Source organism: Pan troglodytes, chromosome 3 (assembly GCF_028858775.2).
Source record: "Pan troglodytes isolate AG18354 chromosome 3, NHGRI_mPanTro3-v2.0_pri, whole genome shotgun sequence".
Taxonomy (NCBI): domain Eukaryota; kingdom Metazoa; phylum Chordata; class Mammalia; order Primates; family Hominidae; genus Pan; species Pan troglodytes.
Window position 1 is genome coordinate 40,649,197 of NC_072401.2, and position 71,910 is coordinate 40,721,106.

A 71,910-nucleotide genomic window follows, 5' to 3' on the forward strand; every position below is an offset into this window, starting at 1 on the left:
TGGCATCATGGAACCCACTATTACTCTCTCTTTTCTTATAGTTTGAGGTTTCGTTATAACTGCTAAGATTTTCTTCTACCTTGACCAAGAGAAGAAGGCTTGGGACTGAATCCTGAGAAATCCAACATTGAGGGAAGAAGCAGATGAGGAGGAACTGCGTAGGAAGTTAAGAGAAAAGCTGGAGTTTTCCTGCCGTGGAAACCCAGAGAAATGACTGTACTAAAATAAGTAGTGAGCACCTCACTGTGAACATTAGCCATGTTCCTATTGGGATTGTTATGAGTAGCAATTTTAAAATGAAGAACAAATGCTATCTTAGACGAGCTAGAGAAGCTCATGGAGTCTCATCACAGAGGTCTCTCCCAAGAGTCATTTTCCCGGACCTTTGGAAGAAGGATCGATGGTCCCCCATGGTGTTGAACGAAGTGCTTATTTGCAGAATTAACTCACAAAAATGTTAAATTCAGAAGAAATGGTCTGTTCACTGAAGTGTTACATTTTCTTCTGAGGGGTGAGGTGAGGATGTGAAGGGAAAGGATGACAACAAGCCGAGGTAAACTTACTTTGAAAGAATAGTACAACCTTCCCACTACTTTGTTTTCTGGGCCTCCCATAGCACTTCATGCACTGATTTTTTTAAAACATAAACAAAAGGTTTAAATATTGTTTTCAAAATTCCCTACCCAGGGCTGGGCACGGTGGCTCACACCTGTAATCCCAGCACTTTCGGAGGCCAAGGCGGACGGATCACTTGAGGTCAGGAGTTCAAAACCAGCCTGGCCAACATGGTAAAACCTTGTCTCTACTAAAAATACAAAAAATAAAAAAAATTAGCCTGGCGTGGTGGTGCGCGCCTGCAGTCCCAGCTACTCGGGAGGCTGAAGCAGGAGAATCGCTTGAACCCGGGAGGTGGAGGTTGCAGTGAGCCGAGATCGCGCCACTGCACTCCAGCCTGAGCGACAGAGTGAGACTCTGCCTCAACAAAAACAAAAACAACAAAAAATTCTCTACCCTAAAGAATTGGGTAAAATCCAGTCCTCCAAACCAGGGGAAGAGTTAGTTCCTGGAATACTCTATTTTGATCTTGCAGAATTATACTCCCTTAGAAATTAATCCAGATAAGATACGAGAAAACAATAAAGCAGGAACATTCTAGAAAGTGTATTGATTAGGACAACTTGACTCTAATAATCTATTTCTTAGCTTAAATCTGTTAATAGATTTTATTATCATAAGCACTTGGCTATTAGCCAGAAATCCTGGATAAATGGACGGATCACTGTAAATTTGGTATTTGAAGCTGTTATATTTCAAACTGTTTTTTTTTCTTTGTATGTGCTGTCTCTTTAGAGCTGGTTAAAAACAGCAGATTTCACATATGACGTTATCTGCAGTGCCCTGTGCAGAGGCCTGCAGGGAGTTTACAGAGACACCTGGTGGCTGAGAAGGTGAAGTACCTTGGCTTTGTCAGAAGATAAAGGATTCGAATTGTGTCTAAATTTGGTTTCTTTTTGTGGCTGAGAATTTCACTCCTTTCTTAATTATTTTAGTAGAAATGCACATTTAAAAAAATAGACTTTGATTTTTAAAGATTATTTTTAGAGCTTTCACTCTTTCTTTCTGAAAAAAATCAACCAGGTGAATTGACCAGTTCCATCAGCTGGGCTGAATCTCATCAGGGCCAGGACCAGAGTGAGGCAGGAGAGGCACTTGCTTCCAGTGCACATTTAAGGGGGAGCCAAAAATATTAGTAATGAATATAGATAACTTTTTTTGAGACAGGATCTCTATCTGTCACCCAGACCAGAGTGCAGTGGTGTGATCATAGCTTACTACAGCTTTAAACTCCTGGGCTCAAGTGATCCTCCCGCCTCAGCCTCCCCCACGTAGGAGGGACTGCAGGTACGCATCACCATGCCCGGCTAATTTAAAAGAACTTTTTTTTTTTTTTTTTTTTTGGTAGAGATGGGGGTCTCATTTTGTTGCCCAGGCTGGTCTTGAAGTCCTGTTCTCAAGTGATCCTCCCACCTCGACCTCTCAAAGTGTTGGGATTACAAGCATAAGCCACCATACTTGGCCTTAATACAATATTTCTAAACATCAAAATTAATGAAAATATTTCATTATAAATAAAAATACCAAAGTTTAAAAACAGGATTAGTGGCTGGGCATGGTGGCTCATGCCTGTAATCCCAGCACTTTGGGAGGCTGAGGCAGGTGGATCGCCTGGGGTCAGGAGTTAGAGACCCGCCTGGCCAACATGGTGAAACCCCATCTCTACTAAAAATATAAAAATTAGCTGGGTGTGGTGATGCATGCTTGTTGTCCCAGCTACTTGGGAGGCTAAGGGAGGAGAATTTCTTGAACCCGGGAGGTGGAGGTTGCAGTGAGCTGAGATCATGCCATTGCACTCCAGCCTGGGCAACAGAGAGAAATTCTGTCAAAACAAATAAACAAACAAACAAAAAACCAATAACAACAACAACAACAAAAAACAGGATTAGTATTGCCAATATTCTCTCTCTCTCTCTTTTTTTTTTTTTCAGGCTCCAATACGGCTCGGAAAGGCACTGAGAAAACCTAGCCTTAGCTAGGCTAAGAGCCTAGCTTCTGGCCTGGCTTTTACATGGTCAGCGGATGTGAGTCCATCCCCCCTGCACTGGTTCCCCTTGTCCTTTCTGTGGCTCTCCTGGATTCCTCTCATTCAGCTCCTTGGCGTACAGAGCCTATGTCAATGGCAATGGTGAGGTGAGAAGAAGAAACGGAGAAAGTTAAAAAGTGTCTTCGAGGAAATCACTTGGGAATAAAATCTTCCAGTTCTCCTGCTTTACCTTTCAGTACCCTCCCTGCTTCCTTCCAAACATGCTTCCAGAAGCAGGCGCCTAGGCCATTCATACCCACGGGGCTGCTCTCGGCTAAGTAGGCCTAGCCGAAGAGACGCTGAGGGCAGGTGGGCAGGTGGGGTGGGAGATGGAGCAGCGCGTTGCTGCCTGGGAGAAAGCACCTCCTTGCCTCTTTTCAGTTTTAACATGTCCCTTTAGTGCCCACTTTCCAGGACAGGGCAGAGGATGCAGGAGCGGGAGATGAGTGAGGTCTTGGGGCCATGGGGCCATGCTGCTTCTAAGGGGGCAGAAGCTGTGGGAGAGGTTGGGGGCTGGTAGCTCTCAGAATAGCCTGGGAAGGGTATCAGCTGGGTTTGCACAGTGTTGTCTCCGAATCTCCCAGCTCCCCTTCTCTATGATTAGCATCCTTGAAGTAGCGTGCTACTGTTAACAGAAGAGCAGAGCATGCCCCTTCTGCTTTTTCCCATGCTTGTCATTTGCCTAACTCTTACAGTGTTAGCAGAGAGACAGTGTTTGCAACGAGCAGGGAAATATTGCACAATTGTGACTGCAGGGTCTGCTATGAGAAGAGGAAGCAGAGCCAGTGGGGTGAGAACCTCCTGGGATGAGAAGGGGTCGGAAACTCAAGAACAAAGGAAAATGTCTGAGAAGTCCCAAGGAGCAAGTGGGCTACCGTTGAGGACAGAAATTTCCCATGGATGAGGTCTCCTCTGCGCAGCAAAGAAAGACCCCAGAAACAGGAGGAAGCCAGGAGATACTCACCCTATACCACACTGTACGGTTTTATAGCTTTCAAATATATTCCCTCAGGGGATTTCAGGGAGAATAGTATGCACCCTCTGACAAAGCACAGACATCAGAGCCCGCTACAGTCCCCAGATCGCTCACTTGGACATACCGGATACCCTGGATCATATATCAGCTGCTCTCCTGACCCAGAAAACTGCATGTCTCTTATCACCCATTCATGTCTCTTCATGAACTTGGCTCTTCTGTTGGCAACTTTATGAGTTTCTTTTTACCAGTGGGTGCTTTCTGACTACCGTAGCCTGTGTGGTTTGGCAAGGGGAATCATAGTGGCATTCACTGAGAGTCTTGCTTTGTGCCAGGTGTGTGCTTGGTACTTTATCTGCTTTCTCTTGAATCCTCACAATAACCCTTTTGGGTAAAATATTATAATCTTCCTTTATACAAATGAGAAAATGAGACTCTGAGAAATAATTACTACTCACATGACTAGTAAGTGGTGGTCCTAGGACTTGAACAGGGGCCATAGGACTCCTCCTGTGTCCTTAGGTCCTTTCTGTTGCATTAGGTCAGCAGAGACATGGGGAGATGCCTCCACACCCTCCCCCTGCAACCGTGGCAGATGCTGCTAACTGGACTTGGTGGTTGTTTCCCTTGAGCTAGGACTATGTATAAGGGAAAAATTATGGTCCATGTTCTCAAGGAATTTTGCTTTGACATAGGTTAAAATATAACACAGCAGTAGACTGACAATGTAAGGCTGTAAATAACACCCTGGCCATGAGTGCTAAAAAAATCAGGTAAGCTTATGAATCATAGGAAATATACCCACCATTCTTTGTCTGAAAGCTGGCCTTTCCCTTACTTCTTAATTCCTTAGATTTCTCATTCTAGATATTACTCATTTATGCATCAACAAATATCCTCTAATATCCTCTCTGTATCTGGGAGAACAGCACAGAACATGACAAAGCCCCCACTTTTGTGGAACTTAATTTTAGTAGGGAGACAGACGATAACTACCAAGTGCAATGCATACATGCAGGTCAGCTGGTCCTAAGTGCGAGGAAGGGTGGATCCCAGAGATGGAGAGAGGGCTGGGATGTTACTCTATGTAGCATCATCAGGGAAGGGCTTCTGATAAGGAGGCACTGGGCAGAACCCAGGAAGAAGAAGGGGAGTCAGGAGGATATGCTAATGGTGCTCCAGGCAGAGGGAACAGAAGGAGGGGCGCAGTGTACGTGTGGAATGCAAGGAGGCCAGCACGGCTGGAGCTACATGAGCGAGGGGGAGAGTGTTGGAGAAGGAAAGTCGGGGGAGACATCACGTACGGCGTTGTAGTTGCCAGTAAGGATTTTGGCTTTTATTCCAAATAAGGTGAGAATCCACTGGAGAGAATCCACTGGGCAGAGGGTTGACATAATCAGATTTGTGTTTTAAGATGACCACCTGGCTGGGCTTGGTGGCATGTACTTGTAGTCCCAGCTATCTGGGAGGCTGAGATGGGAGGATCTCTTGAGCCCAGGAATTGGAGGCCACAGTGCACAATGATAATGAGGGAGTGCAGTGAATAGCTGCTGCACCCCAACCTGGGCAACACAGTGAGACCCCCATCTTATAAATTATTTAAAAATAGGCTGGTCATGGTGGCTCATGCCTGTAATCCCAGCACTTTGGGACTCTGAGGCAGGTGGATCGCCTGAGGTCAGGAGTTTGTGACCAGCTTGGCCAACATGGTGAAACCCTGTCTCTACTAAAAATACAAAAATTAGCCAGGCATGGTGGCAGGCACCTGTAATCCCAGCTACTTGGGAGGCTGAGGCAGGAGAATTGCTTGAACCTGGGAGGCAGTAAGCTGAGATTGTGCCACTGCACTCCAGCCTGGGTGACAGAGTGAGACTCCGTCTCAAAAAAAAAAAAAATTAAATTAAAAAAATTAAAATAGAAATAAAAAATAGATGAAATGAAATAAAATGACCGTCTGGCTCTTACCTGGAGAAGGGAATTCAGGGGCACCGTTGGCTGCTAGGAGGCAAGTGTGGTTGGTGCAGATGGCAGTCAGCAATGGCTTAGACCAGGAAGACAGTAGGGAAGGTGGGGAGAGGCGGCTGGGTTCCTGATATGTTGTGAAGGTGGAACTGCTGGGATTCATTCACAGATTGGATGTGGGGTGTTCCAGGTTGAATTGCATCCTACAGAATTCACACACTGAAGTCCTAACCCCCAGTACTGAAGAATGTGACCATATTTGGAGATATGGTCTTTAAAGAGGTAATTAAGGTTAAGTGAGGTCACTGGGGCGGGACTAATTTCATCTGAGGAGACAACGGGTTTGGGTACAATCGGGGAATAGGGTCACAACCTAGAAACCAAACAGAACTCTGGGACTCTGTATCTCTTAGGGAAGTTGCCAGAGCCCTGCCCTCCAGGCCTGTCCTTATTCATGGGGATCTGAGAAGAAGAGATTAGGACCCAGACATGCACAGAGGAGACCCTGTAAGGACACAAGGAGAAGACAGCCATCTGCAAGCCAAGAAGAAAGGCCTTGGGGGAAACCAGCCCTGCCCACACCTTGGTCTGGACTTCCAGCTGATTCTTGGATGAGCTGGTCCTTAGGCACGGAGGCAGGACTGTGAGAAAATAAATTTCTGTTTTTAATTCACCTGGTCTATGGTATTTTGTTGTGGGAGTCCAAGTAGACTAATACATGGCGTTTGAGAGAGAAGAAGCGAGGATGACGCGCAGGAGTTGGATCTGTTTGAAGTTAGGTTAGGAAAGTTCATTTCCTTCTCGATGCCCAGAAGCACCAAGAGAGATTGTCCTGCTGGGTTTCACTCAGAAGAGTTTTCCAGTCCACTACACACCACTGACAGAGCCAGAGCACAGTGGGACAAGAGTGAGACACAGGCATGTGCAGTCACAAAAGGAGAATCGGCTCCACGCCCAGTGTGATCACCTTCTGGTGCCCACACCATAATGAGCTCCGGGCCGACGTTCCTGTTGGCCCAGAGGTCCTCCTTCCTCCCCTTCCTGAATCGCTTTTGTTCTGATCTAACCTGCACTCCCCCAGGCCAATGGATTTGAGTACAGCTGGGGAAGGGAGTTGCTAAGATTTCTAGCAATCTAGAAACAAACTGTGTTCTGGGACTCTATACTTCTCAGTGAAACTGCCAGAGTTCTGCCCTCCAGGCCTGTCCTTATTCATGGGGACCCCAGAGAGACTCACTTGAACTTCTGACCCATTCCCCTGCTGCTCACTCTGCCAGCCCCTGGCCTGGCTGTAGCTACAGTTCCCACCATTACCTATATCTGGAAACTCTAATTCCTCATCCACGACACTATCACGGTCACCCTGTGGAAGTGAGGAGGCTTACCCAGCCTCCAGACATCCAACAGGGTTGCTTCCTACTCTTTCCAGTTCTCTTACATTTCTGACTCCTTATTAGAAAGGGTTCTTCCATGCCCAGAGCCTCCGCTGGGAGGCAGTTTGAGTCTCACTGGCTGAGCTGCAGTAGGAGTCAGCCCTGGCCCTGCCATGCATCTGCGCACGTCAAGCTCTTTTCCCTGCAGGCTTTGCCCCTTCTTCATCTGGAACACTGTTTCCTATTGCAATTTTCATGAGCAAAGTGGATTTATGGATCTGTTTATCTATGTCAGGGGTCAACAAACTATGCCCTGCCACCTATTTTCATAAATAAAGTTTTATTGGAACACAGCCACACATTCATTTTGCTATAGGCTGCTTTCATAGTACAATGGCAGAGAAGAGTAGTTGGTACAGAGACCATATGGCCTGCCAAGATGAAAATATTTACTATCTAGCTCTTTGCAGAGAGTTTGCCAATCTCTGTGACGGAGTTAGATTGTGTAACTCTCACAAAATGGATAAGAGGATTAAAAAGACTACTGCAGAAATAAGTAAGTAAATAAATAAATCCACGGTGGACTGACAATAATATTAACATCACAATAAAAAAGGACAACAAGAAAATTGTAGGACTCATATTCTTCCACCCACAGTACAAATTGCTTGTCACAAAAAACAATTATCCTCTAACCAGGTCTGTCAAGAAGTTGGGAGAGAGATTGGGTGAGTGAGAGAGATGGAAGGGGGAGAGGAAGAGGGGAGGAAAAATAAATAAATTAAATAAATATATATATAAATAAACAAATAGTGACATTGAGCTACAAATGACATGCTTAGCATGTCATTTTCCCCTTTAATGATCATTTATCCAGCAATTTTATGGTCAAGCACTATTTTTAGGGTTCCACATGCATTAACTGATTCAGTCCTCAAAACAACCCCAAGAGGTAGGCACTATTTATAATTGTCCCCATTTTGTAGATGAAGAAACTGAGGTCGAATAATCTGGCTGAGCTTACACCGCTAGTAAGTGGTGGGGTTGGACTTGAATCCAAGCAGTTCAACTCCAGGGTCTGTGCTCTTAAACTCTACATTATACTGCTTTTGATCAAGAATACAAAGTGGCTGGGCATGGTGACTCACCTGTAATCCCAGCACTTTGGGAGGCTGAGGCAGGTGAATCACGAGGTCAGGAGTTCAAGACCAGCCTGGCCAAGATGGTGAAACCCCATCTCTACTAAAAATACAAAAAAAAAAAAAAAAAAAAAAAGCCAGGCGTGATGGCAGGTGCCTGTAATCCCAGCTACTTGGGAGGCTGAGGCACAGAATTGCTTGAACCCAGGACGTGGAGGTTGCAGTGAGCTGAGATCGCGCCACTGCACTCCAGCCCGGGCAACAGAGCAAGACTCAATCTCAAAAAAAAAAAAAAAAAAAAAAGAGGAAGAAGAAGAACAAAACAAAGACAGAAGTAAACCCTAAAATGTTTGGAGAGTGGTGGCATGGGCAGCCCTTTTGGCATGACTTTGCGTCCTAACTACCAACCTTATCCTAAACTCTGGTGCGAGGTGAAGGAATTCATGTAGCTGTCTTTTAAAGGAGCTTTGAGGGGTTTTTTTTGTTTGTTTTTCAAGACACATATCTAGGATAAATCCAGCAAACTTAGAAAGTAGTAGTGAAATAGGTCCTTGGGGATGGCATCCCACTGAGGTATCTCCTGCCATTTCAGTGAGTTTTGAAGCATTGGTTAGCAAGCGTCATGGCTCTGAGTACCTAGGACAGCACTCCTCTGTGAAGAGCCCAGCCTCCTGGAGAGGTTGAGGGTCTCTGGCATGGTTCTCGGTGGAGAGTCAGCATCCTTTACCCACCCTCCTGTGGGGCAGATCGAGGTCCCACCTGCCCTTGGCTGAAAGGAAGTGCATTCCCAAGCCTCCTAAAGGCCTGGATCCTGTCTCTGGCCGATCACTGCTGGAGGGAAGCCACTCTGCATCCCTGGGCCTCAGTTTCCTCATATAGAAGTGAGGCATTAAACTCAATTTCAAAAGTACCTTCTGCCTCTGAGATTCTGGAGTGGATGGTTTGCTGAAGGAGGACTGAGCGTGGGCACCCGGAATTGTGTCATTTGATGAATGAGTCAGACTAGGGGCGTCAGAAAAATAATGTCTTCACAATCAACACAATGGGATAGGCAATTAAGAAACACTTTGCCGATGGCTTGAGTGTCTGTTCCACTCAGAGGATACATTCCCGAAGAGGGATGGGGTGACTCATCAGGCGGCTGTAACCTGATGAAACAGAGCTATCCAATTTCCTCGCTCCAATTCCAGGCAACCAAATTATCTTAATATGGTTTTCCAAAGCAGTTTCCCCAGGCAAGAGGAGAGACAGACATGAGTTTCCAGACTAAGCAGCAATTGAAAATTGACATTTTTTTATAGGAGTAAAATTATATCACATACAAGAAATGACTGAAACTTTATATGAAGTAGCATTCAAAAGCAAAGGGTGTCATCATTAGCAATATCACCATTGGTTATTATTCTCATGCTGATTTGGTCAGCCTTTGAACCAGTTTTTCTTTTTTTTTTTTCGAGCTGGTAAATCCTGGGTGACTTGGTGAGTATAGAAATTCTGGGTATGCAAAGCTGATCAAAGATGAAAATTACTGATATTTAGAAAGTGCTTTCACATACAGTTATCTCAGTAGCTCTAGAGAGAGAAAACATTATTTTCCCCAGTCTGTAGTTCTGGAAGGCTCAGAGAGGTTAGGTGACTTATACAGAATAATAGAGCTCGTCAGGGTTTGGCTGGCAGTCAAACCCAGGTGGTCAAGTCCAAATCCAACTCACAGTGTTGCTGCTTCTTAAGCGAGTGATTATCCGCCCATCCAGCACACCCCCTCACATATATACTCACAAACATTTACTATGCAAGATCCATGCCCAGTGGGACAGCTGCAGGAGGGATCAGAAGCTGAGGCAGAGAAAAAACCAAAATGCCAATATATTCTGGAGATCATAGAACCGTGTCTCTTTCCCTCTTCAAATGCTGCTAAAAGCACGTAGAGTCTTTCTGGACAGCCGTCCCATGGCTCAGTCTTTAGGCTTCCCTTAGTCCCTGGATTCAGGCTGACTCTGCTCATGGTGGGTGTAGAAATCTCCCATTCTGCTTAGATGGAGTCTCTGGTGTGTCAGGCATACCCCTGCTGCCTGCATCTACCTCCTTTTCTGTCTGGTTGTTTCTGCTGAGGGTGGCTAGGGACACTCAACTGAGATGGCCCCCCACAACAGCACTGTTGGACCTAACACACCCTGGGTTCCCGGCTTCTCAGCCACTGGAGCTGCCAGTCTCAAATTACCGGAGGGGAGGGAGGGCAGGCCTGGATCTCAGGATCTCGGTCCTGCATGCAATGCAAGCCTGAGCTCTCCCACCATAAGGCTGCAGCGGAGTGGGCTCCTTGTGCCCAGATCCTTTGTATTCATAGGGGGAAGTGGAAGACCACACTGCCTGACTGAGACTTTATTATAGAGGCTCAGGAAAAAGATGAACTGGTCCCATTCCTGCATCTCCTTTTGCTGGATTTACTTTGCTGCTTCCAGACTGAGAGGTGAGAGGCTGGTGACATGTAACCTATCTTGTCTCATCTGGGGCTATTGCTTTGGTGGGAGGTGGGGCAGGACAGGGAAGACAAAACAGATGATTCAACCGCATGGAAGTATTCTGTGCTTCCTACTGACTCTGATCTTGGAAGGGCATGCCAGAAAAACAACTCATCCACCCACCCAAAGCTTGTCCCTCGCCAGTGTTGGGCCATCCCCCATTTTAGACCTCAGTCTTGTGTTGTTTGTCTTGAAATACACACAACACTCTGAACGTTAATCCAGATCCCTCTTGTTGAGTAGCTGCAGAGACGGCAGATGGAAAATATGCTCAGAAGTTGTTTAATGACCTTTTTGAAGATTATTCCAATGCTCTTCGTCCAGTGGAAGATACAGATAAAGTCCTGAATGTGACCCTGCAGATTACGCTCTCTCAGATTAAGGATATGGTGAGTAACACATGGTGCTGACTCTGTGGAATGATTCTTAGAGGATAAACAACCATGCTTTCTGAAGAGAATGTCTTAACTGGGAATTTGAGAGGGAATGATAGCTCCTTAAGCAAGCTGGTGGGAGAAGAGAATGTCGGGAAAAGGAAGCTTTCTACAAAACTAATTAATTTCAAGAAACGTTACCTAATCCTGGTCATTAACTGTAACAGTCTTAGATAATCTAAAGAAAGATGGGGTTACATACTGTATGCAGCCATTTATATAAAATGTCCAAAAGAGGTAAATCCGTAGAGACAGAAAACGGCATAGAGGTTGCCAGGGTCTGTGGGGAGGAAGGGGGAAATGGCCAGTGAGTTCTTAATGATTACGGCGTTTCTTTGCGGGGGGAAGAAATGATCTTGAATTAGGCAGTGGTGATGGTTGCACAACGTTGTGAATATATTGGAAGCCAGTGCATTGTTCCCTTCGAAAATGATTAAAATGGTGAGTTTTAATGTGAATTTGATCTTAATTTTTTTTTTGAGATGGAGTCTTGCTGTCACCCAGGCTGGAGTGCAGTGGCATGATCTCCGCTCACTGTAAGCTCTGCCTCCTGGGTTCACACCATTCTCCTGCCTCAGCCTCCTGAGTAGCTGAGACTACAGGCACCTGCCACCACACCCGGCTAATTTTTTTTTGTATTTTTAGTAGAGACAGGGTTTTACCGTGTTAGTCATGATGGTCTCAATCTCCTGACCTCATGATTCGCCTGCCTCGGCCTCCCAAAGTGCTGGGATTACAGGCATGAGCCACCGCGCCCGGCCAATCTCAATTTTTTAAAAAAGGTAGTGTTTTAAGATGGCATAGCTTATTAGTGCTTATCTATGTTTAATTACACAATGTTATGAAACTTGAAAGATTTTCCTTCTGCACATTGTTATTTCCTGACTTTTGCTTTCAAGTACATCATTCATTGATCAATTTTCAGGAAATATAGGCAGTTGATCTATGCAAAGATATCAATACTAAAATATTTGTCCACTTTACATTCTGAACACTAAATCTAGGAGGAAAAAAAAATATGATCTTGGCAGTCAATCAAGGGGATAGAATAAATAAAGAATAAAGCTCTCACTTTACTTATTGAAAATTGATGAGTGTTTGTGAAATTCCTATTGTGAAGAACAAGTGTCCTATCAGTGGAAAACATTTCAAGTGTCTGCTAGGTAAAGCGACATCTGGATTCATTGTGTAGGATGAAAGAAACCAAATTCTGACTGCTTATTTGTGGATCCGCCAAATCTGGCACGATGCCTATCTCACGTGGGACCGAGATCAGTACGATGGCCTAGACTCCATCAGGATCCCCAGTGACCTCGTGTGGAGGCCAGACATCGTCTTATATAACAAGTAAGTGCAGCTCAGAACTGAGGCTTTTCAGGCATGAACGTGTTGATTTCATAGAATTTAAACATAATGAAAAAGGAATGTTTAAAACATGCATGAAATTAAATATTAATCCATGTTCCTAGGACTTACTGAAATAAGAGACATAGAATCTTAGATCAGGAGATAATATGTCATAAAAGCTTAGAACTGGAAGGAAACCATCCATCTACATGCCCCTTTTTCGGGTGGGAAAGTGGAGGCTGCATTAGTTTGCTAGGGCTAACTTTGCCATAACAGAGTAGCACAGGTTAGATGACTTAACAAAAATGTGTTATCTCACAGTTCTGGAGTTGAGACGCCTGAGATGAAGGGGTTGACAGCGTGGTTTCCTCTGAGGGCTGTGAGGGAGGATCTGTACCAGGCCTCTCTTCTAGCTAATGGTGGTTTGCTGGCAGTCTTTGGTGTTCCTGGCATTATAGAAGCGTCACTCTGAGCTCTGCCTTCATCTTCACATGGCATTCTCCTGTGTGTTCCCTGTGTCCAAATTTCTCCTTTCTATAAGGACACCAGCCATATTGGATTAGATGTCCACCCTACTCCAGCGTGACTTCATCTTAACCTAACTAATTACATCTTCATGATACTATTCTCAAATCAAGTCACATTCTGAGTGTTGGGGGCTAAGACTTCAATATGTGAATTTTTCAGGGACACAATTCTACTCTTAACAGTGACACTCACCATCCAAGATCATGTATCAATAATTAATTAAACTGGAATGGGCCATCTAGAAACTGACCTGTGGATTTGGGGCTTTGTGTGGAGTGGAGGATGAACCAGTTTACGGGATACAAAGTGACCTTTTCCCGGTCTCAGAGCAAGGGGCCTTGTATAATGGGTAGGTAAGGTTTATGTTTCGCAAGCTGTAAGGTGCATATGAATCGCCCAGGGAGTTTGTTAAAATACAGATTGTGATTCCATGGGTGTGGGGCGGGCTTGTGATTCTGCATTTCTACAAGCTCCAGAAGACGTGGGCACTGTGGGTCCATGGGCTGCATTTTGAGAAAAATACCAGATCTCTGGTCACATCTCAAGCTCAGTGGCCCCGCCTGTTGTTGAAAGAGCTTCTCTCTCTTTTTATTCTGGAACCCAAGTTTCTGTGGAGTGGGAAAAGTTTCTCTGTGGCTCAGACCTATGTGAATGAGGGGCAGCTCAGGGGGCTCCCCTGGGTGGAGGCTTCCAGTGGGCATGGATTTCCTTTAAGGAAGCAACACGGCTGGGTTGCAGCCTGGATTTTAGTCTCACTCCTTACTCAGAGAGCTCATCTAAGGGTCATGAGCTCTGGAATCATAGCCCTGTTCTTTCTGTCCATTCCCCACTCTGAGTGGCCAGAGGAATCATCTGTATCCCTTCCCAAGGAATATAACAGGAAGATAACATTCAAATACTGGGCTTTATTCCTCCGGTTTACCCTCCCTCCCCGTGCTCACTCTCTCTGTCTCTCTCTCTCTCCCTCTCTCTCTCACACACACACACACACAGAGCAAGAAAACAAGCCACATTGTCCATTACCACACTCTCGTCTGCAGAGTGCAGGAGAGTAATATCTGATAATTTCATTGACACAGGCAGGGCATGAGGACTCACCCCTGTAATCCCAGCACTTTGGGAGGCCAAGGCAGGTGGATCACCTGAGGTCGGGAGTTCGAGACCAGCCTTGCTAACATGGTGAAATCCGGTCTTTATTAAAAATACAAAAATCAGCTGGGTGTGGTGGCATGCACCTGTAATCCCAGCTACTTGGGAGGCTGAGGCAGGAAACTCACTTAAACCCAGGAGGCAGGGGTTGCAGTGAGCCAAGACTGCACACTGTACTCCAGCCTGGGCGACAAGAGCGAGACTCCATCTCAAAAAAAAAAAAAAAAAAGAAAAGAAAAAAGAAAAAGAAAGATAATTTCATTGACACAGATGATCTCTTACAGCATTCTATAAGTTCTTTTTTTTAATTTTAAGACAGGGTCTGGGGGCCAGGCATGGTGGCTCACGCCTGTAATCCCAGCACTTTGGGAGGCCCGGGGGCGGATCATGAGGTCAGGAGATCGAGACCATCCTGGCTAACATGGTGAAACCCCGTCTCTACAAAAAATACAAAAAAATTAGCTGGGTGTGGTGGCGGGCACCAGGAGGCTGAGGCAGGAGAATGCTGTGAACCTGGGAGGCGGAGCTTGCAGTGAGCCGAGATCGTGCTCCAGTCCAGCCTGGGTGACAGAGCTAGACTCTATCTCAAAAAAAAAAAAAAAGGCGGGGTCTCACTCCTATCGCCCACGCTAGAGTGCAGTGGTGTGATCATGGCTCACTACAGCCTCAACTTCCCGGGCTCAGGTTATTCTCCCACCTCTGCCTCCTGAGTAGCTGGGACTACAGGTGCATGCCACCACACCCAGCTATTGTTTTTTTTAATTTTTAGTAGAGACAGAGTCTCATCATGTTGCCCAGGCTGGTTTCGAACTCCTGGGCTCAAGCGATCCATCCAGCTCAGCCTCCCAAAGTGCTGGGATTACAGGCATGAGCTGCTGTGCCCGGCCAGCATTCTGTAAGTTCTATAAATTCTCTCCAGAAGTCAAACAGAACGGTGGTCCCCCTCTCCCTCCTGTTTTGATTGGCTGAGGCGGTGACCTTGTCTTACTGAAATGCTTCTTTGCAAGCTTACAAGACACCCTAAGTTAAGCTGACCCCACTGCTCCCTTATTAGAGAAGCCAGTTATGTACTCATGAGTTCACACAAGCCAACTGTGGCTTTGGTCAGTTCTGTCCACATTGTCCCTTCCCCACTCTCCACCCCTTTACACAGAGCCTTTCACCACACTGATTCATCATCTCCTTTTTGTTCCTCTGGTTGACTCTTTAGTCATCTCTGTGCTCTTGTCATGGACAATTCTGTTTCTGCTCCTCTCTTCTCTTTTGCCTTCTCCTTCTCAGTAAAACTTCTCAGAGTTTTGCTGTGTAGAGGCACCTCTAAATGGAGCTATGGTTGGATGACATCTTCATGCCTTTAACAAATTGAAATGAAAATGGAAGAGTGTTGCAGGATCAGGCAAAGAAGCGCCCTTAGTCATGGCTATTTCCCTGAGCTCAGTCCTTCTAGCTGAATCCCTGACTCTGTAGAATCTTCTGATGCCAGATACAATATCATTGCTTCTCAGAAGCAGGTACAGAACATCATAGGCAACACAATGGGCTTCCTGAGTTGTGGCAGGAAGGAGAAATAAGGGTAGGGGGTAGGTGAGTCAGTCCAGTGTGATAAAGACACTCAGGCAGGAAGATGCTTAGCATCTAGAGTCACCTTTGGTGCCCAAATCCATGGGGCTAGACTGGTTAGGGAGTGATCAGGAAGGAGATGGGCCTGGATGCCACTTCACAGAACAGTTGAATTTGCTGATGCTTAGTTTGGAAGACTTGAAGACTTGAAGACTTGATGATGGTTACCTTAGGTAATCAGAGAGAAAGTAAGGTGGAAAAAAGAGAACAAACCATGTTCCAGAAGACAAAACCCAAGATAATCAGTAGAAGCCAAAGGGAAGATAAGCTCTCCAAAAAAAAAAAAAAAAAAAAAAAGAACATTTCCCTAATAACTTCAGCAATTGAATTGTCCCAAGAAATAGTGAGCTTTTTAGCAATGTAACAGTTCAAGTAGATATTGGCTCTTTCAGTAAATCAGTAGAGAAATAAATGAATTGGGGCTCAAAGTTCTGGTGGGAATGTTTAGTATTAGTATATGGTTAGTATAGTGGCTGGTATAAGAGGCTACAAGGATTCCTGACATTTTTAGATTAGGTAAAATGCAGATTACAGAAATTTTAAATTTGAATTCATTTTGGCAGGGTTTTCATGGTCAGGTTTTTTTTGTTTGTTTGTTTGTTTGTTTGTTTTGGCGAAGGTGGTGGCGGTAGTTTGCTCTGTCACCTAGGCTAGAGTGCCCTGGTGTGATCGTAGCTTACTGCAGCCTTGACCTTCTGGACTTAAGTTGAGACAGTATTCTCCTCAATAGGGTCTGGAGACAGGGAGCCTTCACTTCAGCTTCCAACTGGTCACAGACCAAGTCTTCATTGCATGAGGTGTAACTTCACTTCAGCCTCTGACTGGTTGTAGGTCACATCTTCATTTGCATAGGGTATAACTTCACTTCAGCCTCCAATTGGTTGTGGGCCAAGTTTTTATTTACATAGGGTGCAACCAATGGGAAACGTCTAGAGGGTACTTAAACCCCAGAAGATTTTGTAACTGGTGGTCTTAAGCTGCCTACTCGAGCCCATACCCACTCTGTGGAGTGTGGTTTCGTTTCAATAAATCTGAGCATTTATTGTTTCTTTCATTGTTCTGTACTTTCATTGCTTTATTTGTGTATTTTGTCCAATTCTTTGTTCAAAATGTCAAGAACGTGGACGACCTATAGTCAAGACCCTCCATGGGTAACAAAGTGATCCTCTCACTTCAGTCTCCTGAGTAGCTGGGACTACAGGTATGCACTACCACACCCAGCTAATTTTTACAAACCTTTTTATAGAGATGAGATCTCACTATATTGCCTGTTGCCTAGGCTGGTCTTGAATTCCTGGGCTCAAGCAATCCTCCTGCCTCGGCCTTCTAAAGTGCTGGGATTACAGGCATGAGCCACCATGCCTGGCCCCAGTGGTTGGATTTTAATGAGCAGTTTTAATGGTTGGATTTTAGACCTGGTGAGGAACTGGGTGCCCTATTGTATTCAAAAGGATTTGTCTAGAATTTAGCTTTAAGGCCAGCTTATGTATCTATCCTTAGCCATATAAGATGATTTAGAGAATGGCAAGACTTCCAGAAGAGACTGGAAATAAAGGAGGGCGAGGAGAAACAGGTTTGGAAAAAAAGAGGATGAATTTGATGTTCAGTTTGGGGAACCAAAGAAACATCCTCATGGAAATGTCCAATAGTGAGATTGCAAAGGCAAATCTGAAACCTGGAGAAACACACAGGGCTAATAGAGATGCCAAAAGCCCTTAAAGTCCTATAGAACTACTCATGGAAGGAAAGAAAATGGCTGAGAATAAAGTTGAAAAAACCTCTACATTTAAGGAATTTACAGAGGAAACTTAGAATTAGTAGTTAAAGAGATAGAAGGAGAAGCGAGAGAGTCATGTCATGAAAACCAAGGGAAGAGAGGATGTCTAGGAACAAGCCATAATCCCAATGTTTGGGAAGAGTTGAAGAAGATGAAGACTTAGGAGAAGTCTTGAGATTTGCCTAGTTGTACTTGTCGGAAAGACATCAAAAAGCAGGAGTCAAGAAATAAAAGCAAGAGGAAACGGGATAACAGCAGGTATCAGTTACTTTTGAGAGCAGTGTGTGGAAGGAGATGAGAGAGGTAGAAGGGCCAGGGATAAAAGGAGTTTGGCAGGAGAGACTTGCGAACAGAGTTGGAAAGTGGCTAGAGGGGCCAAAGAGAAGAAGAGGGAGCAAGGGAGGCAAAATCCTGAAGGAGGCATGGGAGGAGAGGACTCACACGACCAGAAGTGAAGTTAGCCAGGAAGAGAGAGGGGGGAACTTCTTTTTGATATGGAAAGGAAGGAAAAGTGAATATGTGAAAGAGACATTGGAGATGGAACCAGGAAGGGATCCTGGGACTGAGTAAACAGACAAGTCTACGCTGAGGTTCCAGGCACTCTGGGTACTGAAAACACTGGGCGACTCTCCCTGCTCCCTCATTCACCAGCCTGCTCCTCTCCAGTTCCCAGGAATGGGCTTCTTACAGCCAAGGCTGGGAAAGTCATTTTTGCTCAATTGCAAAACAACTAAAGTTAGCTCAGTCTTTGATCAGATACAGAAGAGGAGAGGGGGCTGCCTGTATTGGTCTGTTTTCATGTTGCTAGTAAAGACATACCCAAGACTGGGTAATTTATAAAGGAATGAGGTTTAATGGACTCACAGTTCACATGGCTGGGGAAGCCTCACAATCATGGCTGAAGGCAAATGAGGAGCAAAGTCACATCTTACATGGTGGCAGGCAAGAGAGCATGTGCAGGGGAACTCCCCTTTATAAAACCATCAGATCTCATGAGACTTATTCACTATCACAAGATCAGCACAGAAAAAACCCGCCCCCATGATTCAATTACCTCCCACCACGTCCCTCCCGCAACATGTGGGAATTATGTGAGCTACACTTCGAGATGAGATTTGGGTGGGGACACAGCCAAACCATATCACTGCCTGAAGGCCACTGAGTGGCTGAGGAAAGGGAAGGTAAGAGGAAAGCAATTTAAATATTCTGTGAGGGTTATATTATTAAACATGCCTTCCCAACCTCCGGCTTACATTTTGTCCCTGTAATTTTTTCATGTTTTAGTTGAGAACAAGAAAACACAGTTAGAAACAGAGGGAAGGGGAAGAAATTAATACATATTGGCCACTTACTATGTGTCTGCATGGAGCTGGGGCTTTACAAAGTGTGATAGATAGAATAATGCCCCACTTAAAGATGTCCACATCCTAATCCCCAAGACCTGTGAAGATTTATCTTACATGGCAAAAGAGACTTTGCAGGTATGATTGAATTAAAGATTTGAGATGGGGGAGATTATCCTGGTGGGCCTAATGTAAACACAAGGGTCCTTGTAAGAGGGAGATGAGATGGCCAGAATAGGCGATACCACAAAGGAAGCAGAGGTTAGTGATGCAAAGAAGGGGCCCTGAGTCACGGGATGCAGGTGGCTTCTAGAAGGTGGAAAAGGAAAGGGAACAGATCTTCCCCTGGAGTCTCCAGAAGGAATGCAGCCCTGCTCACATTGGTTTTAGGATTTCTGACCTCTAGAATTGTTAAGACACTAAATTTATGTTGTTTTAAGACATTAGGGGCTGGGCACGGTGGCTCGTGCCTGTAATCCCAGCACTTTGGGAGGTTGAGGTGGGTGGATCACTTGAGGTCAGGAGTTTGAGACCAGCCTGGCCAACATGGCAAGATTCCTGTCTCTACTAAAAATACAAAAAAATTAGCCAGATGTGGTGGTGGGAGCCTGTAATCCCAGCTACTCGGGAGGCTGAAGCAGGAGAATTGCTTGAATCCAGGAGACGGAGGTTTCAGTGAGCCAAGATGGCACCACTGCACCCCAGCCTGGGCAACAGAGTGAAATGCCATCTCAAGAAAAAAAAAAAAAAAAAGACATTAGATTTAGGTTTTTGGTAGTTTGCTACAGCAGCAATAGAAATTAATATATATAGTTTGTTTAATATAAAAAGAAGCCTTAAGGTATTATAATGCCCACTTTTACAGGTGAGTGACAGAACTATAACCCACCTAAGGTTATGAAACTTGAATCAGGTTCTGAACTCAAATCTCCATGATATTTTTATGAGAAGTAAATAAGAATTTTAAGACCCAGTCTCTGACCTCAAGGAACAATCTAATAAGCTATATATGTAAAAACTATAGTGCAAGGTAAAAATGCAAGTCCCTTATAACACAGAAGTGAAGTGCTGTGGCCCTTTAAGGATGGAAAGATATCTGACTGGAGAGGCAGGGAAGGCTTCACAGAGGTGGCCTCTGAGCAGAGTCTTGAAGGATGTGTTATACTGCTACATGCAGAAAAGGGGGACTATTACGAGTTGAAGAAAGAGTTTGAGTAAGAGAAAGAGTTTGAGTAAGAGAAACTCACAGGGTTTGTTGGGATTTCAGCCTTGATTGGTGGAGTGGGAGTGAAGGAGACCAGCAGAAGGCACACAGCTAGAAAGTGAGGTGGGAATAGATCATGGAATATCTAGAACACTAAACTGTGGAGGTGCAGAAGTATTGTTTGGGCTATAGGAAGTCACTGCAAGTTTTGAGCTGTGATATGATCAAAAATCTAGGGAGATAAACAATAAGATATTGGTCATGAAGTGATTAAATAATAATGTCTTGGCTGGGCGCGGTGGCTTGTACTGGTAATCCCAGCACTTTGGGAAGCCAAGGTAGGAGGATCGTATGAGGCCAGGAGCTCAAGATCAGCCTTGGCAACATAGTGAGGCATTGTCTCTACAAAAAAAAATATTTTTAATGTAATGTATTTAAATTAGTCAAGGCCGGCGTGGTGGCTCACACCTGTGATCCCAGAACTTTGGGAGACCCAGGCAGGCGGATTACCTGAGGTCAGGAGTTTGAGATCAGCCTGGTAAAAATGGTGAAACACTGTTTCTACTAAAAATACAAAAATTAGTTGGGCGTGGTGGTGCGTGCCTATAATTCCAGCACCTCGGGAGGCTGGGGCAGGAGAATTGCTTAAACCTGAGAGGCGGAGTTTGCAGTGAACCAAGATTGTGCCACTGCACTAAAGCCTGGGCAACAGGGTGATATTCCATCTCAAAAAACAAACAAACAAACAAACAAACAAATGGCTGGGCGCGGTGGCTCACACCTGTAATCCCAGCACTCTGGGAGGCTGAGGCGGGTGGATCACATGAGGTCAGGAGTTCAAGACCAGCTTGGCCAACATGGCGAAACCCTGTCTCTACTAAAAGTACAAAAATTAGCCAGGCATGGTGGCTGGCACCTGTAATCCCAGCTACTCAGGAGGCTAAGGCAGGAGAATTGCTTGAACCCAGGAGGCAGAGGTTGTAGTTAACTGACATGGCGCCACTGTACTCCAGCCTGGGTGACAAGAGTGAGACTCCGTCTCAAACAAACAACAACAACAACAACAACAACAACAACAACAACAAAAACCCACAACCTACTCCAAAGCAGCTGGGGTGATGTTTTTGGTCAGCAGGTTCCCTTGCCCTTTGGCTTGGGGTTGGGTTTGGCCAATGTGGAGCACCAGTGGGCAATTGCAGGGAAAAGAGAGAGTGAGGTTAGCATGTGTATTCCCTCGCTGTCTTCCTGGGAGGTTATCTTCGGCTGGATGTGTGCCCTGAAAGAAAGTCATCACTCCTATCATGGTGACCTACTTCATGCAAATCTTTCCTTCCAGGTTCTGGTAACTGCACTTTCTCCTCACCTCTTCATGTCCAGGAATGGTTTCTCTGCATTGTATCCATACCTTTATGAACAGTCCCTTTCTTAAACTCTCCTCAGGTTATCTAATTGGAGTAGGCCATCTATTTCCTACAGGGATCATGCCCAATGCAAATGTCCTAGCCCCAAACAGATTCTCTCTGATCCCCAGATCTCTCTTGCACCAAGGAAGTAGGATGGGTGAGCAGTGTTCTCAGTTCACGTCTAATTCTCACTTCTCAGATAGCTAACTGTACACATTTCTCACGGTTACAGGAGGAAGCTTCAGGCATTTTCAAAAAATTCATTTTGTTATCTTCACGAACACTCACATTAAAGATCCTCTCGGGTATGGAGTGAACTCAGTCAGACCATTAAAGTTAATATTGTGGCACCCATTTCTAATGAGTGGAAACAATAAAAACCTTAAAAACATGCCTGTTCTTTAAAAAATATATATAGACATATATTATTTTATTTTATTTTTTTGTTGTTGTTGTTGTTGAGATGGAGTCTCACTCTGTCACCCAGGCTGGAGTGCAGTGGTGTGATCTCAACTCACTACAACCTCTGCCTCCTGAGTTCAAGTGATTCTCTTGCCTCAGCCTCCTGAGTAGCTGGGACTACAGGTGCGCGCCACCACGCCTGGCTAATTTTTGTATTTTTTTAGTAGAGATGGGGTTTTGCCATGTCAGTCAGGCAGGTCTCGGACTCCTGGCCTCAAGTGATCTACCCACCTCGGCCTCCCAAAGTGCTGGGATTACAGGTGTGAGCCACCACACCCAGCCAATATATTTTTTATTTTAATAGCTTTTGAGGTACAAGTCTTTTTTAGTTACATGGATGAATTGTATAGTGGTGAAATCTGAGATTTTAGTGTGCTTGTCACCGAGTAGTGTACACTGTGCCCAATATGTAGTTTTTTATCCCTTACCCCCCTTCAAAAACATGCCTGTTCTGACCCAGCACATCCTTTTTCAGCAATTTAACTTAAGGAAAGGGTCAGTGGATAAATGTAAAGACTCAGCTACAGAGATGTCCACTGCAGCATTGCTTATAAATACAAAAACTGGAACCAACCATAATGTGAAGCCTCAGTAGATTGGTTAAATAACTATGGTGTATCTAATATAATGGACTATAATAGAATGCTATTTAGACATGAAAAGAATGTTGTAGAAGAGTATGAACAGATGACCACGTATTTTTAAAAATTTTGTCTCATCTTTTTTTTCCCTTTTATTTTTTTGCAAGTTAACTTTAAATTTGGGGATAATTTTTAGATTTATAGAAAAGTTGCAAAGATAGTGCAGAATTCCCTATACCCTTCACCCAGTTTCCCCTAATGTTACCTCTTACATAACCATAATATACTTACCAAAATTAATACAATGTTATTGACTAAACTACTTTATTAAGATTTCACCAGCTTTTCCATGAATGTACTTTTTCTGTTCCAGGATCCAATCCAGAATACCACATTATATTTAGCCAAAATATACTTTTCGGGGAAAAACTTGTAAGGAAGACTTCAAAAATATGCATCCAAATGTTAACAGAAATGTACCAATTAAGGCTCTTTGGTTGTAAGCATCAGAAACTGACTTTGGCAACCTTGTGAAATAGGAATTTGTTAGAAGGATGTGGCACATCTCATTGAATTAAAGGAAAAAGTAAACAACCAGCTCTTGGAAAGGACAGAACCAAGGCTGCTCTAGTGTTCAAGGCAGGAGGGACTGTCTGTTTTTTTTCTGAATAGGGAGCCATCACTAGGGTGATGCTTTTGGTCTCTGGATCACTCTGCTTAAGATCTAAACTCTGGAGAGGGTGAATCTGTTGGACCAAACCTGGGCCACCCAGCCGGCCTTTGGCCAGGGACACTGGGGCACCTTGACCAACACTTCCTCTGCCTTGCAATGGGAGAGGAAGTAATGGGAGAAGGAGGAAGTAACGGGAGAAAGAGTAATTCCCTAGAGAAAAATAGAAATTCTGTACCCCAAAATACAAGGCATACATATTGATAAAGCAAAAGAAGATATATCTGGAATAAGTGACTATCTCTAAAGTTACGGGTGAACAACTTTTTTTCTCTGAGTTTTCCAAATGTTACAAATAAACATGTACAACTTTTATAATAGCAATAAAGTCATTGCTTAAAGGCATGACCCCAGGCCTTTATTTTTAGAATATTATTTTAATATTCTAGTGCCTAAAGTTAACAAATCAAGTAAGCAGATTTTAGTATCAACAGGCTTACTTTTTGTCTGCGTGTTCAAATCATTACACCTGGACCAAGAAAGTGACACTGGGAATGGACAGGAAGGGATAGAGAGAAGAGATGCTTTAAAGGAAGAATCCAAGAGAACTTGGCCCTGACTAGTTACAGGAGATGGAGGAGAAGGACAAATTAGAGTTGATTCCAGACTCCCGAGCCACAGTGACAGGCAAAATGGTGGTCCATTGCCAAAACACTGAAGTGATGGGCACAGTGAGCTGTCTGGGGTAAGGAAGGTGGCAAGTTCTCCTAGCATGCGGCTTTCATTTTCCTTATCTGACCTTCAGGGCTGATGATGAATCTTCAGAGCCTGTGAACACCAATGTGGTCCTGCGGTATGATGGGCTGATCACCTGGGACGCACCGGCCATCACCAAAAGCTCCTGTGTGGTGGATGTCACCTACTTCCCTTTTGACAACCAGCAGTGCAACCTGACCTTTGGTTCCTGGACCTACAATGGCAATCAGGTGGACATATTCAACGCCTTGGACAGCGGAGATCTCTCTGACTTCATTGAAGATGTGGAATGGGAGGTCCATGGCATGCCCGCTGTGAAGAATGTGATCTCCTATGGCTGCTGCTCTGAGCCTTACCCGGATGTCACATTCACCCTCCTTCTGAAGAGGAGGTCCTCGTTCTACATCGTCAACCTCCTCATCCCATGCGTCCTCATATCTTTTCTGGCTCCTCTGAGTTTTTATCTCCCAGCAGCCTCCGGAGAAAAGGTCTCCCTGGGAGTGACCATCCTGTTGGCCATGACTGTATTTCAGCTAATGGTGGCAGAAATCATGCCGGCCTCAGAAAATGTGCCCCTGATAGGTGAGTTCAAGTGTCTTCCACTTCAAGCCCAGCTTTGTAGTGCCTGGGGTCATGCCTTTAAGGTTGTGTGTGTGCCTTTAAACTTGAAAAAATGGAGCCAATTTCGACTCAATACAGACTGTCTCAAATTTTTCTGGTGGTTGCAGTTAGCATCTTTCAATATAGATGAGCCTTTTGCAATCAAAACTGGTCTTATGGTCTCTGGGTTTACACGAAAGAGCAATGAAAGACATTATACTTTAGAGCAGTAGTTCTCAAAGTGGTGGTCCCCAGATGCACAGCATCGGCATCCCCTGGGAACTTATAGAAACACAAAACCTCAGGGCCCACCGGAAGCCTACTGAATCAGACATTCTGGAGATAAGGCCCTAGCATCCTGTTTTAACAAGGCTTATGGGTGATTCTGATGCATTTTCTGTTGAAGTCTGAAATCCACTGACCCAGAAGTTAAGACCTGATTTTGAAGTCAAAGAAACTTGCATTTGAACGCTGACTTCACTGCTCACTCCTTGATCAAACTTAGGCAAGTTACTTGTTCTCTTAGTCTCTGCTTCATCATCTGGAAAATTTGTGTGATTGCTTCCTTCTGTGTCATTGCTTAGTGCACACCCTGGCATATGGTAAGTACTGAGTAAACAGTGACTACTGTTATCATTTCACGTGACAAGGGCTTTCTTCTTGGGAAGAGTGGCAAACATGGCAGAAAGATGTACTTTTTAAGCCTGACATCTACCCTTAACAGAAAAATCTCATCTTCACTGGGTATAATAGCAGTGGGAGAGTGTATTAAAATGCAAGTTCCTACACCCAGAGAGTTTGATTTAGCAACTTGGCCGAGATTTGGGAATCTGAGGTGATTCCAAAGCAGACTACATTTTCAAAAATCTGCAATAATGAAATGTCCCTCCAAGGGTTGGAGTGCAGACTGAGGGTACCACCCCTGCCTCCCCTATCCTTGCCTAGCTTGTTCTGAGGGCTTTCCTATCCCCTTTAACATCTACTTTCTGCCTCCAAGGATATCCTTGAGATCCAACACCTCCATCTCGAGGAGTTGCTGTTGTAACAGATGCTTACCAGAATCAAGTTAGATCTAAGTTTGAGTTCCTTAAAGTAAGCAACAAGGAGAAATTTTAGAACACCAACGAACTTAGAGTCCAATATCAGGAGATGTTGCCTTGCCCTTTTACTCTTTACTGAGTCCAATTACCCAATATTGAGATGATACTACAGTGGCTTCTCCATTTGGAGATATCTTCCTTTTTATGTCTCTCTTTGCAAAATACACACACACACACACACACACACACACACCTCTCTTTTTCAGAATTAAACACAGAAGGCTTTTCCACCTCTAATAAAAAGGAGATGTATTGGCATTTTATTACCTCTCCTGAGGCAGAAATGATTGGCAGTGATGACATCCAATCATAGCCCTGTTTGAGGAAAGATCATGGGGTGGTCCCACTCTCTTCTTGGGTAGTGACATTATACAGCAAGCTGGCACAATTTCTAAAGACAGATGTCTCACAGGAATTGCTTGTTCTGTTTTTATGATAATATGAAATTTATCTTTTAAAAATTAAATTAAATTTGTATTTTTAAATTTTATTTTAATTTATTTTTATTATTTAAAAATGAAGGCCGGGCTTGGTAGCTCACGCCTGTAATCCTAGCACTTTGGGAGGCTGAGGCAGGCAGATCACCTGAGGTCAGGAGTTCAAGACCAGCCTGGCCAACATGGTGAGACCCCATCTCTATAAAAAGAATTAGCTGGGCATGGTGGTGCGTGCCTGTAATCCCAGCTACTTGGGAGGCTGAGACAGGAGAATCACTTGAACCCAGGAAGTGAAGGTTGCAGTGAGCCAAGATTGCACCACTGCACTCCAACCTGGGGGACAGTGTGAGACTTCGTCTCAAAAAAAAAAAAAAAATTGAAAAAAAATAAGAAAGACAGGGCCTCACTATGTTGGCTAGGCTGGTATTGAACTCCTGGGCTCAAGTGATCCTCCCACCTCAGCCTCCCAAAGTGCTGGGATTACAGGTGTGAGCCACCGCAACTGGCTGAAATTTATCTTTTTAGGAAAAGTGCACACAGATCTTGAGAACATTTATTTAACAATTAAAATTTGTTATTCATAGCACCCATGGAGTGTGCTCACAATATTATAGAAATATGTTTAAGTTTTCTGCATCAAATGTAGCCCTTGATATCGGTTTCTGGCCCATGGCCTTTACCATTTTAAGAAAGGTCTCATATATTAACTCAGACAAATGAAAAAGATGATAAACATTATCAAATACTTTGTCTTCATCTATTAAGATAATCATGTGAGTTTTCTTTTACTCGTCAATGTCATGAATTACATCAATAAGTTTTCTGATGTTGAACTCTTTTGTATAACTGGACCAAACTCCTTTCTTATGATACATTATCCTTTTAAGACACTGTTGGATTCAGTTAGCTAATATTTTGTAGAGCTTTCTCAAATATGTCGATTAGTGAAATGGCTTTAATATTTCTTTTCTTGTCACTTTTGGAATCGAGGTCAAATTGACTTCACAAAATGAACTGGGCAGTTTTCCCTCTTTTTCTATTTCTGGAACAAGTTGCATAAGATGGGAACTATTTGTTCCTTGAAAGTTTGGTAAAACTCACCTATAAATTATTTTTGGGCCTGGAACCTTTGGTAGGGGGATGGTATTTGATTGATTCCCATTTCTATTAAAGTGTTCTTTATTCTTGCACTAATTTTGACATCTAACATTTTTCCAGCAGTTTCATCTAGATTATCAAATATGTTATTATACAGCTATTTTTATTTTTTAAGACATAGTCTAGCTCTGTTGCCCAGACTGGAGTGCAGTGGTGTAATCTCAGCTCACTGCAACCTCCGCCTCCTGGATTCAAGTGATTCTCCTGCCTCAGCCTCCTGATTAGCTGGGATTACAGGCACGCGCCACCACACCCAGCTAATGTTTTTTATACTTTTAGTAGAGACGGGGTTTCACCATGTTGGCCAGGCTGGTCTCCAACTCCTGACCTCAAGTGATCCACCCACCTCGGCCTCCCAAAGTGCTGGGATTACAGGTGTGAGCCACCGTGCCCGACTATATAGTTATTTATAATATTGTACTATTTTATAAGTCTTTTCCATCTTCTCTCTCTCTCTTTCCCTTTCTCTATTTCTCTCTCTATCCTGTAAGTGGTCTTATCAAAAGTTTATCAATTTTATTACTCTTTTCAAAAGTTTGCTTTTGGTTTTATTCATCCTCTTGGCTTTTTGTTCTATATTTCATAAATTTGTAGCCTTATCTTAATTGTTTCCTTCCTTAATTTCACTTTTTCATCAACATGTGCTTTATATAATCACATTTTGAAGACTAATAGTGATACAGTCTCCTTTCTTACCTAATAGAATTGGCTTTCATATTAATGAGGTCTGAAGACAATTCTGAGAACTGGTCAAGTTCATTAATTGTTTGTTCGTTGAGTGTGGAAAAATTTTTCACCTCATGATCTCAGCAAACATTTCCAAACTTTTTAATTTCGAGCCAGGAACAGTGCTGAGAACTTCACATATATCATCTCAATTACGCCTCCTCATATTCCTGCGAGTTAGATATTATTATTACACCCACCACTTTACAGAGTAGGAAACTGAGGCTTAGCAGGATTATATGCCTTGCTGAAGGCCAAAAGTCCAGGATTATATGCCTTGCTGAAGGCTGAAAGTCTAGGGAGTGATAAAGCTGGGATTTGAATCCAGGAAGTCAGATTCAAAAGTCTATACTATAGCCCGGCGTGGTGGCTCACGCCTGTAATCCTAGCATTTTGGGAGGCCGGGGTAGGCAGATCACTCAAGTTCAGGAGTTCGAGACCAGCCTGGCCAAGATGGCGAAACCCCCTCTCTACTAAAAATACAAAAATTAGCCGGGCGTAGTGGTGGGCGCCTGTAATCCCAGCTACTTGGGAGGCTGAGGCAGGAGAATCACTTGAACCTGGGAGCCAGAGGTTGCAGTGAGCTGAGATTGCACCACTGCACTCCAGTGTGGGCGACAGAGCGAGACTCTGTCTCAAAAAAAAAAAAAGTCTATACTAGTAACCACTAGGGTATAACACCTCCTTAGAAAGGGTGTTTGTTTCTTTTTAAGCCAAACACAGTCATGTGCCTCATAACAATGTTTTGGTAAATGACAGACCGTGTATACAACAATGGTCCCATAAGATTATAATGTCAATTTTTACTTTATCTTTTCTATGTTTAGATACACAAATATTGACCGTTTGATAATCATGTGTACAATTGCCTGCGGTATTCAATACAGTAACATGCTGCACAGGTTTGTAGCCTAGAAGCAACAGGCTACACCATTCAACCTAGGTGTATAGAAGGCTAGACCATTTAGGTTTGTGTACATACACTCTTATGATGTTCACACAACAGGAAAATCACCTAATGACTAATACCTTTCTCAGAATGTATCCCTGTTGTTAAGTGACTCGTGGCTGTATGAGGACCATTTTAAAGCAAATTCAGTTACGGTTGTTATTTTAATTCCAGGTAAATACTACATAGCCACGATGGCCCTGATCACAGCCTCCACTGCGTTGACCATCATGGTGATGAATATCCACTTCTGTGGGGCCGAGGCCCGGCCGGTGCCACACTGGGCCAGGGTGGTCATCCTGAAATACATGTCCAGGGTCTTGTTTGTCTATGATGTGGGTGAAAGCTGCCTCAGCCCACACCACAGTAGAGAGTGGGACCACCTCACGAAAGTTTATAGCAAACTCCCAGAGTCTAACCTGAAAACAGCCAGGAACAAAGACCTTTCCAGAAATAAGGACATGAACAAACGCTTAAAGAACGACCTGGGCTGCCAGGGTAAGAACCCTCAGGAGGCCGAGAGTTACTGTGCACGGTACAAAGTGCTGACGAGGAATATTGAGTACATTGCCAAGTGCCTCAAAGACCACAAGGCCACCAATTCCAAGGGGAGTGAATGGAAGAAGGTGGCGAAAGTCATAGACCGATTCTTCATGTGGATTTTTTTCATTATGGTGTTTGTGATGACTATTTTGATCATAGCAAGAGCGGATTAGTCACAGATATTGGCTTTGCTATCTGGGTAGAAATTAATACAATTCCCTGTGATCTATTCCAATGTTCTTCCAAGATTTTTGTTCATCTATAATTTAGGGGTTATGTTGTCTGTGCTTTTCATTTTTAGCTTCAAATCAATGTCGAAGCTATCTGCTCTGTTAAATTAAGCAGAAGATCCAAAATTTCAAGGGTAGGAAGATGGAAGAAATAGGGAAAGAGCCCTTTTATAGCCCACCGTAGTGGTGGGTGACTGGCCTCTAGTTTATATAATTATTTACCTCTTTGGCAGTACAGATAACAAAATACACTTTACTGGTAAAATTTAAAACAAAAAAGGCAAAACAAACCAAACTCATTTTCCCCTTAGTTCCCATTAAAATATGCATTTGAAAAATGAAATAGTCATATATATATTAGTGTGATTTAAGTCTCAATGGTACCTTATTCAGGCATAGTGTATTTGAAGTCATATCTCAAATAGTGGAATAAAAGGTTTTGTCCCATAAAGTCTAAGCATCCGCTGTTTAATGGGGAAAAGAACTTTCTTCATAATGGTGATGTCGTATATGTTGGTTATGTTTTATATAAACCCAAAAGATGAAGTCATTCCTGCATTTACCCTTTGATTAAAATATGATAGATGAAGTTGTTCCTGCATTTAGTCTTGTATTGAAATAAGGTGATTAGCAAGCTGGGCTCATCCATTCATTCATTGAACTTTTCACCAAACATGGATCATGTTTTTTCCTACATGTAATAAAAGCGACATGATTCACATTTGCATGGGGTGTCACAGCAATTCTTATGCACAAGCCTGATCGCTTTGATCCTCACCACAACTCTGTGAGTTGGGAAGGCGAGTGTTACTATTCTTTCTCAGAGAAAGAAACTGTGGCTTAAAAGGAGGATGTAAGTGACCTGCCTCCTCAACATCCAACATGGTGTAAGTGGAACTGGGACTCACCCCTCAGCACTGGGACTCAGAGTTGGGCTACATCTGCTAAAGTCACCCTGCTTTTGGCCATGACAAGTTATGATTTAGCACAGGAGAGACTGAGAGATTCTTATTCTTAATTCTGAACTTTCTGCCCTAATTTACTTCCTGTATGTCTCAACTTCTTTCCTACTTTCAATAAAATATGACTTCAAATTCACCCCCCATTCCCACCTAGATTAAAATGATCCACGGCTGGGTGCAGTGGCTCACATCTATAATCCTGTTTTTTTGTTTTGTTTGTTTGTTTGTTTGAGAGGGAGTCTCACTCTGTCACCCAGGCTGGAGTGCAGTGGCATGATCTTGGCTCACTGCAATCTCTGCCTCCCAGGTTTAAGCAATTATCTTGCTTCAGCCTCCCTAGTAGCTGGGACTACAGGCGTGTGCCACCACACCCGGCTAATTTTTTTGGTATTTTTTGTAGAGACAGGGTTTTGCCATGTTGGCCAGGCTGGTATGGAACTCCCGGCCTCAAGCGATCTGCCCACCTTGGCCTCCCAAAGTGCTGGGATTACAGGCATGACACCGTGCCCAGCCCTATAGTCTCAATATTTTGGGAGACTGAGGTGGAAGATTGCCTGAGCCCAGGAGTTCCAGAGCAGCCTGGGCAACATGCGGAGAACCTGTCTCTACAAAAAAGTTAAAAATTAGCTGGGCATGGTGACAGACAACTGTGGTCCCAGCTACTTGGGAGGCTGAGGTGGGAGGATCACTTGAACCCAGGAGACTGAGGCTGCAGTGAGCTGTGATTGCACCACTACACTAGCCTAGGTGACAGTGTGAAACATTCCCCAACTGCCAACTCATTAACTATTCTTTTTCCAGTTAAACAGAGGTGGAGAGAAAACAGGAGTCAACCTAGGAAGGGGAGGATGATGTTTGGTTTAAACATATAGACATTGTTTTTTTGTTTGTTTGTTTTTGTTGTTTTTTTTTTTTTTTTGGCGGAGTTTCACTCTGTCACCCAGGCTGGAGTTCAGTGGCCTGATCTTGGCTCACTGCAACCTCCGCTTCCTGGTTTCAAGTGATTCTCCTGCTTCAGCCTCCTGAGTAGCTGAGACTACAGATGCGCGCCACCACGCCTGGCTAATTTTTTGTATTTTTAGTAGAGACGGGGTTTCACCATATTGGCCAGGCTGGCCTAGAACTCCTGACCTCGTGATCCGCCCGCCTCAGCCTCCCAAAGTGCTGGGATTACAGGTGTGAGCCAAAGCACCTGGCCGGCATTGTTTTTTAATTCTTGTGTTTACTCATTCCAGAAAATATTTGTTGTGCACCTATTATATACTTAGTGGTATGTATGCCAGCTGCCTTGGAGGGAACAAGTATGAAACGTGGCTTCTACCCTCCAGTTGCTCACATGTTGCTCACAGTTCAGTGGAGGAGATACCAAGGAAATAGGCAAACATAGTCAAGTGTAAAACGTGCTATCACAGAATCACGGACAAAACACCATGGGCACAATGATGATGAATCTGTTTGAGGGAAAGCTTAGGAAAGACTTTGCAGGGTATAACATTAACATTTGAGTTGAGGTTTTTTATTGTTGTCTTTTGCTTTTGAGATGGAGTCTCACTCTATCACCCAGGCTGTGTAATCTCGGCTCACTGCAACCTCCTCTTGGGTTCAAGCAATTCTCCTGCCTCAGCCTCCTGAGTAGCTGGGACTACAGGCACGCGCCACCTCGCCTGGCTAATTTTTGTATTTTTGTAGAGATGAGGTTTCGCCCTGTTGCCCAGGCTGGTCTCGAACTCCTGACCTCAGATGTTCTGCCCGCCTCAGCCTCCCAAAGCACTGGGATTACAGGCGTGAGCCTCTGTTTCCGGTCTTAAGCTGAGTTTTGAAGGTTGAGTAGGAGTTTGCTAGACAAAGAAAGAAATGAGGGTAAGGATTAGAAGGGATTGGTGAAAGAAGAGTGTGGGCAGAGCTTAGAAGAACAGAAACCAGGCTGGGTGCGGTGGCTCACACCTGTAATCCCAGCCCTTTGGGAGGCTGAATCGGGTGGATCACCTGAGGTCAGCAGTTTGAGACCAGCCTGACCAACATGGAGAAACCCCGTATGTACTAAAAATACAAAATTAGCTGGGAGAATCGCTTGAACCTGGGAGGCGGAGGTTGCAGTGGCCAAGCCTGGGTGTCATTGCACTCCAGCCTGGGCAACAAGAGCTAAACTCCACCTCAAAACAAACAAACAAACAAAAACAAAAAAGGAAGAACAAAAACCTTGTTTAGTCACGGAATGGAATCAGACAACTTTTCTTCTTTAATTTTATTTTAATTACAGAAGTAATTTTATCAGTTAGAGTTGTATTTGCCTGTGAATAACAGAAAACCCAGTGAGCCATAACTTAAGCAAACAGAGGTTACTCATCTCACACAAAAATAAATCCAGAGCTGCAAAGCCCAGGGATCTTTCCATCTTTCCTCTCCTCCATTTGGAAGTGAAGCCCAACAGCCTGAGGCTTGATGCTTCGCGGTCACAGAAAGGCGGTTGCATCTGTAGGCTTTGCAGCCACATTCCAAATGGGAAGAAAAAAGAATGGAAGGCCAAAGAGACATACCAGCCGAACTTCCCTCTTTAAAAAAAAATAATAATAATAAAAATTTTAAAAAATGCTAGGCTGGGCGCAGTGGCTCATGCCTATAATCCCAGCAGCACTTTGGGAGGCTGAGGTGGGCAGATCAGCTTGAGGTTGGGAGATTGACACCAGCCTGGCCAACATGGCAAAACCCTGGCTCTACTAAAAATACAAAAATTAGCCAGGCTTGGTGGTGGGCGCCTGTAATTCCAGCTACTTGGGAGGCTGAGACATGAGAATTGCTTGAACCCAGGGGGCAGAGGTTGCAGTGAGCTGAGATCACGCCACTGCACTCCCCTCCAGCCTCTGCGACACAGCAAGACTCTGTATCAAAAAGAAAAGAAAAGAAAAGAAAAAAATCCTAGAAGCAGAAGCACATCCATGACTTTCTTCTGTAGCTCATTAGCTAGAAATGAATCACATGCAAGAAAATCTTGGAATAGTTTTACCTTCCCAAAGACAATCAATGTTATCTTTATAAGAAGGAAAGAGAGAGTAGATGTTGGGTAGATAACAAGCAGTTCCTGCCTCAATTATACAGCCACACTATAGTAAGGGCAGGATATAAAAGAATAACAGGCCAGGCACAGTGGCTCATGCTTGTAATCCCAGCACTTTGGGGAGTCGAGGTGGGTGGATTACCTGAGGTCAGGAGTTTGAATTCCAGCCTGACCAACATGGAGAAACCCCATCTCTACTGAAAATACAAAATTAGCCGGGTGTGGTGGCACATGCCTGTAATCCCAGCTACTCGGGAGGCTGAGGCAGGGGAATCGCTTGAACCCAGGAGACAGAGGTTGTGGTGAGCCGAGATTGCGCCCTTGCACTCCAGCCTGGGCAACAAGAGCGAAACTCTGTCTCAAAAAAAAAAAAAAAAAAAAAAAAAGTATAACAATTACTCAAATTCCACAATCATAGCAATAACAACTATTCATTTACTATTATTTTCCTTCAATCATATTTATGTGTCTAGTTTCTTTGCTATAATTATAATCATTATGTATTTACTATTTTGTCCTGCTATATTTATTTATTTATTTATTGAGACAGAGTCTTGCTCTGTTGCCCAGGCTGGAGTGCAGTGGCTCTCTCTCGGCTTACTGCAATATCCGCCTCCTGGATTCAAGCGACTCTCCTGCCTCAGCCTCCTGAGTAGCTGGGATTACAGGCATGCGCCACCATACCCGGCTAATTTTGTATTTTTAGTAGAGATGGGGTTTCTCCATGTTGGTCAGGCTGGTCTTGAACTCCTGACCTCAGGTGATCTGGTTGCTTTGGCCTCTCAAAGAGCTGGGATTACAGACATGAGCCACCGCACCTGGCCTTATTTTCATTTTTGAGATGGGGTCTTGCTCTGTCATCCAGGCTGGAGTGCAGTAACGCAATCATGGCTCACTGAAGCCTGGACTTCCTGGGCTCACATCATCCTCCCATCTCAGTCTCCTGAGTAGCTGGGACTACATGCATGCATCACCAAGCCCAGCTAATTTTTTTATTTTTTATAGAGATGGGGTTTTACTATGTTGCTCAGGTTGGTCTCAAACTCCTAGGCTCAAGCAATCCTCCCACTCAGTCTCCCAAAGTGCTGGGATTACAGGTGTGAGCCACCTGCCCAGCCAGCATTCAATTTTTAAATAATTTTTTGTAGAGATGGGGTTTCCTTTTGTTGCCCTGGCTGGTCTTGAACTCCTGGCCTCAAGTGATCCTCCCACCTCAGCCTCCCAAAGACTCTGGTATTATAGGTATGCGTTCTTCAATTTGTACTGAACCTGTGGTAGGCAGAATAATGGTCCACCAAAGATGTCCAAGTGCTAATGTGAAGGACTGGTGAGTGTGCTAAGTTACCCCACAATGAGAAGTTAAGGTTGCTAATCAACTGACCTAGAGGTGGGGAGATAATTTTAAATTATCCAGCTGGATAAAGATCCTTTTAAGTAGAAAAGGGAGGCAGAAGAGAGAGAACCAAAGAGATGGTATCATGAGAAGGACTCAGCCAATGTTGCTGACTTCGAAAAATTGAGGAAAAGAGCTATGAACCAACAGTGTGAGAAGCAGCCTCTAGAAATCGGAAAAGTCAAAGCAACAGATTGTCGTCCCTTAGAGCCTCCAAAAGGAAAGCAGCCCTGCTGATATCTTAATTTTAGCCCAGTGAGATCCATTCCAGACTTTTGACCCTCCCAAACTCTAAGATAACAAATGTGGGTTAAGACACGAAATTTATGGTAATTTGTTACAGCAGCAATAGAAAACCAATTCAGTATCCAACGTTAAAGAAATAAGACTGTGGTGGCACTTAAAAGACTGTAGAGAAAAGTGGTAAAAGGCAGGGAGATCTATTGGGACTTTTTTTTTTACCCGTTTAGGGAAGTGATAATGAAGGTTTGACCCAAGATGGTGGGAGTAAGAAAATGGATAAGATTACAGATCACAAAATATTTATGACCTAGAATAGACAGGCTAGTTGGATACGGGCTTAGGGAGAGGATAGCATTGAGAATAATGCAGACAATCAAGGTGAAGAGTAAAAGAGAACCAGGTATTGGAGGAAAGAATTCTTTGTAGGGCATCTTGAGTTGGAAATTCTCATAGGAAATCCTGGCAGAGATAGCTAGTAAGTAGTCGACCATGCATTTGAAACTGGAGAAAAGTGAAAGCTAAAATAATTTTAAAATGAAAAACATTAGGCGGGGTGCGGTGGCTCATGCCTGTAATCTCAGCACTTTGGGAGGCTGAAGCAGGCGGATCATGATGTTGGGAGATCGAGACCATCCTGGCTAACACGGTAAAACCCCATCTCTACTAAAAACACAAAAAATTAGCTGGGCGTGGTGGCAGGCACCTATAGTCTCAGCTACTCTGGAGGCTGAGGCAGGAGAATGGCGTGAACCCGGGAGGCAGAGCTTGCAGTGAGCCAAGATCACGCCACTACACTCCAGCCTGGGTGGCAGAGCAAGACTCTGTCTCAATTAAAAAAGAAAAAGAAAAAGAAAAAGAAAAATATTAAAGACATGTTATACTCAGGTTAATTGTTAAAGTATTTTTAAGTGATTTCAGTGGGTAAGACATGGTGCTACAAACTGTGAGAAACTCAATAGAATAAAAACACATTCCTTGCCAGAATTCTAGAAACTCACAATCAGCCTGCATCATTAAAGCTTTATCTTGTTATGCGGTCATTTCTTCATTTTCATGTCTACTTCCCCAAGTATATTCAGACCCTCTCCAGGCCTGGGGCCCAGAAGCTCTGTCATTATTCTCTCCGTCATTGTGCACAATAACAGGCCTAGTACACAATCATTAACCAGTAAACAATTGTTAAATTAATGACCGGGTGAAAGGAAGAGCTGTTAGAGAGTCCAACAAATCACTACAGAAATGCTGACCATGAAAAGCCTCCTATATTATGCAACAGACTGCCTTCAAAATAACAGCAATTGAGTTGGCAACAGACTTCTCATCTGCAACTATAGAAACCAAGAAACATGGAGTAATATCTTCAAAATGCCAAAGAAAACTGACTGTCAAGATAAAATTTGAACACTCAGCTGAACTATTCACAGTTGCAGAAAAAAATGTAGATGTACAAAAAAATAACAATACTTACCTTGCCCTTACCCTTGACCCTTAATTTAAATAACTTCAACAAGAACAAAAGTGAACTTAATGGAAGGAAGAAAAATACAGAAAGCAACAATGAGAAAAACATCAATAAAATATAATTTGTGGTAGGGCGCAGTGGCTCATGGCTGTAATCCCAGCACTTTGGGAGGCCAAGGCGGGTGGATCACCTGAGGTCAGGTGTTTGAGACCAGCCTGGCCAACATGATGAAACCTTGTCTCTACTAAAAATGCAAAAAATAACCAGGCATGGTGGAGCGCCCCTGTAATCCCAGCTACCCGAGAGGCTGAGGTGGGAGAATTGCTTGAACCCGGGAGGTGGAGGCTGCAATGAGCCTAGATTGTGTATAGTGTAATTATTGCAATAGTATTATTAATAATACAAAGACATGTTTCATATAAGGTAGAACAAAAACTCTATGTAATGATGTGGAAATTAAGAAGGGGAAGGTAAGATGGAACCTAAACCACACTAAGGTCTTTGTCTAGATAACAAATTACTTTTTTTTTTTTTTTGAGATAGGGTCTTACTCTGTCAACCAGGCTGGAGTGCAGTGGTGCAATCTTGGCTCACTGCAACCTCCGCCACTTGGGTTTAAGAAATTCTCGTGCCTCAGCCTCCTTAGTAGCTGGGATTATGGGCGCCCGCCATTATGCCTGGCTAATTTTTGTATTTTTCCTAGAGACGGGGTTTTGGCATGTTGGCCAGGCTGGTCTTGAACTCCTGACCGCAAGTGATCTGCCTGCCTCAGCCTCCCAAAGTGCTGGGATTACAGGCATGAGCCATTGTGCCCAGCCACAAATTACTTTTAATATTAGTAAAATATATCATATTTGAATAGATGCCAAAAATTTAAGGAAAAGCCTTAAAAGTATAGAAATATTAGTTGTGTCTTCTAAATTGAAAAAGGAAACACGAGGAAAGGTAAACTATTTCCAACACAAAAGAAGACAGAAAAGGGGAAAAATAGAAGAGATGCTTCATTCAACTGCTCTTAGCCATGCTTTGGTATGGAGTTCTCTGGATAAGCAATGCAAGTAAAAACACAAACAAAATACAAAATACTACAGCAAAGCGGGAAGGTAAATGTTGTATAGCTATTGAGACAATCAGACTACTGTATACAAAAATAAGTTTCAGACAGATTAAAGACATAGATGTCAAAACAAAAAGAAACAAACAAACAAAAAAAGTTTGTAAGAAAATTAGACTTTTTTTTTGAGATGGAGTTTCGCTCTTGTTGCCCAGGCTGGAGTGCAATGGCGTGATCTCGGCTCACAGCCGCCTCTGCCTCCCGCCGGGTTCAAGCAATTATCCTGCCTCAGCCTCCCAAGTAGCTGGGATTACAGACATGCGCCACCACGCCTGGCTAATTTTGTATTTTTAGTAGAGAGGGGGTTTCTCCATGTTGGTCAGGCTGGTCTTGAACTCTCGACCTCAGGTGATCTGCCTGCCTCAGCCTCCCAGAGTGCTGGGATTACAGGTGTGAGCCACCACGTCCAGCCGAAAATTAGACTTTCTAAATAAAATTCTTCATCTCCATGCATTTTAAGAAGTGGTAGCCACTATGGAAGAGGAGCCAGGGTGCTCTGGAGATAAAGCAAGGGACTGCTTTGGGTTGGGTGGGCAGCCTGCGGAGAAAGTGGTGTTTCAGATGAGACCTGAGGGTGAGAAAGAGCTGGCCGGGGTTAGAGGTGGGAGAAGTGCCAGGTTGCAGGTAGGAGCTCAGGCTCAAGGGCAGAACACGGCTCCTGACGTTGGAGAAAGGGAGAGGAGGCCCCTGAGGCAGAGCAGTGAAATCAGATCAATGACCCAAGAGACATAAGAGTCGAGATTGGCAAGGTGAGCAGGGCTGGGTGATCCAGAGCCTTGCAAAGTTTAAGAAAACACCAACTACTTTGTTTATTGTCTGACTGCCTCAGTGCGCTGAGGTGTGTCCAGGTTTGTTGAGGTCCTGACCTTTGTTCTTTCTCCTTCTTTAGCCTCTGTGTCTCCTTTTCCGTCAGCTTAGGGCTCAGACCAACGCTTTACCAATGCAGCCGGGGCAAACCTGGCAACTGGACTGTCTTGGACAAACTGGAAACACAAGTTCTAGAACATCTGAAGCAATTGTGGTGAGGCCACTTGACATGTCACCAACTCCAGAGAGCAAAGAGCTCTCTGCCTTTTCTTCCTTCCTCTCAGATTACGCCTTTGAAATAAGACCTGACTGTTAAAACTTCATGAGCTTATCAATATATCCAAGCCACTCCAACCCTTAAAAAATAAAACCCCATGACAAAACCTCTTTTGCCTTTGTGTATTTCTGTCTCTTTACTCTTGTCAGTCAAATTTCCCTCCTGGATCATTCAGGGTTCCAGCAGGACACAGATGGTGTGTTCATATAAAGATAATTTGAGGAAGGTGTAATAAAGGAGTGTCTGCAAAGGTGTAGGCAGGTTGCAGAGAAACACCAGGGGCAGTAGAAAATCCCAGGCCTAGAAAAGCAGAGCTGTTACCACTCTAGGCCTGAGAGGAGGTGGGAAGGAGTGGTTACCTGGACCCAGGAGGAAAGCCATGACTTCTGGTTGAGCAAATGTGGCAGAAGCCTTAGGGAAGGAGTTGGGGGATATATATATATATCCCCATCTCACCCTCCTTCCCTCCAGTCTCCTCCTAGGGCTCACCGTTGGCCAAACTCAACAGTCATGGGAATCTGTTGGTGCTGCCTGCGTGCCCAGGACAGACAGCAGAGTGGCAAAGCATTGAGTGTGAATCTGGAAGGACAAAGGGAGACATCTGGCACATTCCCTCATTCTTTGTCCTCACTCTGTGTTTAAAACCTGATTTATTTTCTCCACAGTCAACTGGAACTGCTCTGACCAAGCTTACCATGGACTTGGTAACTGCAAATCCACTGGATACCTCTGAGGCCTCTCTGCTGCCTTCAGCACAGTTGACTGCTTTCTCTTTCCTGAAACACTTCTGTCTTATCTTCTGTTACCCCCTCCCCACTTTTTTTTTTTGTTTGAGACAGAGTCTCACTCTGTCGCCCAGGCTGGAATACAGTGACGTGATCTTGGCTCACTGCAATCTCCGCCTCCTGGGTTCAAGCAATTCTCCTGCCTCAGCCTCCCGAGTAGCTGGGATTACAGGTGCCTGCCACCATGTCTGGCTAACTTTTGTATTTTTAGTAAAGATGGGGTTTCACCACATTGGTCAGGATGTTCTCGAACTCCTGACCTCCAGTGTTCCACCCACCTCTGCCACCGCAGACGCATAGGCAGGAGCCACTCACCCGGCCTGTGTTACCCCTTTCTGCTTCTTAAGTGGCACGTTCTCAGAACCCCTGGCTGGCTCCGACTCCTCCTCTTCTGGTCAAGGTTGGTGTCCCTCCATGTTACATCCTCAGCTCTCCTGATGATTATGTATGTTCTGAAGGTTCTCAAAACCGCTTGTCCAATCTTGAGCTCCCCTTAGCTCCAAACCCAATAGAATCTTCAAGTCCTCTGAGTATCTCCACTTCTCACAGGCCTTCAAACTCAACACATCCCAAACTAAGTTTATTATCTATATTGCCACCCAGGTCTCCTCCTCCTCCTGTGTTTTCCGTGTCATTTAGCTATATTACCGTCACCTCCATCAACCAGCCTAGAAATCGGGGAGTCTTCCTAGATTATTGTCTAACCTAAAATCAAACCTCTCACCGATCCTGACAATTTTACTTGCTAAGAGGTTTTCAAATCTGTCCACTTTTCTCTCTGACAATTGTGTTATTCTAGATCTTTATCCTCTTTGCCTGGCCTGTTGCAGCGCCAGCCTAACTGGGCCTCCAGCTGCTTCCCCCTTGACTCCATCCTAGTCAAACTGATCTTGTGACTCCTTTGCCTAAAACTTTTAAAATGGCTAAATACCTACAGGATAAAATCCAACTTCCTTAATATGATACAGCAGAGATTAAAAATGTGTGTGTGTGTGTGTTTTCTTTTCTGCTGTTCTAGGATGCCTTTGCATATTTCACTCCCTGTTCACCCCAGGAGTGTAAATCATGTTCTTGGCTTAGAGAGTAATCACCCTTCAATCTCTTTCAGGCAAAGTAATCAGACCTGTTCTGTCGCGAGGGTCTGAGACGCCCTGAGAGCAGTCAGGGTCTTCAGCATGGAAGGGGGTATGGAAATAAGAACTTTGGTGTTTAATGGTTTAAAAAGGAGAAGCAAAGCTGACTTGCCTCTCTGAGCATGTGACTCAACTGCTGAGCTAGACATGGACCTTCACCTGAGACCCTAAGCCTTTTATGGTTTATATGGAAAGATGAATACCAAATGCCAATAGCCAAAAAAAAATATGCAAAAGAAGGCTGTGAGGGGTTCTTGCTTGAGAGGAAATTGGAGGTCATGGTAAGCAAATCAAGTTGGGACTGGGCTAGGAATAGACTCACCATTACCATCAAAAGAAAAAAAAAGAAAGAAAGAAAGAAACGAAAAAAAGAGAAAAAAAACAGTGGAAATGAATAGAGAAAACAGAGAATCCAGAAATGGCTCATAGTGCATGTGAGAATTTAATATATGGTCATGAGAGTAGCTGAAATCAGTGAGGAAAGGCTATCTATTAAAAAATAAAATAATTTCAGGCCCCTGTTTTATATAAGATATAAAAATTAATTTAAGATAGATCAAAACTTAAATGTAAAAAATAAAATAATAATATATAAATTCTATGAGAAAATCTAGGAAACTACATGTAAGAGGCAGAGGAGATTCCCTTATCAAATACTGGAAACCAGATGCTATTAAAAAAAGAGATAGACATATTTGACTGCATGAAACCCCAAAATGTCATGTGACAAAAGATATAATTAAAAATGGTCAGTTGGGTCTGGTGGCTCATGCCTGTAATCCCAGCAATTTGGGAGGCTGAGGTGGGAGGATCATTTGAGGCCAGGAGTTTGAGACCAGCCTGGCCAACATGGTGAGACCCTCTCTCTTTAAAAAAAAATAAAGTCAATGAAAAAGCCAAATGAAAATTGATAGACTTAAACATACTATAAATACTGCTAATATTCAAAACACTCTTACAAACTGATCCAAAAGAGTAAACAACCCCATCAAGAATAATTAGCAAACAGTATAAAAAGATAGTTCACAAAGAGACAAAGTTTCATGCCTGTAATCCCGGCACTTCGGGAGGCTGAGGTGGAAGAATCACTTGAGGCCAGTAGTTCAAGACCAGTCTGGGCAACATAGCGAGACCTCGTCTCTACAAAAAACTTTTAAAAAGTTAGCTGGGCATGACGGCACATGCCTGTGGTTCCAATCACTTGAGCCCAGGAGTCCAAGATTACAGTGAGCTATGATGGCACTACTGCACTCCAGCCTGGGTGACAGAGCGAGACCCTGTTTCTTAAAAAAAAAAATAAAAGAAAAAAATTAAATAATTGGAAAAATTCATCTTTTGACCAGGCGCGTTGGCTCATGCCTATAATTCCAACACTTTGGGAGGCTGAGGCAGGTGGATCAGCTGAGGTCAGCAGTTCGAGACCAGCCCGGCCAACATGGCGAAACCCCAGGCTACTAAAAATACAAAAATTAGCCAGGCATGGTGGCGTACTCCTGTAGTCCCAGCTACTCAGGAGGCTGAGGCAGGAGAATCTCTTGAACCCGGGAGTCAGAGGTTGCAGTGAGCCAAGATTGGGTTATTGCAGTCCAGCCTGGGTGACAGCGAGACTCCGTCAAAAAAAAAAATTATCTTTTTTCACAAAGCTTCTCCTGTATACTTCCCGTGTGTTAGTTACCCCCTTTTTTGCATTGTCTCTATAGTGTGGACAGAGTTTTATATTCACACTTATGACACACTAAAAATCTGTAATTTAAAAATGTCCACAGCTGTGCCTTCTAGATTGTGGCCACTGTGATGACAGGAATTGTGTCTTATTTATCTTCACATTCCATCATCACGGTGGACATTGTCCAAGGGCTGTAGCAACCAAGTACCGCAAACAAGGTGGCTTGAAACAACCGAAGCATATTGCCTCACAGTTCTAGAGGCTAGAAATCCAAAATGAAGTTGTTGGGAGGGACGCGTTCTCTCTAAAGATTCTAGGGGAGAATCCCTCCTTGCCTTTTCCAGCTTCTAGGGGACCCCTGAAACCCTTGGTGTTCCTCCACATTCTAATCTCTGCCTCTGTCTCCACATGGGGTTTCCCTATGTGTGCATCTCTCTATGTGTTCAAATTTCTCTCTTCTCATAAGTCTGTATATTTCTACCAGTCAAGATTGACTAAGCTTCATTTCCTGCCGTTTGGCTAATGAAAACAATCGCCATGTGGAATATTACTTTTTGTACCAAAGGTGCTTCTCTGGTCTGCCGGGTCCCCTAGATGTAGTGCCTTTTCCCTGATTTGAGAATGTGTGTTCTAATCCTGAATAATCCTAATTAGGATTGAATAAGGCCCACCCTAATACAGCATGATCTCATTTTAACTTGACTACACCTGCAAATTTAAGGTCAGGCACGGTGGCTTGTGCCTGTAATTCCAGCACTTTGAGAGGCCAAGGTGGGCGGATTGCTTGAGCCCAGGGGTGTGAGACCAGTCTGGGCAACACGGCAAAGCCTTGTCTCTACAAAAAATACAAAAATCAGTGGGATGTGATGGCGCGAGCCTGTAGTCCCAGCCACTTGGGACGCTGAGGTGGGAGGATCCCCTGAGTCTGGGGAGGTTGAGGCTGCAATGAGCCATGATTGTGCCACTGCACTCAGCCTGAGTGACAGAGGGAGACCCTGTATCAAAAAAAGAAAAAGAAAAAAGAAAAAAGAAAAATTTATAGAACTTGTAACAAGCTATAAAATTTTAGTGATCTAAGAGAAAGTATACTAAAAGCAAAATGTACACCGATACATAGCCAACAATTCATGTCAATTGCAGGGAGTGAAGTAATAATAATAAAATAAGTAGGCTGGGCCCGGTGGCTCACGCCTGTAATCCTAGCACTTTGGGAGGCCGAGGTGGGTGGATCACCTGAGGTCAGGGGTTTGTGACCAGCCTGGACAACATGGTGAAACCCCGTCTCTACTAAAAATACAAAAAAATTAGCTGGGCATGGTGGCAGGCACTTGTAATCCCAGCTACTTGGGAGGCTGAGGCAGGAGAATCGCTTGAACCCGGGAGGCGGAGGTTGAGGTGAGCCGAGATCGCGCCATTGCACTCCAGCCTGGGTGACAGACTGAGACTCTGTCTCAAAATAAATAAACAAATAAATAAATTAAATAAGTAAATATGGGGGTTGTGAGAGATGTAATAGAAGATCTCATTCCTTTTTACATTTCCTTATCCAGGTTACAGAAACTCAAATAAAATAAAATTCCTGCTTTACACGGTTTGTACCTTAATTACATTTAGAAATAAATGACTCACCACAGGTTGAAAGTGCAAAGATTAGGATTATTCAGGACTAGAACACACATTCTCAAATCATGGAAAGGTCACTATATCTAGGGGACCCCGGAGACCAGAGAAGTGACTTTCGTTCAAAAAATAAATTCTACATAGTGATTGTTTTCATTAACCAAACCGCAGGAAATGAAGCTGCGTCAATCTTGACTGTCAGGAATATATAGACTTTGGTATGAGAAAGCTTTGAAGGAGACTTGAGTTTTTAAAAAATTGAGAAATTCTAGTCAAGAAGAAGAGACAATGGTGTAATTCAGACATGTGAACTGTAAAACAATTCAATATTTTCATAGAAAGAATGAAAGCCTGATTCTTCTTTGGGTCTGGAAAAACAGCATTTTGACAAATACTGGCTGGGAGGTGGGAGGGCCCCCTTTCTGGCTACAAACCAAAGAAGGATTTTCTTTACTCCGTCTCTGGCCCAAAGACTATGGTTAGAGCCTTCTGGGTTTAGTCATTTACAGAATAGTGACTGTACTTGCAGGCCCCAAGGTTCAAAGGTTGATACAGAAACCCAAAGTGAGAAAATGGCCTTGGTTTCTGATCTTGGAGATTTGAAGCAGGGCTGTCTATCTCTAACCCTGAGAGTCTTGGGCCAGGTTGAAATGAATTCCAAACCAAAGTTGATGCCATCATCCATGTTTTGTTAATTAATTCAATTAATAAGTGGTACATGACTGGTAATAATTGGGCAGTTGCAAAGGCTCAGATACAGCCCACAGGTGTCCTTGTAACCCAGAAAATCCCTACCTACAGAAAGGGATTTGTCTTGTTCTGCACCAGCTATATTGAATTCTGAATGGGTGGTTTTGCAGGAAGTAATTTAAGCTGTAAGACTATCTGAGCCTTCATAAGTAATATAGCTGTAGAACATATAGCAATTGAGATTCTCACATTAGATAACTGGGCCAAAGTCCAGAGACCAGCTCGTAGGAGAGAGATGGCTGACATCCAGGAGTTCTTTGTCCCCAAGAATGGACTCTGAGCATTCCAATTCTGGCCCCATCTTGGGCAACTGCTATAGGGTCAAAGCTACAGGAGTTTTTCTTTTCATGGGAACCAGTTCTAACATTTGTTTCAATCCTTTCTAGGAGAAGTAGATAGTAACTTATAGTATCCTGAAAAATGTTCTGCAAAAGAAACAAGTGCTATAAAAAAAGATCAGCAATAAGGAAGAATTAAGAAGTAGAATAGGGCAGGGCGCGGTGGCTCACGCCTGTAATCCCAGCACTTTGGGAGGCCGAGACGGGCGAATCACGATGTCAGGAGATTGAGACCATCCTGGCTAACACGGTGAAACCCCATCTTTATTAAAAATACAAAAAATTAGCCGGGCGTGGTGGCAGGCGCCTGTAGTCCCAGCTACTCGGGAGGCGGAGGCAGGAGAATGGCATGAACCCCAGAGGCGGAGCTTGCAGTGAGCCGAGATTGTGCCACTGCACTCCAACCTGGGCGACAGAGCGAGACTCCATCTCAAAAAAAAAAAAAAAAAGAAGTAGAATAACTTTTGTTACTTTTATCAGGGCGCAAAATCTTCCCCAGAGGCCCCAGCAGTATTCCTTCTATATCTCATTGGCCAGAGTTTGGTCACATGTGCACTCCTAGATCAATCACTGACAAAGGTGTAGACTACCATGACTCGCTTGAGAACAATCAAATTGATTCCCTGGAGTTGGGGAAGGGTTCTGCTTTCCCTTATCACATTGCTGCACTCCCAATACCTGAATAACAGCAGGGCTCTGTAGGCAAGGAAGACTTTGGATGGGTAGCAACAGAATGGACCGCAACAACACTGAAAAAAAAAAAAAGCAAAAAATAGGGGACCATTTAATTCAGGTCTCTGTACCTGACTCTTTATGTAACAGGACAAATACAAATTTGTCCCTATCTTGCCAAAGTAGACATCAACCTTGAATGGGGAGTAAAAACTCTTCTCTAGGTCCATGTATGCTGCAAGTAGCACAATTATAGGCCCCATCATCAACTCTGAGGTCAAGCGGCCAACAGTAACATAAGGTTGGTTCCTAGAGCTGGCTGAAAGTCTCAAACTTAAATCCTTTACTAGTTTTTCTCAGAATTTGTCTGGCTTGATAAACTGTAAAACAGCACAGGAAGCAGAAAAAGAACTTTAGAAATTAAGGAGATGTTGGCCGGTACAGTGGCTCACGCCTGTAATCCCAGCACTTTGGGAAGCTGAGGTAGGCAGATTGCTTGAGGCCAGGAGTTTGAGACCTGCCTGGCAAACATGGCGAACCTCCGCCTTTACAAAAAATACAAAAATTAGCTGGGCATGGTGGTGGGCGCCTGTAATCCCAGCTTCTTGGGAGGCTGAGGCATGAGAATTTCTTGAACCCAGGAGGCAGATGTTGCAATGAGCCGAGATCGAGCCACTACACTCGAGCCTGGGAAGCAGAGAGAGACTCTGTCTAAAAGAAAAAAAAAAAAAAAAAAAAAGGCAAGGAGCTATTATGCCAACATCAGAATCACAAAGGACCAAGCAAACTTAGTAAATTTTGAACAAAACTTTGAAACTTAATGACTGTGAATGGCCAAATGCTACTCAACTACGAGTGACAGAAATAAAATAAAGCAAAAGACACTGCTACAGAGGTTAAAAAGTTAGGCTATGGTGAGTAGTTCTATTTTCTTTTTTTTTCTTTTTTTAACAGACGGGGTCTCACTATGTTGCCCAGGCTGGCCTCAAACTCCTGGGCTCAAGCATTCCTCCCCGGCTCAGCCTCCCAACTAGCTGGGACTACAAGCATGTGCCACTGCTCCCAGCTATTCTATTTTTGAACATAAAGATAACATGTGTGAGATGTATAATTTTCTTAACAGAAATTCAATTTCTCTTGCCTCCACTAAAATAAACAACAAATATTTACTGAACATTGCTTTAAAGAGGTGCCCTATTACTACCCTGCCTACAGCACCTATCCTCGTTCTATCAGTGTGGCAGTGGGATGCAAGAGACAGGGGCTTTGGCATTCAGGAAGCTGGCCTGGAATACAGGCTGTGAACTTGAACGAGTCCTCAGTCTTGTTAGTGCTCAAATCCTCAGCTGCAAAATGGAAGCAACCTCTCTCAGAGTCCTTCTGTTCTTGATTTGTAGTAGGTCCTCAAGACATGGCAGTTACCTTTAAGTTTGTTAGGAGCAGTGGTTTTGAATGTGTGGTCCCCGGACCAGCAGCATCAGCACAGCGAGAATGCTCTGCTGCACATTCTGGGGCTCCACCCCAGACCACTGCATCAGAGACCCTGGAGGGGAGAGCTTTCACAGGCCCTCCTGGGATTCTGACATGTACTCAGGTTTGAGAATTACTGGTGAGGAACATGGGCAATAAACCAGACCGCCAAGGGTTCAAATCATCTTGCCTTCCCACTCTCTGTGTGAACTTGAGCAAGTTATCCAACTTCCCTGTGCCTCAATTTCCCCATCTGCCCAATGAGGATAATAGTTATATCTAACTCATAGAGCTGCTATGAGGATTGAATGAGATAATACACATAATGGACTTTAAATGGGACCTAGCCCACAGAAGGTGTTTAATAGATGACAGCTGGTATAATTAATCGTTAGTAGTTTCATTGTCGTTCTTGTTCTGCTATAAACATTTCCCAGGCAAAGGCTAGTGGGGTGAGGTGGCAGGCTCACCTGGAATGATGTTTTGACATCCCTAAACCTTCCTCCTGTTCTCTAGCTTCTGCTCTACTCCCACCCAAACTGGTTTGAGGAAACTTGGGAATGGAAAGAGGTGAAAAAGTAAGTCTTTGCCAAGACATGGCTAAGTCTTGTCATGTTGAGACATCCAGTGAGCTGCTTAAATCACGTCTGAACTGTTTATTGTTGGGCATCATGGGATTTAACAAGGCTGAACTGGTTCTCATTAGTTTAATCTTATTTTTTAAATACTAATTTTTTTTAATTTAAGAGGTAATTCATTGAAAGGATAAATACTGCATGATTCCACTTATGTGTGGTACCTAGAGTAAACTTCATAGAGACAGAAAGTAAAATGGTTGTTGCTGGGGTTTGGGGGAATGGAGGATGGGGAGTTAGTGCTTAATGGGTGCAGAGTTTCAGCTTGAGAAGATGAAAACAGTTCTGGAGATGGATGGTGGTGACAGCTGCACAACCATGTGGATGTACCTAATGCTACTCATTTGTACACTTAAAAATGGTTAAAATGGGCCAGGTGTGGTGGCTCACGCCTGTAATCCCAGCACTTTGGGAGGCTGAGGTGGGTGGACCACCTGAGGTCAGGAGTTTGAGACCAGCCTGGCCAACAAGGTGAAACCCTGTCTCTACTAAAAATACAAAAATTAACTAGGTATAGTGGCACGCACCTGCAATCCCAGCTACTTGGGAGGCCGAGGCAGGAGAATTGCTTGAACCCGGGAGGTGGAGCTTGTAGTGAGCCGAGATTGCACCATCGCACTCCGGCCTGGGAAACAGAGCAAGACTGCATCTTAAAAAAAAAAAAAAAAGGTTAAAATGGTAAATTTTATGCAATGTATATTTTAGCACAATAAAAAATGAAAAAAGAAGTAATTAATAGAAAGATAATACCTGGGTTTGGAAGCACAGAATATGAAGAAAGTGTTTTTATAAAGAATCTCATAATTCTGGGGTGCAGGCAATATTCTACTCCTTGACCCGGATGGTGGTTACGTAGGTGTTGATTTTGTAATATTCCATTAGGTTCTTCATTTATGCAATTTTATGTCTCCGTTATATTTCACAATAAGAAGCTGGAACCATATTTGGAAATGATAGACACTTAAAAATAATCAGTTATGTGCCTATGAATCTATCCAGAGAGAATCACTATCAATGATTTTGAGTATCTTCTTTCTTTTTTCCTCTGCATATCTCTATGTATTTGTTATTCACTCATTTATTCAACCAGTATTTAGAGAGAACTATTCTGTGTTCTGGGTGATGTTAGTTCTCTGTCGCTGAGTAACAAATTATCCTAAAACTTAGCAGCTTAAATCCACAAACACTTATCATCTTACAATTTCTGTGGGTCAGGCACAGCTCGCTTGGATGCCTCTGATTTTTGAGCTCTCAGGAGGCTGTAGGCACCGTGGGTCATGGCCTAATTTGAAGACTCAATTAGAAGAGCAGCTACTCCAAGCTCACTCGCCTGATGGTTGTTGGACTGAGGACCTCAGTTCCTTGCTATCTGTTGGCTGGAGGCTTCCTTCAGCTTCTTGTTACCTGGAAGTCTTTACAGGGTTACTGGTCTCCTGGCTTCTGATGTTGCAAATCTAGAATCTATTCTCAACCCAGAGATGCTGTTAAATGTAAACCAGGTGTTAGAGACCAAATTGTGACCCCCTTCCCCAAATTCATATGTTGAAGCCCTAACTCCCAGTACCTCAGAATGTGACTATAGTTGGAGATAAGAACTTTAAAGAGGTAATTAAGATTAAATGAAGGCCTGGCATGGGCTCGTGCCTGTAATACCGGCAGTTTGGGAGGCAGAGGCAGGTGGATCACTTGAAGTCAGGAGTTTGAGACCAGCCTGGCCAACATGGCGAAACCCTGTCTCTACTAGAAAACAAAAAACAAAACAAAAAAAATAGCCAGGTGTGGTGGCGGGCACCTGTAGTCCCAGCTACTCAGGAGGCTGAGGCAGGAGAATCGCTTGAACCCTGGAGGTGGAAGTAGCAATGAGCCGAGATCGCGCCACTGCACTCCAGTCTGGGTGAGAGTGAGATTCTGTCTCAAAAAAAAAAAAAAAAAAAAAAAAAATTAAATGAGGTCCTAGCAGTTGGACCCTAATCCAGCAGGACTTGTGTCCTTATAAGAAGAGGAAGGGACACCAGGCCATTCGAGGGAACAGCAAGGAGGCAAATAAAGTCTGCAAGTCAAAGAGAGAGGCCTCAGAAGAAATGGACCCTTCTGACATCTTGATCTTAGACTTCAGAACTGCGAGAAAATACATTTCTGCTGTTTAAGCCACGCAGCATGTGGTATTTTGCTATGGCAGCCAGAGCGAACTAATACATTAGATTACACCATCGTCTCTCGAAAACCCTCCGTGGCTTCCCGTTCTATTCCTTGCTAAACCTGAAGTTCTTTAATAAGTTCTCTGAAGTCAAAGTTGAATGACCTTCAGGGCGCTAGGCCATGCAGCCCCACTCTCTTCCCCTAACCTTATCTCCTGCTGCTCTGGATCATTCGGTGCTAGCCGTGCAACTGTGAAAGGAAAATAAAACTTAGGACGCCAACTCACTCTACCAAAAGAAAAAAATTAAACTGAAAGTTGAATCATGCACGAAGCTGCCTTTGCTGTTGTTCCTAAGCAGATAGCGACAGATGAAAGGCCAGGTATCTCCACAGGTATGCTCACTTTACCTTGAAGTGCCAATTTACTGAGGGCGAGATGAATACACAATTGGCCATTCCCCTGCCTTCTCCTTTCCTCTTGCAACAGGTGGATTCAGCAATGTGACCATACTCATCCTCTTTCCCCTCCAGCCCACTTATTCCCTTTAAATATGAAGCCCTCAAAATCATCTCTGGAAAAAGGCATGGACCACAGACTGTGCCTGTGATTTTGTGTTCCTGTTTTTCAGGCGTGTCCTTAATCCTGGCAAAATAAATTTCTAAATGGACTGAGACCTGTCTCAGATACTTTTTGGTTTACACAACCTCCACATGTTTGCCTCAGGGCCTTTGCACTGGCATCTCTGCTGAGAAGCCCTTTTCCCAAATACTCACCTGGCTCACTCTCTCACCTCTTTCAGGCACTCACTCATTCCTGGACATCCTATCTAAAAGAGCACCCCCACTCCCCAACCCTAATGCCTTCCTCTCTCTGGCTTTCTTTTTTTTTTTTTTTTTTGAGGCAGGATCTCACTTTGTTGCCCAGGCTGGATTGTGCCCAGTGGCACAATCATGGCTCACTGCAGCCTCGACCTTTTGGGCTCAAGTGATCTTCCCACCTCAGCCCCCAAGTAGCTGAGACTACAGGCCTGTGCCACCATGCCCGGCTAATTTTTTTTGTAGAGATGGGGTTTCACTATGTTGCCTAGGCTGGTTATTATTATTACTTTTTTTTAGCACTTATCACCTATCTAACATACAATGTATTTTACTATTTGTTTTTCACTGTCTGCCTCTTGCACTAGAATGAATTTTCCAAGAGGGTGGGATTTGTGTCTGCTTTTTCACTGCAGATGTCCCAGGGTCTGAACAGTGTCTTGCACAAAGTACATAAAGTCTGCAAGTCAAAGAGAGAGGCCTCAGAGAAATGGACCCTTCTGAAACCTTGATTTCAGAACTGTGAAAAAACAAATATCTGTTGTTTAAGCCTGCCAGCATGTGGTATTTTGTTATGGTAGCCAGAGCGAACCAATACATTAGATTACACCATCGTCTCTCAAAAACCCTCCGTGGCTTCCCACTTCACTCCTTGTTAATGCTGAAGTTCTTTAATACATTCTTTGACCTTTTTTTTTGCATAAATGAATACATGATTTGACAGGCAAATGTAAATTTATTTAGTTATCAATGATGCAGACCATTTCTTCCAAAAATGTTTTAGTAATTTTACTCTAGGTTTTGTCTATTCATGTTCTTCAGTTATTTTAAAAGTTAGGGTCCAGGCCAGGCATGGTGGTTCACGCCTGTAATCCCAGCATTTTGGGAGACTGAGATGGGAGGATCGCTTGAGGCCTATAGTCAGAGATTAGCCTGGGCAGCCTAGTGAGACCCCATCTCTACAAAAAATGTAGAAAATTGGCCAAGCGTGGTGGCACGTGCCTGTTAATCCTCTGTGGGAGGCTGAGGCGGGAGCATTGCATGAGTCCAGGAGTTCAGTTGTGTCACTGCACTCCAGCCTGGGCAGCAGAGCAAGACCCTGTCTCTTAAAAAAAAAAAAAAAGTTAGGGTCCAAAGATAATGCTTTCTCTATATTGCTACTGCCTCTCCTTAGAACATTACTAACTAGTATGAGTTATGTATTAAAAAGATTAAACCCTCTCTCTGCCATATTTTATAACATAATATTTTCAGTCTGTGGTTAGCCTTTTCATGATTTTTTACAACAAAATAATTTATATTTTTTATGTAGTTAAATTTACTATGAGTACTTTTTCTGAGGTGAGGTTGGTCTTAAAACAGCAGCTTTCAATAATTGTGTCAATTTCCCAAGAAATCTCCCGGTATTTTATTTCCAGAGACTCCTCTGATGCTCATTCATCTGAAACTCACTCATTTGGGACAGGCGACAGTAAGCTGTTTTTCTATAAGGAGTGCAATTTATTTATTTATTTATTTATTTTAAAATAATTTTTAGGGGGCTTTCTGTTAAAAACAGGAAAGTCTGCTAGACAAATTCTAAAGCAGCTGTAACACAAAGAGTGTGAGTTTTTATAGTGGTAACCACACATGGATTTTACCCTCATGAAATTGTAATTGTCAGCAAACAGTCATGTGCGTTTAGGATTTTTTTATTGGTGCCATCCGGGGCCCAGTCCCACTGGATTGGCCTTGGGTTACATGGCTGATGGTCTATCGCAGCAGCAATGTACAGGGCTGTCTAATTTCCTGTGCTGCCTCCCATCCATCCTCCTATGCCAGTCACCAAATTAGTAGCCTCCTCTTCTCCAATCCCGCAGGGCCTCCTGGCCTCTGGCAACAAGATGAGGAAACTCAGGCACAAAAATGTTTAAGCAATGTTCTAAAATTTACATACTGGTAAGAGAGCAATATTCAAAACATTTAAAACTAGCAAGATGTTGCTAGGAAACAGAATAGACACACACACATACACACAGCAAAAAGAAAAAAGCCTGACCAGTCAGAACAGACACCAGTATGAACTCTAACCAGTCAGAACAGAGGCCAGCTGTGAATGACCAGTATGGTCTCACTACCAAGAACAGGCTTTATTCCAGGAGCCTGGCAGCCTCTATTCTTGAATGCATCCCCCTATACTGTCTCATCACTAGACTTCACAGCAGAGAAGCCTGATAGCCAATTTCAAACTCTCCTGTGCCATTGAGGAACCTCTTCCTGTTCCTCCTAAGCCTTCCACAAAGCTGAAATAAATGACTCACCACAGGTTGAAAGGTTGATACTCACCTCTGTGTATAGCAGAGTCATGAAGGTGAGAGGGAAGAGTGAAGCTGGGCACACAATGAAAAGATGCAGTGTTAGGGGCATTTAGGGTAATCCGCCACCTGGAGAAAAGTTATGAGAAGGCAAGACCAATCCACGAAGCAACCGGGAACCACCATTTATACAAGGAGTCACAGTAATTCAGCATTCCCCAAGAGCTTGAGAAATCTTTGTTAGGGGAATAGATTTCCGGCAAATATATAGAATGTGGTTTCAAGATATTATCATTATTATCATGTTATTAAAGGAATGGGTGAGCCTGGAAGAGTAAAATGTTAGGAATGCTTAGCACACACACATTGAAAAGACTGGGGAAGGTTTAAGAACATCATCTTCAGAGTCAGACAGACCTCTAGGTGTGGCTCTGACATTTACAAATTAAGTGACCCAAATCAAGCCTCCTCCCATAAATCTCCTTAATCTGTGCAATGGGTATAATAGTGGTGTCTACTCCCATAGGCTAGCTGTGAGGGCTAACAAGAATAACATGTGTGTCCAGTGGCTGGGCACAGTGAATGGAATGTTCAGTCAATGTTGGGCACTGCTGCACAGAGCAATGACATCACTACCGTCATCATCATCATCATGATCTCTGAAGCATTCTTAAGTGCCTAAAGATATACTCGCAAAATGAACCTTGCAGCAAGGTGGCCAAAAAGAAGCTTCCAGTGATCATCCCCTTGGCAGGAACACCAAATTGAACAGCTATCCACACAAAAAACTACCTTCATAGGAACCAAAAATCAGGTGAGCAATCATATGTTAAGGAAATCACATCATGTTAAGGAAAGAGGCACTGAAGAGGGTAGGAAAGACATTCTTGAATCACTTACACCACCCACCCCCATCCGCTGGCAGCAGCTGCTTGGTGCAGAGAATCTGTGCTTGGGGGAGGACAGTGCAGTGATTATGGGACGTTGCATTGGCACTCATTGCTGCCCTGTCACAGCAAAAAGAAACAAGGGGCAGAACTCTGCTGGTGCCCACAGGGGAGCATTTAGACTAGCCCTAGGCAGAGGCAAATCATCTATCCCAGTGGTAGGAACCTGAGCTCCAGCAAACCCTGCCACCCTGGGCTAAAGTGCCCTGGGGTCCTAAATAAACTTGCAGTGCAGGCCACAGGGACTGCAATTCCTGGGCAACTCCTCCTGCTGTGCAGGGCTTGGAGCCAGTGAAATTGGGATGCACATGACCTAGTGAGACACCAGCTGGGGCAGCCAAGGTAGCGCTTCCATTGCCCCTCCCCCAACCCCAGTAGCACAGCTCACAGATTCAAGAGGGATCCTTCCCCTTGCTTGAGGAGAGGGGAGAGTAAAGAGGACTTCATCTTGCCAGTTGGATACCAGCTCAGCCACAGTCCAGTAGGACACCAGGCAGAGTCCTGAGGCCCCCATTCCAGGCCCTAGCCCCCGGACAACATTTCTAGACACACACTGGGCCAGAAGGGAACCCACTACCTTGAATGGAAGGACTCAGTTCTGGCAGAATTTATCACCTGCTGGCTACAGAGCCCTTGGGCCCTGAGTAATCAGCAATGGTAGCCAGACAGGACTCATCACAGGCCTGGGGGGAGACTCAGAGACATTCTGGCTTCAGGTGAGACCCAGCTCATTCCCAACGTGTGGTGGCCACAGGGAGAGACCCCTTCTGCTTCAGGAAAGGAGAGGGAAATGTAAAAGTGACTTTGTCTTGAAGCTTAAGTACCAGCTCAGCCACAGTAGAATAGAGCACCAAGTAGGCGCTTCTAGGCCCCAGTTCCAGGCCTTGGCTCCTGGGTAGCACTTACAGACCTGCCTTGGGCCAAAGGGGAACCCACTGAACTGAAAGAAGAGACTCAGGACTGGCAGCATTCACCACAAGCTGCCTAAAGAACCCTTGGGCCAGCCGGGCATGGTGGCTCACGCCTGTAATCCCAGTACTTCGGGAGGCTGAGGCGGGCAAATCACCTGAGGTTGGGTGTTCGAGACCAGCCTGGCCAACATGGTGAAACCCTGTCTCTACTTAAAATACAAAAATGAGGTGGGTGTGGTGACTCAAGCCTGTACTTCCAGCTACTCAGGAGGCTGAGGCAGGAGAATTGCTTGAACCCGGGAGGCGGAGACCGCAGTGAGCCGAGATCACGCCACTACATTCCAGCCTAGGTGACAGAGCAATACTCCATCTCAAAAAAAAAAAAAAAAAAAAGAACCCTTGGGCCTTGAGTGAACATTGGTGGTAGCCAGGCAGTACTTGCCATGGGTCTGGGGAGGCGGCAGCCATGGGGAGAGACTCCTCTGCTTGAGGAAAGGGAAGGGAAGAGTGAAAAGGACTTTGTCCTGTGGCTTGGTTACTACCTCAGCTGCAGTAGAATAGAGTACCAAGTAGATTCCTCAGGTTCCCAACTCCAGGCCTGGCTCTTAGATAGCACCTCTGGATCCATCTGGGGCCGAGGGGAACTCGCCACCTTGAAGGGAAGAACACAAGCCTTGCTGGATTTGCCATATTCTGATTGTAGAGCCCTTGGGCCTTGAGGAACAGAGGCAGTAGCCAGGCAGTGGTCACTGCGGGCCTTGGGCAAGACCCAGTGCTGTGCTGGCTTTGAGTCTGACCCAGCACAGCCCCAGTGGTGGTGGACATAGGGGCGCTTGTATCACACCTCCCCCGTCTCCAGGCAACTCAGCACAGAGAAAAAGACTCCATTTTTTTGGAGGAAGGTAAGAGAAGAGAACAAGAATGTCTGCCTAGTAATCCAGGGAATTCTCCCAGATCTTACCCAAGACCACCAAGGTGGTACCTCAGCCAGTCTGCAAGGGCCATAGCATTACGGAGTGTGGACTGCCCACTAAAGCAGATAAGGCTGCAGTGACCAAAGACTTGGACCACAACACCCAAGACCCTTCACATACCTGGAAAGCCTTCTGAAGAAGGATGGGTAGAAATAAGCCCAGACTGTGAAGACTACAATAGATACCTCACTCTTCAATGCCCAAACATTAATGAACATCTACAAGCATCAAGAACATCCAGGAAAACATGACTTTACCAAATGATCTAAATAAGACACCAGTGACTAATCCCGGAGACACAGAGATGTGTGACCTTTTGGATAGAGAATTCAAAAGAGTCGTTTTGAGGAAGCTCAACTAAATCCAAGATAATACAGAGAACAAATTCAGAATCCTATCAGATAAGTTTAACAAAGAGGTTAACATAATTGGAAAGAGTCAAGCAGAAATTCTGGAGCTGAAAAATGCAATTGACATGTGGAAGAATGCATCAGTGTCTCTTAACAGCAGAATTCATCAAGCAGAAGAAAGAATTAGTGAGCCTGAAGACAGGCTATTTGAAAATACAGTCAGAGGAGACAAAAGAAAAAAGAATAAAAAACAATGAAGCATGCTTACGAGATCTAGAAAATAGGTCCACAGGGGCAAATCTAAGGTTATTGGCCTTAAAGAGGAGGTAGAGAGAGAGATCAAGGTAGAAAGTTTATTCAAAGAATTAATAAAACAGAATGTCCCAAACCTAGAGGAATATATCAATATTCAAGTAGAAGAAAGTTATAGAACACCAAGAAGATTTAACGACAAGAGGACTACCTCAAGGCATTTAATAATCAAATTCCTGAAGGTCAAGGATAAAGAAAGGATCCTAAATGCAGCAAGAGAAAACAAATAATAATATACAAAGGAACTCCAATACATCTGGCTGTAGACTCTCAGTGGAAGCTTCACAGGCCAGGAGAGAGTGGCATGACACATTTAAAGTGCTGAAGGAGGGCCAGGTGCAGTGGTTCACGCCTGTAATCCCAGCACTTTGGGAGGCTGAGGCCGGTGGAACACTCGAGGTCAGGAGTTCGAGGCTAGCCTGGCTAACATGGTGAAACCCCGTCTCTACTAAAAATACAAAAATTAGCCAGATGTGGTGTGCATACTTGTAATACCAGATACTTGGAAGGCTGAGGCAGGAGAACCAGTTGAACCCAGGAGGCAGAGATTGCAGTGACCTGAGATCGTGCCACTGCACTCCAGCCTGGGTGACAGAGCAAGACTCTGTCTCAAAAAAAAAAAAAAAAAAAAGTAAATAAATAAATAAATAAATAAAGTGCTGAAGGAAAAAACAAAAACAAAAACTTTTATCCTAGAATAGTATATCCAGAAAAAATATCCTTTAAACATGAAGGTCAAATAAAGATTTTCCTAGACAAACAAAAGCTGAGGAATTTCATCAACACCAAACCTATCCTACAAGACATGCTACAAGGAATTCTTCTATATGAAAGAAAAGGATGATGTTAATGAGAATAAGAAATCATCTAAAAGTAGAAAACTCACTGGTAATAGTAAGTACACAGAAAAACACAGTATAACCCTGTAACTGTGGTGGGTAAAAACTACTCCTATCTCGAGTAGAAAGACTGAAAGGTGAACCCGTCAAAAATAATAACTACAACAACTTTTCAAGAATTAGACAGTATAACAAGATATAAATAGAAGCAACAAAAAGTTAAAAAGTGGGGGATAATGTTAGAATATAACATTTTTATTAGTTTTTGTTTGTTAGTTTGTTTATGCAATCAGTGTTAAGTTGTCATCAGTTTATGGGTTATAAGATATTATTTATTTGCAAGCCTCCTGGTAACCTCAAATCAAAAAACATACAATAAAAAACAATAGGCCTGGAGCGTTGGCTCATGCCTGTAATTCCAGCACTTTGGGAGGCTGAGACGGGTGGATCACTTGAGGTCAGAAGTTCAAGACCAGCCTGGCCAACATGGTGAAACCCTGTCTCTACTAAAAATACAAAAATTAGCCAGGTGTAGTGGTAGGTGCCTGTAATCCCAGCTACTTGGGAGGCTGAGGCACAAGAATTGCTTGAACCTGGGAGGTGGAGGTTGCAGTGAGCCGAGATTGTGCCACTGCACTCCAGCCTGAGCAACAAAGTGAGACTCAGTCTCAAAAACAAAAACAAACAGAAAAAAAAACCAACAAAAACCCAGTAAATTAAAACATACCACTTAAGAAAATCACCTTCACCAAAAAGTAGACAGGAAGAATGGAAGGAAGGAAGAAAAGATACCACAAAACAACGAGAAAACAACAAAATGACAAGAGTAAGTCCTTACTTATCAATAATAACATTGACAGTAAATGGACTAAACTCTTTAATCAAAAGACATAGAGTGGCTGCAGAGATTAAAACAAAAACATGATCCAACGATGTGTTGCCTATAAGAAACACACTTCACCTATAATGACACATGTAGACTGAAAATAAAGGAATGGAAAAAGATATTCCATGCAAATGAAAACCAAAAAGAGCAGGAGTGTCTACACTTACAGCAGACAAAATAGATTTCAAGACAAAACTATTCAAAGAGACAAAGAAGTTTGTTATATAATGATTAAAGGGTCAGTTCAGCAAGAGGATATAATAATTACAAATATATATGCACCCAAAACTGGAGCACTCAGATATAAAGCAAATTATTATCAGACCTAAAGAGAGAAATAGGTCCCAATATAATAATAGCTGGAGACTTCAGCACTCCACCTTCAGCATTGGACAGATCATTCAGACAGAAAAATCCACAAAGAAACATCAGGGCTGAGCACAGTGGCTCACGCCTGTAATCCCAGCACTTTGGGAGGCCAAGGTGGGCGGATCACAAGGTCAGGAGATCAAGACCATCGTGGCTAACACGGTGAAACCCCATCTCTCCTAAAAATACAAAAAATTAACCAGGCGTGGTGGCAGGCACCTGTAATCCCGGCTACTTGGGAGGCTGAGGCAGGAGAATTGCTTGAACCTGGGAGGTAGAGTTGCAGCGAGCCGAGATCACACCATTGCACTCCAGCCTGGGCAACAGAGCGAGACTCTGTTTAAAAAAAAAAAAAAAAAAAAATTAAAACAATTGAACTCAGGGAGATAGAGAATAGAGTGATGATTCCCAGAGGCTGGGAAGGGTAGTGGGGATAGAGGGAAGAGGGAAGTGGGGTGGTTAATGGATACACAAATATAGTTACATAGAATTAATAAGATCTAGTATTTGATAGTACATCAATTTATTGTACATTTAAAAACAGCCAAAAGAGTATAATTGGATTGCTTGTAACACAAAGAAAGGATAAATGCTTGAGGTGATGGATATCCCATTTACCCTGATGTGATTATTATAAATTGCATGCCTATATCAAAATATTTCATGTACTCTCATAAATATATATGCCTACTATGTACCCACAAAAATAAAAAAATTAAAATTAAAAATAATTTTTAAATACTCACATATACGGAATAAAAACCCAAGTAAGACTGGATGCAGTGGCTCATACCTGTAATCCCAGTACTTTGGGAGGCCAAGGTGTGAGAATCACTTGAGGCCATGAGTTCAAGAGCAGCCTGAGGAACGTAACAAAATCCCTATCTCCAAAAAAAATTTTTTTTGAGACGGAGTCTTGCTCTGTCTCCCAGGCTGGAGTGCAGTAGCGCAATCTCAGCTCACTGCAAGCTCTGCCTCCCAGGTTCACACCATTCTCCTGCCTCAACCTCCCGAGTAGCTGGGACTACAGGCACCCACCACCATGCCTGGTTAATTTTTTGTATTTTTAGTAGAGACAGGGTTTCACCATGTTAGCCAGGATGGTCTCGATCTCCTGACCTCGTGCTCCTGCCTGTCTCGGCCTCCCAAAGTGCTGGGATTACAGGTGTGAGCCACCTTGCCCAGCCTCTAAAAAAATTTAAAAGAAAATTAGCCAGGAGTAGTGACATGAGACTACAGTCCCAGCTACTGAGAAGGCTGAGGGAGTGAGATCACTTGAGCCCAGGAGGTTGAGGCTGCAGTGAGCTATGATTACACCAATGCACTCCAGCCTGGCAACAGAGCAAGACCTTCTCTCAAACAAAACAAAACAAAACAAAACAAAACAAAACAAAACAAAACAAAACACCCAAGTAGGGAGGCTTGCATATATCCTCTTAACTTCCAAATGACAGAGGAATAGAAAGCAATGCTGAAGTAGCCAGGCATGGTGGTGCGTGCCTGTGGTCCTAGCTACTCAGGAGGATGAGGCAGGAGGATCACTTGAGCCCAGGAAAACGAGGTTGCAGTGAGCTGAGATCATGCCACTGCACACCAGCCTGGGCAACAGAGTGAGGCTCTGTCTGAAATAAAGAAGGAAAGAAAAAGAAAGGAAGAAAGGAAGGAAGGAAGGAAGGAAGGAAGGAAGGAAGGAAGGAAGGAAGGAAGGAAGAAAGGGAGGGAGGGAAGGAAGGAAGGAGGGAGAGAAGGAGGAAGGGAGGTAAGAAATGCTGCCAATCAGGAGTAGGAGAGGCCAAATCAGTGAGTGATGAGATCAAGTTGCTGTGGGCAGGGAAATGGGCTGTGAGTTCAGGAGATTCCCAAGGGAGCTAACCAGGAAAATTCCAAAAAATGGGGAGATCCTTAATGTGGCTTGAAGGAAGAAGAGAAGAGAAGCCTTTGGGGCAGGGGTTTGATTATCCACAGATCTGATAAGAGAATTGGGGAGCAGGTAAGTAGTGATCATAAAACAAGGCAGGTAATGAGAAATGCACTGTATAGACTAAGAGGGCACCTCCATTGGTCAGATTTTATCGTTCGCTTTTTCATTGCCTCTCTGGGAAGTGTAAGGTGGTCATTGAGTAGGACCAGCTTTCATCCTTTTACATAGTAACTTGATTAACATGTTTTCTGTGTAATTTTTGTCAGCATTGGTGAGGGGAGGGGAGGCCAGGGGAGGGAAGGGGAGGGGAGGGAAGGAGAGGGGAGGGAGGCTCACTGGGGCTCAGTAAGATATGTACTCTCATGCCTTGCTGCAGGAAATGTAAATTAGTACAACCTCTTTGGCAAGCAACTTGGCAATATGTCTCAAAACAGCTTAAAAATGGCCATCCAGTTGGGTGCAAACTTTGGAGCAGTATCTTATAGAAATAAATGATCAGAAATGTGACTAATGAAAGGGAGGCCATCAGTGTTGTATATATGAGTAAAAAAAGCATAACATATTAAAAAGAAGACTATAAAGAAACTCATAAAATTTTGAGGAGTTGTTATATCTAAGGAGGGGGATTACGAGAAATTATTATTATTATTATTAGTTTTGAGACAGAGTTTCACTCTTGTTGTCCAGGCTGGAGTGCAGTGGTGCGATCTCGGCTCACTGCAACCTCCGCCTCCCAGGTTCAAGTGATTCTACTGCCTCAGCCTCTTGAGTAGCTGGGATTACAGGCATGTGCCACCATGCCCGGCTAATTTTGTATTTTTAGTACGGACAGGGTTTCTCCATGTTGGTCAGGCTGCTCTCGAACTCCCGACCTCAGGTGATCCACCCACCTCGGCCTCCCAAAGTGCTAGGATTACAGGCGTGAGCCACTGCACCCAGCCTAAGAAATTATTGACTTCATTTTCCTTTTTTTATTTTGAGACGGAGTCTTGCTCTGTCACCCAGGCTGGAGTGCAATGGTGCGATCTTGGCTCACTGCAACCTCCGCCTCCTAGGTTCAAGCCATTCTCCTGCCTCAGCTTCCCATGTAGCTGGGACTACAGGCATGTGACACCATGCCCAGCTAATTTTTGGTATTTTTAGTAGAGACGGGGTTTTACCATGTTGACCAGGCTGGTGTCAAACTCCTGACCTCAAGTGATCCACCCACCTTGGCCTCCCAAAGTGCTGGGATTACAGGCGTGAGCCACCATGCCCAGCCTTCATTTTACTTTTAAGATGTTCCTGTTCTGTGAGTTATCAGAAGTAATAAAAATTTAAAAAATGTTTTTCTAAATTTCTCCAGTATGTTACTTGTAAGAAAAATGTATTTATTTATTTATTTGTTTGTTTTTTTGTTTCTTTAGAGACAGGGTCTTGCTCTGTCACCCAGCTAGAGTGCAGTGGCACAATCACGGCTCACTGCAGCCTCAACCTCCAAGGCTTAAGAGATCCTCCTGCCTCAGCCTCTCAAGTAGATGGGACCACAGGTGTGTGCCACTACATCTGGCTAATTAATTTTTTTTTTTTTTTTTTTGCAGAGATAGGATCTCCCTATGTTGCCCAGGCTAGTCTCGAGCTTCTGGGCCTGAGTGATCATCCTGTCTCAGCCTCCCAAAGTGCTGGGATTATAGGCGTGAGCAACTGCCTGGCCAAGAAAAACAAATGTAAAAATAAATGGATTTTTAGGGCAGCGAAATATTCTGTATGATACTGTAATGGTGGATACATGCTATTATACATTCGTCCAGACCCACAGAATGTACACCACCAAGAGTGAACTCTGATGTAAACTGTGGACTTTGGGTGACGATGATCTATCAGTGTGGGTTTATGCATTGTAACAGAAGGACCCCTCTGGAAGGGAATGTTGATACACTGGGGACTGTGCATGTGTATGGGGAGGGGTATGTGGGAACTCTCTATAGCTTCCTTTGAATTTTGCTGTGAGTGTAAAACTGCGTTAAAAAAAAAAATCCTACTGGGAGTGGTGGCTCATGCCTGTAATTCCAGCATTTTGGGAGGCTGAGGCTGGCACATGGTTTGAGGCCAGGAGTTTGAGACCAGCCTGGCCAATATGGTGAAACTCTGTCTCTACTAAAATTACAAAAATTAGCTGGGCACGGTGGCACACAACTGTAGTCTGAGCTATCTCGAGAAGCTGAGGCAGGAGAATCGCTTGAACCCGGGAGACAGAGGTTGCAGTGGGCCAAGATTGTATCACTGCACTCCAGCCTGGGTGACAGAGTGAGACTCTGTCTCAAAAAATGCAGGAGGCGGAGGTTGCAGTGAGCTGAGATCACGCCATTGCACTCCAGCCTAGGCGACAGAGCGAGGCTCCATCTCAAAAAGAAAAAGAAAAAAGAAAAGAAAAAGTGTACTAGTGCCCTCAGTTGTATTTATCTTGGTTGATGAAAACCTGTTTAGTCTTATAGACCCAGAAGAGAAGGTGTTTGAGCCAACATTTTCTCAGAAAAGGATCATTCATTTGTTCATTCATTCCCAGCTCCTCCTCTGTGTCAAGCACTGTTTTAGGCACTGGGGATGCACCTATGAGCAAATCAGGAAACCTCTCTGCCATGATGGAGCTTATGTTCTGCAGGGGATGAGACTCAATAGTCAACAGAGCAATGAAGAACAATGAAGCAGGGCCGCGGAGACAGAGAGTGATGGGGAGAGGTGTGTGTGCTCCTTTAGACAGAGTGCTTGGGAAAGGCCTCTTAATGAAGAGTTATGTGAACACAGACCTGAAGGAGGCGGGGGAGTGAGCCATGTGGCTGTCTTGAGGAAATGCTTTCTAAGCAGAGGGAACAGCAAATGTGAAGACCCCAAGGACAAGCTTGCTGCGTGTGATTGAGGCACAGAGAGGAGGCCAGTGTGGCTGGAGATGAGGTTGGAGAGTTAGGGGAGGGTTGGACCATGTGCAGCTCTACAGGTCTTTTTTTTTTTTTTTTTTTAACTAAAAACAAAACAACAACAACAACAAAAGTGAAAAGAATATTGAGCTTGGAGTCAGAAATCCTGGCTTCAAGTCCCTGTTCCGTCACTGGAAAGCTGTGTAATAATCTCAAAAAATGCACTCTACTATTCTGAGCATCCATTTTCCCAACTGCAAAATGCCAGTGGCAAGGGAAGACTGTAAATGCCGTAATACATGTGAAAGTTTTCACAGCCTGGAAAATGTTCTCTCTCTGTAAGGGATTGCAACCACTGTGAAAGGATGCAAAATAACCTTTCATAGTCAGTGAACCAAAGCGCGAGTCAATAGAACTCCAAACTTCAATCTCTAGGACTTTTCATAAATGGAGAGACTATCAAAGGAAAATAATAAAGCAGCCAAATGCATGATGACTCTTCGAGACTGCCCCGTTGCCAGTCTTTCCGGTTCTTTTTCTGTGATGAATTGTTCTGGAAGTATAGAGTTCAGTGACATTATTCCCTTTTGCAGATGAGAGGAGTGGCTTTGATATCAAAGAGCAGGCCCAAGAACTGGGAGAAGAAAGATGGTTAAGTACATTCAATCATTCTGTAAGAGTGATTACTAGATTTAAATTGCGTTGGAACATATTTTGTTCAATTGTTTTAAAAGAATTTGATTTACTCTCAAATACGACCATCAGGAAAACAGCGTGGAAAAAACACAAACACTGGAAAAAGACACTTAGCACACCTGCTAAAGAAGCCCATGTGATACTGGGATACAGAATCATAAATATTTTAATATTTGTGAACACCATGTTTTTCCATATTTACTTCATTTGACTTTGTTTCTGATAACTCTAACTTTGCTAGTGTCCTCACAATCCGACTCCTCATCTTCCATTTCACTTTTCTAAGAAGAGGTCTCAGCCAGCCTGGCCAACATGGTGAAACCCTGTCTTTACTAAAAATACAAAAATTATCTGGGTGTGGTGGCGGGCGCATGTAATCTCAGCTACTCGGGAGGCTGAGGCAGGAGAATCGCTTGGACCCGGGAGACGGAGGTTGCAGTGAGCAGAGATCGCGCCACTGCCCTCCAGCCTGGGTGAAAGAGTGAGACCTGTCTCAAAAAAAAAAAAAAAAAAAAAAGTCTCAAGGTCTCAGGCTCTATTCAGGCTCTGTTTTGTTTTCCTGTCTAGCACGTCTTGTTTTTCTGAGCATTGAGGTCCTACCTTGGTCCTCTCCTCACAGGCTTGCAGGGTGTGGCACCAGACGCTGACTGCCAATCTCACATCTGAGCGCCCCCTTCCTGCCTGGCTCTCCTCAGCTGCTTGCCTGAGTGGAAAGAGAGTGTGTACTGTAATTCTGAAGTGCACAGACTTAGGCCGGGCATGGTGGCTCATGCCTGTAATCCCAGCACTTTAGGAGGCCAAGGTGGGTGGATCACGAGGTCAGGAGTTCCAGACCAGCTTGACCAACATGGAGAAACCCCACCTCTGCTAAAAGTACAAAAATTAGCTGGGCGTGGTGGCACACACCTGTAATTGCAGCTACTCAGGAGGCTGAGACAGGAGAATTGCTTGAACTCAGGAGGCGGTGGTTACAGTGAGCCGAGATCACGCCGCTGTACTCCAGCCTGGGTGACAGAGTGAGACTGTCTCAAAAAAATAAAATAAAATAAAAAAGTGTACAGACTTAGAATTAAAGAGCAGAAGACAGAACTTCTCAGATTTACAAAACAACAAAAATGACAACAATATCAATAAAACCATCTTTCCCAATTCCATCCAGTAATATGTTATCTACAAGAGATGTATTTAAAACAAAAGGGTATAGAAAATTTGAAAATAAGGAATTAAATACCAGAAGTAAGGTAAACCAGAAGAAAGCTAGGGTAGCAATTTCAATAACAGATAAAATAGAATTTAAGATGAGAAATGATCATAAGGGACACGGGGCACTTTAAATGTTGGTTAAAAGAACTGTAAATCAAGAATCATGAACAAATATGCACCTAAGATAGCCTTGGAACACATAAAGCAATAATTCACAGAACGGTAAGCATTTAAACATCTCCCAAAGAGACAGATAAATCAAGCAGGCTTTGGTGATGATCAAGCTGACCTGAGCTCATATCCCTTTTCCAGCACTTACTGGCTATGTGACTTCATTACGTTATTTAGGCTCTTCAAAGCTCAATATTTTCATGTGAATAACAGGAATAACATCAGCCTCCCATGACTGCCATAAGCTTTAAGTGAGATAATACATATACGTTATCTAGTACGATGTCTGGACAACAGTTGGTATTTTATAAATGATTTCAATAAAAATTATCCTTCAAACCCCTCACCCAACCCCACTCGATCACCAGCTATGTCCCTATTAGGCCTCTTTGATTTTGAATATAGGTTATATCCTGTATCCCTGGCTTTTCCACCATCAAAATTCTAGGGATACAGCAGAAAGCTGAGACAGAGTCTAGAGCAACACAACATCTTTGTACAACTCGGGAGTGATACTCAACTAAAACACACCCAGTAAGGGTGTCATGTTTTTTCTACCTACATCCACGCTGACTGATGAGCGCCTGTGCCACTTGTCACTATGTTGTCTCTCAGTTCCAATTTACATGGCCTTGTGATAACAGAGCCAGACCCTGGAAACATTTCTCATCAGCTGTAATCCCAGCTACTCAGGAGGCAGAATGTTAGGTTTCATCAATGAGGCACTGGAGTGACATTGAGAGGACATAGCTGCAGAAAGATCATCGCCTTCTAGGTTCTGGCCCTTTATTATTATTATTTAGCCTGAGAGCCTAACAACCCATGTGAACAAAGTTTCTGCTGCACTCTCACACCTTGCTCTTCCTACTGTGAATTTTTTTTTTTTTAGATGAAATCTCACTCTGTCGCCTAGGCTGGAGTGCAGTGGTGCGATCTTGACTCACTACAAGCTCCGCCTCCTGAGTTCAAGTGATTCTCCAACCTCAGCCTCCCGAGTAGCTGAGATTACAGGTGTATGCCATCATCCCCAGCTAGTTTTTGTATTTTTAGTACAGACAGGGTTTCACCGTGTTGTCCAGGCTGGTCTTGAACTCCTGGCCTCAAGTGATCCACCCGCCTCGGCCTCCCAAAGTGCTGAGATTATAGGCATGAGCCACTGTGCCTGGCCACTACTGTGACTTTTAAGCAGCTCTGGTCTGCTCACCCCCTCTGACAATGGAGGGCTGCTTCTAGAAACCAGCTCTAGTCTATGCTGCCAGTTTCTACCAGTGACAGGTGTGTGTTCTTATAGTAGTCAAACCCTCTTAAAGAGATCTCCTAAGTCCTAAATTCCTCCTCTGTCTCCTCTTGTCAGCCTACGGGTAGAAGCTTCTTTTTATTGCGCTGGCTACTTTTGAACCCCTTAGAGGCCTCTCTTACTCCTTTTGGTAGTTAATCACCTTCTACTAGTAAACAATTTTTTATATTAAAGTTTCCCTATTCAAATAACTGGTGTGGCTTCCTTCTCCTTGCTGGAGATGGATCTGATATGTTTCTCTACTAAACTGCAACTGTTATCAATGATAAGTTACTGTGAGTATTCCTTAAAATAACTACCTCCCTTGCCCACTAAAGAAGAATCATCGACAGCTCAGTTTGGTAGATCTTTTGTGACCAGAGAGAATAAGGAGAATAGCTAGAAATAGACAAGATCTGAGAAGCGAGAAGAAAGGGAAGGAGACTTAACAGAAGAAGCCAAGTTGATCCGTATGTTGAAGAGCTAGCGGAGAGGGAGAAAGATGGAAGGATGAAGAAAAACATCACGGCAGAGTGTGGGAGGGAATTTAGATTTTAGAAATTCGGTGGGGCTTATGAATTGCATTAATATTTCTATTTATGTTCTTGACGAGATATGAGTAAAGATTGAAATTTGGGTTTTATTACTTTTGGTTGCAGGAATATGCTTCCTTACGTGTGCCTCTTTGCAAAGACTTGGCCACAGAAGCACTTGGCTTTTACTAGATTTTTACTGATTTCTCTTTCATGTTAGGGAAACATCTAATCTGTCTGTGCTTTTGTTTTCTGATTTCCAAGCTCTAATACTATGACTGCAGTCTCCTGTAAAGACATCTAGCAGGTTCTAGGCAATGTTAAAAAGTCTTCATGTGGGCCGGACGTTGTGGCTTATGCCTGTAATCCTTGCACTTTGGGAGGCCGAGGCGGGTGGATCACCTGAGATCAGGAGTTCGAGACCAGCCTGACCAATATGGTGAAACCCCGTCTCTACTAAAAATACAGAAAAATTAGCCAGGCATGGTGACGCGTGCCTGTAGTTCCAGCTACTCAGGAGGCTGAGGCAAGACAATCGCTTGAACCTGGGAAGCAGAGGTTGCAGTGAGCTGAGATCATGCCACTTCACTCTAGCCTGGGCGAAAGAGCGAAACTCCGTCTCAAAAAAAAAAAAAAAAGAAAAATAGTCCTCATGTGTCTGTTTTCAACTATCTAAAGAGGCACTCAAGTCCTACAAGTACTTTCTTATTTGGCTCTGGAAAACCCTTTCCTTCTGACTAAATTGATTTCAAAAAATAAAAAGACAGAGTAGGTATTCAACTGGACATGGCACAGTATAGAGCACCAGCTTTAATCATTGTGTGTGTGTGTGTGTATGTGTGTTCTCAAAAAGAGACACTAGACAGTTAAACCAGAAATTAATAGAAATTATTATCTGTAGGGGTAGAAGGGATGAGAAGAGAGAACAAGGATGGAAGTGAGCATTATACAAATTTAAATTAAATGAAAAAGAGCAGCAGATATCGAGTCATATAGACATGGGTTTGAATTTCAGTTCTGCAGCTAACCACCGTCTGACCTTGGAAAATTACTCTCTTGGCCTCAGTTCCATTAATAAACTGCACAGGGTTGTTGGGAATATAAAATGAGATGATGCCTCCTGAAACACTTAGTCCAGCGCCTGGTAAATAATAAGTACCTGGTAGATGATAGCTATACTTAGTATTGTCTTGGCTCAGCATGCAAGAACTGTGTAAGATTCTTAAGCCTTGGCCAGGCATGGTGGCTCATGCCTGTAATCTCAGCACTTTGGGAGGCTGAGGCAGGCGGATCACTTGAACTCAGGAGTTTGAGACCAACCTGGGCAACATGGTGAGACCCCGTCTCTAACAAAAATACAAAAAACAGCCAGACATGGTGGTACATGACTGTAATCTTAGCTACTTGGGGGGTTGAGATGGAAGGACTGCTTGAGCCCAGGAGGTGGAGGGTGCAGTGAGCCAAGATTGTGCCACTGCACTCCAGCCTGGGTGACAAAGTGAGACCCTATCTCAAAAAAAAAAAAAAAAAAAAAAGATTATTAAGCATTGCAGCTACATCCTTTATATATTTTTTGTCCCTGTTTGTTTTTCTGGAATTTTTAAGAAGAGAATCCTTAAAAGAATAAAGATGTATATTTGTCTTTGGGAGCAGCTAGAATGAGATCTTACTCTGTCGCCATTTTGGAGCAGGAATAAGAACTCAAGGGGGCCAGGCGCAGTGGCTCACACCTGTAATCCCAGCACTATGGGAGGCCAGGTGGGCTGATCACTTAAGGTCAGGAGTTTGAGACCAGCCTGGCCAACATGGTGAAACTCATCTCTACTAAATATACAAAAATTAGCTGGGCATGGTGGCGGGTGCCTATAGACCCAGCTACTTGGGAGGCTGAGGCAGGAGAACTGTTTGAACTTGGTTGCAATGAGTCGAGATCATGCCACTGCACTCCAGCTTGGGCAACAGGGCAAGACTGTCTCAAAAAACAAATGAAAACAAAAAACAAACAAATGGAAAAGAACTCCAGGGAACTGAGTGAGTGGGAGCAGCTTTAGAGAGGAAATGGAAATAGGATGAGTCCCTAGGGCTTGTTGCAAAGAAGGAAAGGGGAGCCCAGGGCCTAGCCATAGAAAATAGGAACATAGAGCCGGGCGCAGTGGCTCATGCCTGTAATCCCAGCTCTTTGGAAGGCCAAGGCAGATGGATCACCCGAGGTCAGGAGTTCAAAACCAGTCTGGCCAACATGGTGAAACCACGTCTCTACTAAAAATACCACAATTAGGCGGGTGTGGTGGTGGGTGTCTGTAATCCCAGCTACTCAGGAGGCTGAGGCAGAAGAATTGCTTGAACCCAGGAGGCAGAGGTTGCAGTGAACTGAGATCACACCATTGCAGTCCAGCCTGGGCGACAAGAGTGAGACTCCGTCCCCCCACCCCAGCCCCCCCAAAAAAAGAAAAAGAAAATAGGAACCCAGAAGAAGATCAAAGGGTATTTCCTCAGACTGACCATGTGTACTTCCCTTCTTCCTCTGTATACATCAGCAGAGGAAAGCAGGGAGAGAGAAGGGCTGTCAAACTTTCTCAGCATGGCTCACAAATCCCAGGGTTGCCTTCCTTTTTCCAATCAGGAAACAGCTCTCAAACTCCCTCTCTCTTTCAATCAGTGCTTCATTGTTTTTGGAACTATGGAAGCCTCAGTGCCAATTTTATAATCCACGCCAGACTTTTAGCCTCTAATGTCTCTTTTTAAAGGGAACCAAAGCCCCTTTTCTCCTTGATATTTCAAAGCCCAAGCGAATCCATCTGCTTCCAAGCATTCTGCCACTTGGCTACCTGTGTGATCCTGGTTAAGTTCCTAAACCTCTGACCTGAAACAGGGGTCTGTCCCTAACGGAGAGCAGCAGCAGCAGGACTATGGCCTGTCCTGCCAAATCTCTCTCCCGGCATCATAGGAGGCAAGTAAGACAGGTGGTTTTTCTCTTCTTTCTTTTTTTTTTTTTTTTCTGAGTTTCACTCATATTGCCCAGGCTGGAGTGCAATGGCACGATCCCGGCTCACTGCAACCTCCACCTCCCAGATTCAAGCGATTCTCCTGCCTCAGCCTCCCGAGTAGCTGGGATTACAGGCGTGTGCCACCATGCCCGGCTAATTTTTGTATTTTTAGTGGAGACGGGGGTTTCACCATGTTGGCCAGGCTGGTCTTGAACTCCTGACCTCAGGTGATCTGCCCACCTCAGCCTCCCAATGTGCTGGGACTATAGGCATGAACCACCATGCCTGGTCGACAGGTGGTTTTTCAAATATGTTTCCCAGCATATGCTCTGTTGGGAATTTTAAAGAAAAATCTCCCATGGTGTGGATTCTTACATCTTCTGCCTTAGTAAGATTCACAATCAAGGTGAGTACTGGCCTCTAAAACTCCTCAGCTTTTCCTGTTACAGGTGAGGAATGGTGCTGGTATCAGCCAGAAATCTGTTGGATGCTGGCCAGCAATGGCAGAGGGGGGATTTACTGAAAGGTTGATCACACAGTAAGTAAGAAGGCATGAGAGGCAGGCTCAGAAGCTAGTAGACACAATGCAGCCAGGATGCTGCCACCATGGCCAACTGTGGCCACCGTCCTTGGACACTGATCTTAATGCTTGACCACTTCAGCTGCCACCATGGATTCAATATCACTATGTCTATGACTTTGCATGGTGCAAAGTCCTGGGCGGTGGTCTCCTGAGACCTATGTGATCTCTTTGGCAGCCATGGACAAGAAGGGCAAGAATTTCTGCCTTTTAGCTTCTGTGCTATGCATGCGCTGGCTAACAAGCAGAAGATGAGGCATCATTACGCTGGGTTCCCGAACTTCTGGTTAACTCTTGAGATCCTGGTGCCAGAAGAATACTGTCACTCACAGTGGGAGATTCCTCAAAATTAAGAATGGGGATTTAGATCCTAGGTAGCAAGGAAAAAAAAAATCCCATGATGTGCCAGAAACTTGGATTGTGCTTACAATCCCCGTGAGTTTTTCCAGTCAAGCCCTCTTGCTTTGCCCTCTCCAGTGTCTCTCCTGTGGGGGTAGGGCCTGTCCAAGTCCCATCATGCTTCAGTACCTAAGCAGGTGCATTCGCTCCCTTCCTGTGCCTGGAGTCCTGCCATCCATTGCTCAACTCCAATCTCTTGTTGTTTTAACATTTGGCCTTCATCCCCAGGGCTTCTCCTGGCTGCAGTTCTTGGAGTCAAGTTTCCTTTCATGAAGCTGCAGTTTGCCAGCTAAGCCAATCACAGATCTTGGGACTTGGATAGAAATGACCCTCTCCCCACCCCCATTTTCTTGACTCTTCCCTCTAAGGGTCTTCTCTGAAATCCCTAGATGTGAAAAGAG

At 44.0% G+C, this 71,910-nt stretch overlaps 1 protein-coding gene and 1 non-coding gene across 2 annotated transcripts; one reads left to right on the top strand and one right to left on the bottom strand.

Moving 5' to 3' along the window:
* Positions 1–9,885: 9,885 nt before the first annotated feature.
* On the top strand, positions 9,886–30,357 carry CHRNA9 (cholinergic receptor nicotinic alpha 9 subunit). The gene is made up of 5 exons (XM_526778.7): positions 9,886–10,561; positions 10,857–11,002; positions 12,240–12,394; positions 23,937–24,469; positions 29,032–30,357. The coding sequence occupies exons 1-5, from the start codon at positions 10,498–10,500 to the stop codon at positions 29,571–29,573; spliced, it is 1,440 nt and encodes a 479-aa protein (XP_526778.2). The 5' UTR covers positions 9,886–10,497; the 3' UTR covers positions 29,574–30,357.
* Positions 30,358–52,503: 22,146 nt separating this feature from the next.
* LOC112209090 (U7 small nuclear RNA) lies at positions 52,504–52,565 on the bottom strand. The gene has a single exon (XR_002943760.1). It is a non-coding gene; the product is annotated as a U7 small nuclear RNA (small nuclear RNA).
* Positions 52,566–71,910: the final 19,345 nt, after the last annotated feature.

Excerpts from the sequence above, each read along its gene's own strand:
- CHRNA9 (XM_526778.7), top strand. The coding sequence starts at position 10,498 with ATGAACTGGTCCCATTCCTGCATCTCCTTTTGCTGGATTTACTTTGCT. Across the intron at positions 11,003-12,239 it reads TCTCTCAGATTAAGGATATG|GATGAAAGAAACCAAATTCT; the intron begins GTGAGTAACACA and ends TTCATTGTGTAG. Across the intron at positions 24,470-29,031 it reads AGAAAATGTGCCCCTGATAG|GTAAATACTACATAGCCACG; the intron begins GTGAGTTCAAGT and ends TTTTAATTCCAG.